Here is a 72,089-nt window from a genome sequence, read left to right as displayed (position 1 = left end):
GGATTTCCAAATTTAGTCATTGTATAAATCGTCTTATTCTCCTTCGCTCCGTAACCACCAATTCAGAAGCGAATTTAGACAGTCTAGTAAATTTGATCTCATATTCGGCCACACTCAAGGTTCCCTGACACAACCCAATAAATTTGTCCTCTCTCCTTTCTTGGACCAAAGGTGGGAGATACTTTTCGTTAAATTCCCTTACTAAGTTCGCCTATGTCCATACCGTCTGTTCTCTTTCCCACTTGGCCTTAATTACATTCCACCACGCTCGGGCTGGTCCTTCGAATTGAAATACAGCAAAATTTACTTGTCTTTGCTCTGTGTAATTCAAAGCCGCGAAAATATTAATTATTGCCTCCAACCACTGTTCAGCTATATCCGGATCAGGCCCTCCTTGAAATTTCGGAGGCAGAAACTTTTGGAACCTCTCAAGAGCCCTATCCTCTCCTATCTCAGGATTTCGGGGTTGATTCACTAGCATTTGACCTTGTTGATCTACCAGTCGTGCTAGGATATTTGTCATTTGTTGCATCGCCGTCGCCATTTGATCTCCGGCCTCAACCCCCGGTCCATATTCTTGCTCGGCCACTGTTTCTCTTTCTTCTCTCGGTTCTTGAGCTTGCCTAGCCCCACGGCCACGACTAGCTCCACGTCCACGACTATGTCTCCCCTCCATTCCCTTTTCTCTCTTTTTGTTTTTCAAAAGGTGATTTAGTATGTAACAAAGTAAATTGACTAGAACGGCAAAATTTAACACACCAAATTCACAAAGAAACATATCAAGTAGACAAGATCAAATGCAACAAGTACTATACATGTGGATATTAACATGCCACAAGCCAAATACACACGGTAGCAATACAAAGACAAAACAAGAAGATAACACGACAAGCCGTTTCATACTTGGTTAAAATAGCCCCCGTCCGATCTCTCACTTCACTTTCTATTTGAACTAAACGTCCGTTGACCTCTTGCACTCATTCTAGTCAAACAAAGCCTGTTAATGTCCCCAAACTGCAAGTCTTAAGCACTTAGTACCGCTTCAACTCTGGAGTACTCGGGCACGAGAATCCGAAATAAGATAATTCACATCTCGAGCTGGCCAGTCCCAAGAGTAAACTATCCACAATCGAGATTCCTACCTGACGTACCTATCAATTGTCCTCAAATACTGGGAGAAAGATTTAAGGCCTATAACAATTCATGATTCCATAGCTTAAGCTCAACGAGCACTTAATCCTTCATACTCATTCACCACTTAGCCCAAGCTCACTCCGCGCAGAGACCACGCGAAGTAGGCTCTGATACCACCTGTGACGACCCCACCACCCCTTAAGGCGTACCAAAGGGTTTGACGGACCGCCTGCCCAACTCTCGGCAGGACTCACTCACTCGTATCACGTGCATACATCCATAGACAATAAATAACATTGCAATTCAAACTTATAATTTACATTGATGCACAATCAAGATACAAAGCCTCTATATACCCAAACTGGTTCAAAGTATATACAATCCAAGTACAAATCATCCTAATCGAGTGATAGCGCGAGTACAAGTCAAAAGTCAAAAACGTCTAGTCTATGCTAGTCTGGACAAATCTCACGCCTCGCTCGTACGCCTGTAAGGAAAATAAAACTAATGGAATGAGCTAAAAGCCCAGTGAGGTTCTAGACACATAAACAAACAATGAGTTCAATACATTAACCATAAATAGCAAGTAATTCCAGAAACATGACAATATAAAGCAATAATAACATTCATTAAAAGGATACGTGCTTACATGGAGCCATTCATTCATTCTCCTTTCATTTCCTTATTCCTCCATTCGTTTGAAAATGCATTTTGATAAGTAAAACCCTTCATTTACATTACATTTGTTCATTCATTTCATTTCACCCCCTCCTGGACGTTGGCCAGACTCCACCAGACTACACGGTAATACTCGAGTATACCAATCGTTCACCCAGGGTCACCAAATCGCCTGACCGAGTCCGCTTCTGGCTCGAGTCGACCGGCAACGAAGGGCAAGGGCCCAGTTCAGCCAAACGGCTTACATTCATGCACAACTAGCATTTAATTATTTAATCATTGAAAATTTCACATTCATTTAGATCGAGTGCGATAAAGTACACACTCGCCTAGAAAACTCATTTTAAGCAATCATTGAAAACATTTAACATGTTATCATTCGTTCATAACAAGTCATATAATCAAGAACAAGCCACATAGTCAATGAAACTATAACCAACAAGGAACACTCACCTATTTACGCAAAATAACGTCCAAAGTAACCTTTCGTGTGAGAACCCGTAACTTTTCCATTTTCTAGGTTTTATTATTTTTCTAGATTTTCTTATCTTCAATGGCTTGTTTTCTGCACTTTCTGTATCCGGAAATTTTTCTAGATAATTTTTATGAGTAAATATAGTTTTTAGATGATTTTTCTAGTATCGAATAGTTTTTGAGAAATTAAGAGCGTATACCGGACGTGGGACCCACTAGTGCGAAAAGTTCAGAAAAATTCGGCCAACTAGGTTAAGTTTCGGATACTGGGTTTAATTTACCGGGTGTTAATAGATAATTAGAGGAAGCTATTTGGATTGATGTGAGAGGGAACAAAGGGATAGACTTGCATTAAATAAGTGACAAGTGTCACCATTTGATTGGAGGAACTTGTAAGACCACTATTCATTTTCTTACCATTGACCAAATAAATCAAAAATTCATCAAAAATTCCTCATTTTTGTCTTCCTCTTGGCCGAACCTCTTCCTACAAGAAAATAAAGAAAAGCTTCCAAGTTTCTTGCTCCAATCTTGCCCAATCTCACAAACTAACCGTTTCATCTTGAATTCCTTCCATAAAACCTCTTTAATTAGTGTTAGTGAGTTGATTTGTGGAGTTATTTGGAAAGCTAAGAAGACCTATTGTTCTCTCTCTCTTGTTTCTAAGGTGAGTTGTGAATAACCACCCTCCTCCCTTAATTGATGCTTAAATCCTGATTAGTGGTAGTATGAGATGCAATATTATGGATTATTTCTTGATTTGTGGTTGAAGTGATGAAGTTTTATTATTTTTGGAGATTTTTCTGTTTTAATATAAGCATGGTTGTGTGGCTATCTATGATGATTGGAAATGGTACATAATGATTCTAGAAGGTGAAAAAAGTGGAAATGGTATATAATGATTTTTCTGTTTTGGAAGAAATTTCAGAAAATTAGGTTTTGTGAAGGAACATTCTGCCCGAATTTTTAGCTCCTAGTTATAGGCCGAATTGGCCTTGTCTTAAAACATAAAAGTTGTAGGAAATGACATTTTAGAGGTGCCTACAAAATTTCAGGTCAATCGGAGTAACGTAGAGCAAGAAAAGTCGAAATTACTATTGCTGTTCTGGTTTTACCCGAATGTAAGAATTGCTCCTGTAATTGGTTGTTTTGGCTGGAATTGCTTCCGAATTGGTTGTTGAGGCCTTTTGATGAAATTTATCCCTGTTTCTTAGCTTTCAGCTGGTTTTGGAATTTATGGATTTGGACTTGGAGAGCCTGAGTTATGATGTTTCCGCTAGAATGCATTCTGTGAATCTGTTTTCGTGATTCTGGTATGGTATCTTGCATTTTTGACCTGGTTACACTCGAAACTGGGTTGAGTGACCTTCTATAATGTTGTATCCCTATCTCTTAGCTTCGAAACAGTGGGTCTTGTACCTTCATCCGATAATCGTAGTGCCTTGGCACCATTACCGTAAAATGAGGACAAAAACTGTTTTTTCAGGGCTAAAGCTAAATCATTTCCGGATTTTTCTGGTTTCCTCTATTGTTTGTGTATGCTTAGGGAACCTTGTTTTGGTAGTATGCAGAATTGGTTTATGACTTGTAATCGAGTCTTATTGTGTTTATTTGAATAGTTTAGGGCTTGACTTTCATATCCGGTCATTTCCTAACTAAATTTTGTACTTGAATGCCATTAAGCCTAGTGAATGGCTTTTGGGAATGAGATTATTTTTGTACGAGATGTTGGGACTGATTTGAGGAAATAATGAAGCCATGATGGCTGGAAATTAGGTAAACACAAGGGATATGCTGCCGAAATTTTACTTGAAGGCTAGTTGGATTTACTTGTGATTTGAGCGAAGGACTTTTGGGTTGTTTGAGCCTAGGTCTTCATTTTACCTTTTCGTTTCCAAAAATTCATGTTTTGCACCCTTGCTTTAATCATTATTTGGCGAGGCATACGACTGGTAGTCGAGCCTCACATGTGCATTCTGTATACTCGATTTTGAAAGTGGAACCTTCAATTGTTTTCTTTGGATTATCTTAGGGTTTCTTGGTGATTAAAGCTCTCTTTTGGGAGGTATCTGTACTGACCCCGGTGAGTGTTCCACTACCTGCTACCCGTTATGTGAAATATCTGAATATCTGAATACTTGATTTATGACTGTTGGAGCCAAATACTGTTTTGATAAAAGGGAGGCGAGGGTGTACTTTATCACACTCGTTCTCTCGTCTGTTCATATGCCAATTTTAAACGCGTATCTGAATCTGCTATCTGTATCTGTTATCTGTATCTGTATCTGTATCTGTTATCTGTATCTGGATCTGTATCTGTTCTGATTTCGTTTGGAAGCTTGTGTCCAACGACCTTTCTGTGACCTCTGAACTCAACACCTGTGGCCAGTTACTCGAGTCGGGCCGGCAAGGGCCTGGCCGATTAGATAACGAACCACGGTAGTCTGTTTTGGGATCTTTGGGTATTGAGACCCTTGATTCCGGGTATACTCGAGTATTACCATTTCTGATCTGATTGGATTTCGGGCCCGGTGGGGTATGTGAGGTGGAAGGAATCGAAGAAAGTGGAGTCTACGGTATTGGTTACTCCTTTAGCGTTGACGGAGTGTCAACTATTATTTCGATCAAGCTTCGATGATGCTAATGGGAATTTGGCTCCTGAGAGCCACCTGTATCCTTCTGATTTGAATCATTGGTTCATTTACTTTACATCTGGCATGTGTACCTGATTTGTTAAATGTGAAATGCCATGATTTTACTGCTATATGTCTGGTACCTCATTGAGCGCAAGCTCACCCCTTTCTGTTCCTTTTTGTTTTCCTTACAGGAAAATAAATACTTTTGGACTGGATTTGACAATTGGCTGCCAAATTGAGCTAGTTGAACATATCTTTTGTATAGTTCATGTATTGAAATCCTAAATGTACTTTTGGGACCGTTTTCCTTTTGATTTGGCAAACCAGACATGTATCCACTTTTGAATACTTTTGTATGCCACTTTGGCTTGTAAATGCTAAGTTTCAAGATGTGAATGTTTGCTTGATATTTGGTTGGGTTCCGACGGGTCGGTTACTATTCATAGCCGACTTCGGTTTCATTTTTTTTTATTTTAACATTTTGATTTGTTTACCCGCGTTGGTAAGCTCCGGAATGTATTAGCTCGTTCTATACCGAACCGTTAGTCCTGGCGAGAGCTGGGCAGGCAGTTCGCTAACCCCTTTGGTTCGCCTTAGGGGAAGGTGGGGCTGTCACATTTCGGATAACACCCTCAATCACCAAGGAACCCTAATATAATCAAAAGAACACATTATGCTTCAACCATCAAAGATTTAAGTGATTCAAAGAAAATTCAAATACGTACTAGTACAAAGTATAAATATGGTTTTGGTAGTGAAAAGAGTACATTTAAACCAAAGGACATAAGTAAAATATTTGTAAAACTTATGTTTACTTGTAAAACTTTAAAATCGCTATTTGAGTTGAAGTGGCAAAGAAAACGTAAATACCCTAGATGGTTCACGTGGTATTCGCTCTCAAGTCGCAAGTATATCGACCTAGTTCTCGAGCGTAAATTTGGGCAGCACGCCCTTTGTATTTACCTATTTTCCAGCCATTCATGACTTCATTCTTTTCCTCAATCAATCCCAAAGTCATACACAAAATCATCTCATTTCAATAGCCCTTCCATAGGCTCCAAGTCATACAAGTACAAAATCAAGCTAGAAGCATGTGCGGAAATGAAGGTTGAGTCAAGAAACAAAAGACAGATTTGATGTTGTGTTGCGTAACGGACACAACCGAGGCTACGCTTATCAGATTGAGGTGAAATTTATACCGTTTCGAAGATAAGACAGAGGGCTACAAATTTTATGAAGACCACTCAGTCCAGTTTGCAATGTATCTTGGTAAAAATTTCAAATTACTGAACCAGAATCGTACAAACAGGTCAGTTAACCGCGCTATGTTTAAACGACAATAACTCATGCTACCAAAGTCCAATAGAGGTGATTCCAGGGGCGTTGGAAAGCTAAGACATAGCACTACAACTTCTATGTTTTGGCCAAATACTAATTCAGTACATATCATGGTGGAAAAGACAAGACCAGATTGGTGAAATATTCAAAACTGATCATTGGATTCACCTAGGGCTGTCAGGGTATTTCGGACTTTTCACAGGCTACGTTGCTCCGATTGAGCTGAAATTTTGCATAAAACTATAAAACATCATTCTATACAACTTTTATGTTTTATGCTAAGCCTAATTCGGCCTCTAACATGGTGAATTGAAACCGGGCAGAACAGGGTACATACTAACTTCAATTCTGGAAATTTGCTACAATCAAGATATAAATCTCATTTTTAGCTTGAAACCATCACTACCACCTCTTATACCAACATATATACATCATACACCATCCATACAACAAGTATGAGGAGGGTATCATTCAAACCCTAACTCAATTGCATCATTCCAATCATCCAAAATCACTTGATATAAGCATTATTATAACCACAAATACGAGCTACTAAGCAACTCCAACATGATTAAAGGACAAAGAAATGTGTGGGCAGCCATATTACCTCAAAACAAAGCTTGCTAGAGTTATCCTCCACTTCCCCTTGAAATTTTTGGTTCCTTAAACATCCCAAACTCCCAAACTAGTGATTAATCAGTTTAGTTTTTCTTGTTTTCACTCAAAATGGTTCAACTCAAGATGGATTGAAGTTGTTTCTCTTGCTCTCTCTCTCTCCCTTAAGCTCGGCCAAATCAGGGAAAAATAGTGAAGAAATGGAGCCAATGTGAAGATAAGAAGCAAAGAAAATTGGCTTGGTCAAAGGTCTTGGATTGGTGCCACTTGTCACCACCAATTCCATCTCAAATTATTTTCTTTTCTCTTGTTTTTGAGTCAATAATTTCGGCTGCCATAAGGGATATTTTGGGGCTGATATTAATCACTTAATAGCAAGGAGATTAAGGTAATAAAGTAGTGCTCAAGTGGTGCACTCACTCGGTAACAAATGGTACCCGTCGGTTCAACCCGTTTTTCTTAAATCGTGTATACTAGGGTTTTATCTTATAGTTCACTAACTTATTATTATCACTTCTAATCACACACTTAATATCATCTAAAACTCACCCTTAATCACCACATTTATCGCACTAGCGGGTCCCACATCGATAATGCGTTTCAAATTTAACGTACACTAACTCATACTAGGAAAATGAATTTAAAACTATACTTGCTTGTAAAAATGCATAGAAATTTTAATATTTCCAAGGAATGTATAAAATGTAGGCAAAGAAATAAAATAATGCTGAGAAAATATGAAAATTTTTGGGTTCTCACAATCGGCAAAAGGAATGTTAATGTGCAATTGTTTGAAACTTTTAACAAATTTTTCAAAATCTTTATCAAACTTATTCTGCTTGAGTCTTTGTGAAAATGGAACCGCAGGAGGTATCGGAATGGTAGCGGAAAATGATGGTTGATTTTCTCTTGAATTCTCCCGACTATTTTCTTTAACAATCTCCTCTTGGTTCCTTCTCTTTTCTGCATGTTTTTTACTCTCATCTTTCTCCCTTCACTCACTGGAGGATCCTCTAATTGTTTACCACTACAAAGAGTCATGGCCTTAACATACTCCTTAGGATTAACCTCCGTTTTGCTAGGTAATTCTCCTTGATTTTCAAAGAACTAATAATTTGACCAATTTGGACCTCTACATTCCTTTACATTGTAGTAAGTTGGTCGAATCTTCCTTCTACTCACTCAAATCTGTCCGAAGTAACCTTAGCGAGTTTTTTCACCGCAATCTCCCAACTTGATTTAGTTTCAACTTGTGATTGCCTTGGTTGGAATCCCGGTGGATTGGCTGGTCTTGGTTGATTGCTTTGGTCTTTCCATCCAAAATTTGGATGATTTCTCCACCCCGGATTATAAGTGTTTGAGTAGGGATTATTTTGAGCATTACGATTGTAATTATTGACGAACTGTACCTGCTCAGAATCAACACATTCATTAGCATCATGTTCATCTCTACATATAGAGCAACAAACTACATGTGCATTTGATGAACTTGGGCCAACTCCACCTTGTCTACTTAGCAACTTCATCACATTATTCATTTAAGCACTCAACATATTGAGAGTGTCCATTTCTATCATAACTGCGTGACATCTTGTATTACCTCTGTCATTGGCCCATTAGTAGTTATTTGCGGCCATTTCTTCTATCAAATTCTGAGTTTCTTGGGGTGATTTACCCATTAAGGCTCCACTTGCAGCTGTATCAATCATAGTTTTAGTAGAAAAAGATAAACTATTATAGAAGGTTTGTATGATTAACCATCAGGTAATCCATGATATGGACACTTCCGAACCAAATCTCTAAATCTTTCTTATGCCTCATATAATGATTCACCTTCTAATTGGCTAAAACTAGTGATATCCATTCTTAGCTTAGCAGTCTTACCTGCTGGAAAATACTTATTCAAGAATGCTCTTGATAAATCATCCCATGTGGTGAAAGTGTTAGGAGCATGAGAGTGTAGCCAAAGTTTAACCTTATCTCTCAATGAAAATAGGAACAATCTTAACCTTATAGCGTCATGACTAAGTCCATTCATTTTAATTGTATCACATATTTCCAAGAATGTAGCTAAGTGTGAGTTAGGATCTTCTACTGCATTACCTCCAAATTGAGATTGTTGAACTATTTGGATAAGTGACGGTTTAATTTCAAAATTGTTAGCATTTACCATAGGCCTTGCTATACTTGTTTAGGATCCTTGTACCCCCGGTAGAGTAAAATCTCATAGAGCTCGCCTATTTGCTTCATTTTCTGCCATCTTTTCTTCAAATGGTAGCTCTATTAAGATTTTCTCTATCGGTTGCCAAATCTCTTGTTCTTCTTGCTGTGGTGTATGCCTCCTTTGTCTACGTAGTGTCCTCTCAATTTCTGGATCAAAAGGTGCAACTTCCCGAAATATCCGGTGCAAAAATTATGCAGCTTCAGTTATCAAAAATTGATTAAAATATAGAATTAACTATAAACAGCTTAACTAATAAAAATAAAGCTGTCTAAATTAATAGAAATTATTAGGCCCTAATATTGCTGCTCCCCGGCAATGGCACCAAAAACTTGACAGGTTTTTTATATAAGTGCAAGTTTAATTCCAATTTATACCCGTTGACTGCAAGTATACAGGCCAAACTAGTAGTTTAGGGCATTAATCGGGTCGATCCCACGAGGAGCAATGTACACAAGTACTGGATCCTTATTTTCTCTATTATTTAGACTTACAATGAATTTGAGCAGAAAAAATTATATTGCTACTGGATACAAATCGGATTTACTAAATGCAAGATACAAATGGAGAAATTTCACTAAAGATTGAATCTAGGGATGTCGATTCCACTTATGACACAAAAGATCCAAATGAATGAATTTAACACTTGTTACCACTCTTGTTTAACCAGGGGTTCATTTCCAAAAATACCAAAATCTCCTTCTCATGATAATGGTAATTTGGTAATAGCAAGGAGATTAAGGTAATTAGAGGTTTAGTGCACTAGTGAAACAAACGCGAGAGGAATCGAGCACAAAAAGCGCGCGAGTGCGCGCGGTAGTAGAGTTGACTTTTGCACAAATGGGCCACACACTTGAAGCTTCTCTTGGAAGCTAAAATCTGATCACTCTCTTCTCTCTCCTCTCACCATTTCAGCCGGCCATCTCTTTCTCTCAAACCACCATTGCTCTCTCAATTTTTACTTCACAAAACCTCACCAAATCTTCACTCAAATCCTACCAAAATTTCACCACACTTAGCTTAACACTTGAGGAATATTTTGAGCTGCAAAAGGGAGCTGAAAAGCCACGGTTTTCTGGAGCAAAGAGTGACTGAAATTCTGCTCTTGAACCTCCAGCCAAGTGAGTGATGATCCAACCTTAGAAACTTGTCATTTGGAGGTTATCTTACCTAGTTAAGTTCATTTATGCCATTGGGTAGCTTGTTTATGGTGTAAAATGAAATGGGTGGGCTCTATAAACTCCCACCTTTGTCTTGGGGACTGATCTCATGCTTGATGATGGATTTAATGTTGGTTTAGTGCTCAAAATGGTAGATTAATGGTGTATAACTAGTAGAAACTTCAAGGAGTGCATGGAGTAAAAAGTTCCGATTTTACCCCTGCTTTGATCGTACCCTTTTCTGCAGAATTTTGAGGGTTTAATGGCTTGTATATGATGTTTATATGATGTATAGATGGTATACAAAATTTCATTGAAAAATATTGAGGTTTGGTTGGTCAAATGAATTATTTTCGTGAAGCTAGTGGACCTGGGAACTGTTCCCGTAATGCTCAGACAGTTTGCTTGTTTCGTTCATAACTCTGTACTCCGATGTCGAATTTGAGTGCCGTCGGTGGCATTTGAAACTAGACATTCCCATATTTCCATTGGTACCAAATGTACATTCTGGTTCCACTTGAGTGAGCCACACCATTCGTTTGAAAATCACTGCCCTGTTTCGTTGCTCTCCAGCAGACAGGACAGAAATTACATCTTGATGCTAAAAAACGAGCTGTTTGTGGATAGAATTTGAAAATGGTTTCTTCTGAGAAAATTCATCTTTATGAGAGAGCTTTCCAATTCCATCAACCACATCCAATTCCAAGTTGAATTGAGTGAGTTGTGGCCAAAGTTTGAAACTGCTACAGTGATAGAATTTTCCACTTGGACAGATTTGTAACTAACAATGATTTGGCACTTGTTTTCCGAAGCTTCTTGGTATAAATCACCTATCAAATGCACCTTGGACATATTTTAGACATTTCTTACTGGAATGGACCATGTTTGAAATGTGCCCTGGCCAAACGTTTGAAAAACGGCAAAACGGAAGTTCAAAGGCAACTTAGCCTTAGAATTTCTTGTGGCTTCATTAACTGACTTCCCGTACATATTTTTCTATGAAATTTGGTAGAGGAATAACCCTTATATGGTCGTATGTACATATCAAATTTGGTGCTATTACGAGGTTGTTTTGATGTTCAATCAAACTTCCAAAGTTCATGATTTAAGTTTGAAAACCCTTGTTTAACAAGGAAATTTTGGTAACTTTGGGTCACCATATCTTGGTGCTCGAAACTCCGTTTCTCGTTCCGCTTGTTTTGTTATACTCTTGGATTACAACACTAAATGATTTCCAAATTTCAAAGGTTAGTTCAAAACAAGGGAATTTTTCCGAATTTCCAAATTTGGCCAAAAACCAACTTAAATCTGTCTTGGTAATTCAAGTTACCAACTTTGAGCCAAAATTTGAGTGCCTTTCACTTACATTCGTGGAAAAGTGTCTTCTAAGAACTTTTAGTACTTTCAAAGAGGTTTCCAATGGTACCAAGTTTTCCAATTTTTGATATGCAGAATGTGAGATACGATTTTTCAAAGTATCGTATCAAACCTGAAAATTTTTCGAATTTCCAAGGGAAGGGAGTTTTCAAATACTCCTTATTCCTTCGATATTACTCGAACATTTTATGCTTGATTTTCAAAATGAAAACTCGATTGCTCATGTACTTTAAGAAACTCCTTTTGAACCTTGATTTACGAGTAATTGAGGTTCATTTTCATAAGATTTCCTTAGATTGCTCTAGCGTACAATCTTCCTCGATAATTAGAGATTTGAAGTGATTTTGAGTGATAGTTGATTATTGTTTGCTCAGGCACTCGAGTGGACCTTCAAGAGGATCTCGGAGCGGACACCTAAAACGTTTGTTTGAGAACTACTCGCTTGTTTTGACTAGGTGAGTGTTCCATATAGGGATACGTCATTGAATAAGTCTAGGACATGCTTATTTCATGATTATTAAGTGTTAAGTATTATGTGTTAAGTATTTACCATACTCATGCCTATTTAAGGAATGTATACTTGCATTGCATATCTACATGAATTGGTTAAATGATTAACCATATCAAATGACCATATGAACTCGATACATGCTTAACTTGCAAGATTGCTTGCTTAGCCTACTCGGTTTTGAAAAATGGAGTCGAGTGTGTGCTTTATCGCACTCGTTCTCTTTTGAGATGAATAACTCATGCTTGGAAATGCTCAAATAACATGACTTGGTATGCTATGGTTGCATACGCCATTGGAGTGAATCTCCTCGACTCTCACATGGTAAAAATGGGATAACGGCCAATGATGGCCTATTAATATGAAATGCCTGTCAATTAACCGTCACTACTGTCGCGCCCCACTTTTTGAAGGTGTGAAAGTAGTGTGTGGGATATGTATGTGAACGTGTGTGAAAATGAAAATAAAAGGCCGTGGGACTTGAAAATGCGACGATTTGGCCAAACAAAGTTCAAAAAGGGTTTTTTGCATGGAAAATGGAGTCGCCACTTGGTATAGAGTTAGGGTGTACCAAGTCACCCAAAAATGAATTTTTTTAAAAGCAAAGTAAACAAACCCCTTTTTGAGAACTTTTAGATCTACGTAACCAAAGAAAGGGATCGGGGGTCACATTTGATAAGGGAGAAGGCAAAGGCAAAGCCTAAGGCACTCCCTTACCCTAGCAAAAGCTAGTTGCGCGATTTAACCCCACGTTTCCTAATTCTTCTACCCAAAATATGCGTTGCATGTTGGATATGACTAATGGATATGAAAAAGAAATGCAATCATAAATCTAAAATGTCTCTTACGAGGCTTTTTGGTCCCAACCACATGAGTTGTAGTGGCCAATAAGGAAAGTCCTCATAGAGGTCGCGAATGATGCAAATGAAGACTCAAATATGAGTGCAAGTGTGAAAATGTAAGAAAACGTGCATGTGTACGAATGTAAGGCAAGTGCATGTGTGCAAATTGGGAAAACAAAGGTGTTTGTGTGCAAATGGATGAAAATATGATAGTAGATACATATAAGTGCAATTGGGTGCAATTTGTGAGGTAGAAAAACAAGTGACAAGAAGAAAAATGTGTGAACATGGCATTTGTATTGAGAAGGATATAAGTAGTGAGAAAATGTGGGTAAGAGGGTGAGGGAGTGACATGATGAGAATGAAAGTGTATGAACCTATAGGAATGCATCAAGTCGGGTACGGGAATGACTCCTAACTTCATGACTTTAATTTTCCCTTTGATTAGAAGGGAGAACTAGCGTGCTAAGGCTATTTTGTAGCCACACTCGCTCGTTTCCCTTACCGAAAGGGGACTCTCAGGCAAATGTACCCTATAACTAGCATGAAGATGCAAAAGCCTAAAATGAAGGGGAAAGGATTGGAGGAGCATGTCAAATGCTAGAAAACTAAGAAAAATGCATGAAATGTAGTGAAACATGCAAGTATGAACTAGCGAGGGAAATCCCTAAGGGTCTAGCGTTGGACTAGCCCATATCTATGAATTCCTACTAGCGTTGGACTAGTGGAAAACGGGACAATGAGCCACAACTAGCGTTGGACTAGTGTGGTGACGTGCATTCATCCATCACATTCATCTATGACTATAGAAAGCAAGTAGACATGCCAATCACCTATAAACACGTAGCACATAACACTTAGCATGCTCGACTAAATGCAAGAGCCTAATAAAGCAAATTAACACGTAGCAACGAAAGCAAGCAATCAATCTAATGAACCTATTACATTTGCTGACTAAAACAAAAGGGGAAGGGGAAAAATGGACAAAAATGCTCTCCAAGCCCTATCTATTACAAGCCAAGAGGTGTACACATACCCCATAAAAGAATAACTTAATAAAAGCAATAGTAAATGAAATAAATGAAATGAATTAAGGAAAGGCAAGGAAAGCAAAGTAGACATGCAATTCTCACTTAGCACGTTGGATCACATAGGGGAGAGACAAAAAAGATAAAAGAAGTTATACCTCCCTTGAAATGGAGGTCTAACGGGGTGAAGTTACTTATTTATCCTCCAAACTAATAAAAGGGTCAAGGCATCACTTTAATCAAGAAATAATCCCATGAAAAAAACAAATAAGCATGAAATGGAATCAATCCAAGGCGTTCAAGGAGAAGGTGACCAACCCATGTAAAAATTAAAACAAGTAATGGCTCGTTCGCGAAAGCTAAAGGAATTGGAAGGGCCAATTTGATTGATTTTTTAATTATTGGGGCCATAGTAACATTAGATAGAAGCCAAGGGGTTAAAGTGCAAGTTTTGGGAATTTTTTCATGCAAACCATGCAAGCTACGAAGGAATTTTTGTTTCTGCAACTAACATTTCTTCTGCAATTCTAAACTAGCTGCACTTTCTCATAACTTGCGACTCTAACAAGCAAAGCCATCCAAATCCTCTAACATAACTTTGCCAAAACATCAACTCAGTCAACTAGTGTTTGTTGAACAGAAATTCTGGAGCAAAATGTGCAAAGAAAGAAAAAAAACAACGAGAGGATGGGGGGAAACATTTCTGCCATGGTGGACCGGCCATGCTTGTTGCAGTTTTTCATTCCAACCAAAACACATCGATGTGAAACGACTCAAACCAAAACAAACACAAATGTAATGACCTCAAAACCATGTTGTTAACATCAACCAAATGTCATTGTTTAACCCCGGGAATCAAACAGGGAATTGGGTACGAAATCAGCAAAAGAAAATGAACTTGGAGCATTGAAGGTTTCGGCCAACCAAAGCTTTCTTCGCTTCTACCATTTTTGCAGCTTATTAACAACCCAGAAAGATGGTCAAAGTTATAACTAAATCCGAGCCTCATCAATCTCTCTACAACTATCATTGACATAAGATTGAATATGCAAACAAAGTTGAGGAAAACCAGCTTTAGGAGTTGTTACGGGACCAGGGAAAACAGCAAAACATGAGAACGAAATGCAGCTTTCTTTCATTTCCTGTGTTTTTTTTTTTAATACAAGCATGTAAGTTCCTCTTCACTAAACACAAAATAAAAAAAACTGAACCGGTCATCAAACTTTGAACTTAAACAATGAAATCACATAAATTCCATCATCCAAACATGCAAACTTTTCAAGAATTTTCTGCAATTTTCTGGGTTTCATTATGAGCAGGGAGACAATAAAACAAGTTCCTCAAATCCCAACCAAGGTCCAGCAATGCAAAGGCAGATGGACATCTACTAACTTCAAACCTAAAGCTTCAAGAAAACAGCTTAAGACCCAAATCATAAGAACAAGCAAGATACTAGGAACAACACTTGCAACCCACGGACCGCACTCAGTTAGTTTCACCAGGGAAAGAAAGCACGAAAGCTAACAGCTTTTTGGTTTTTAAGTTTGCAACAAGAAGATTCTCAACACAGCTTTGATAACAAGCATGCTCATGGTATCCCCAGTCAAACGACAAACAAAAACAAGAACGTCAAACAGGTCACAACTTCATAAACCAAAGAAAGAAAAACTTTAGCAACAAATCGAGAGTTTGGGCTTGTTGCAACAACCTTGCTTATCATAATGGGTCTAGGGACAAAGGCAGGAGGCAACACTCATACGAAAAAACATCAAAGTTAGCCACAACCAATAAATACATGAACCAGTGACGATTACAATGAACGAACGTACGAGAAAAGATTTCTGTTTCTGATGAAAATAGTGATGGTATCAAAAAGAACCAGAGAAAGCTTCTAACTTCACCATCAAACATCCCAAGTAAGTGAAAGAAACAGAGAAAGGAAGCGTCTTTACAAGTAAAAAATGAAAGGGAAGATGTGATTTGACCTTGATGTGTAGTACGCTCCAGCAGATGAACGGGACGTATACCTTCGCTTGAGCAGACCCAGGGAGCAATGAAAAACCTCGATCTTCCTTCTTTCCCGCCTTATGGTTCTTCCTTTTTCCATATTTCTCCCGCAGGCTCCCTTCTTGCTGCTTTGTTCTTTTTTCTAATTTCCTTCCCTCAATCAGCCGTCAATGAGCCCCCCCTTTCTATCCAACCTCTCTCGGTTTTTTTTTTTGCCCTTTTTCCTTTCGGTCCCCCTCTTGTTTTTCTTTTTCGCCGTCACCGAACCCCCAGATTCTCCTTCACGGGAGCTCTCATCCTAATACCCTCAACCCAGCCGTCACCTCCTTCTTTCTTCTTGGTCCCCAGACGAAACCAACTCTCGGTCTCTATTTCATACTTTCGGCTTCTCCCTTGCTGTTCACTCTCCTCTTCCTTACCCTCGGCCCTTTTCTTTTCTTTTGCTCTCAGACCAAAACCCTATCTACTTTCATCCCCTCTGTCCTTTCTGCTTAGCCGTCAAAACTCTCAGTAATTGTTACCCAAAAACTTTCCCTCAGAATTTTTCTCAGTTCCAGCCGCCCCCACTCTCTTGCTTTGTTTTTTCGTTCTCTGTTTTTTTGCCTTCCCTCTCTCAATCTCACTTCCCTTTCAACCAGAATACTCTGGCTCACTCTCGGCTCTCTCCTCTCCAGCCCGTAGGTTTCTTTCCCTCAAAACCCTCTCTCTTGCTCTAGATTTTTCCGCCGTCACTCTGCTCTCTTTTCTCCCCGCGTTTCTTGTTCTATTTATACCAGAAACCTGCTCTCAAACCCTCACCTGAAAGGTGAGGATGAGAGTGGGGGTTTTTACTGGGCATCTTAGAGCCCTCCGATGGGCATGTGCGACTGTCCTTGCAAGCAGCGTTTCCGCAGCTTGCATGTAAAAATCTTTTTTTTTTTTGGAATAATAATTTAACAAAATTAATAATAAAGCTAAGTAATAAAAAACAACAATTTAAGTAACATCACATCAAAATATACAAACTAAAAACAACAAAGTTGCCATTTTTCAATCTTTTTTCCTTCATTTTTCACTTTCATCTTTTTTCTTTTCTTTTTTCTCTTTATTTTTTTTAATCAAATTAATAGATAAAATAAATGCTCGTAAACTAATTAAAATACAATAAGAGGCACGAAACAGGAAACAACCAAAATAAACCTAAAATTGAAACAAATAAATCTAAAATTAAACTAATTAAAAAAATAAAATTCGAAACCAAAAATTTGGTGTCTACAACTACTCAACCGTTATCCGTCAACCGTGAACCGTTTATCAAATCACATGACTACCTGATTACTTGATTATCTGTTTACTCGATTTCCGATTTACATGAATATGTGATATCCGTGAATTACATGCTCCCATGAAATCAACTTGTATTGCTTACGTGCTTACGTGCTAAGTATCCACTTGATCACTTGATTATCATGAATCGCATGTTATATGAAGCTGTCCATCATTGTTAGGCGAGTGTGTACTTTACCTCACTCGACCTACTCAAATGATGAATTTTACCTTTTGCCGAATTATTTGATTACTTGTGCATGTTGTAAGCTCTAAGCTGAACTGGGCCCTGCTCATGGTTACTAACCTACTCGAGCCAGAACTGGGCTCGGTCGGGTAGGTTGGAACCTTGGGACACCGTTTCGGTATACTCGAGTATTACCACTGGAGGGATAAGGTGATGGCCAGTCAAACCGAGGGGATCCGGAAGTCATAAGGTACAGATGACCGACAGAGTTCCACTGGAACACCGTATCCTACAGTATATGTTTACCTTGTATCATGATAATTGTTTCATGCTAAAATGCCAACATGAAATCCTGAGCTATGCCTGTGATATGCTCCATACCTGTTACCTGTCCAATGTACTCATATCATGATACATGTTTCATGTTAATGCTCCATACCTGTAACATGCTTAATTACTCGCACCTGTAATAAGCTCCAATCACTCGTGAACTATACATGCCAATGTCTTGAACCATGATGACTGTCTCATGATAAATGTCTCATACCATGATAAATGTCTCAAATTACCCGTACAATGATTATCACCTCATGATAACATGCCATTGTATAACCTTGAACCATGCATATGTTATGCCCAACTTACTTGATTTATTTGAACTGTTAGAGTGTCTTGGAACCTCACTGGGCTGTGTAGCTCATCCCACGTTGTGATTTTCTTTTACAGGGTTCGAGACCAAGGGTGCTCGTGAGTAGTACTAGATTGTTTTCTTTTGAAGACTTTAAGTTATATTATAACGGATGGCTATTGTACCCTTTTCTGTTGGGCTGTATTTAAGCTTGAAAGCTACATAATTGTAAGTGTGAGATATTTGAAGTACTTTAATTATGTATTGAAGTTACTTAAAGTATTTCGAGCTTTTGAACGATGGATTGTAGTGAGTCCTGGCGAGAGTTGGGCAGGCATCCCGCGGATACCCTTTGGTTCGCCTTAGGGAGAAGTGGGGGCGTCACAATTGGTATCAGAGCTTAGGCTTCAGATCTTGTAGTGTAACCTAGGTTTAAATGTTTAGGATGCCGGACTGTGGGACTGGTCTGAAAGTTAAATGATTGCTTGTAGCGATGAAATTTAGAGCCACTTCACGTGGTCTCTACAAAGGAGCAAGATAGGGCCTAGTGGTGTTATGGTCCTTACTATGTGATTGAGTAAAGGCTTAAGTTCCCTTCTAGAAATGTAAGCTGTGAATCATGAATGTTATAGGTTGTAAAACCTTTATCTTGATAATTGGAGGGAATTTGATATGTATGTTGGGTAGGAATCTCGAATGTGGTGATTTACTCTTGGGACCGGCCGACTCGAGTTGTGAATTACCTTATTTCGGATTCTTGTATCCGAGTACTTGAGGGTGGAAAGCAACCCTAAGGGCTTGATATCTCCATTTGTGGGGAATAGGAATGAATTGATATTTCATGAGAATGGTTACGGGAAACCAATAATTGTTTGGTTAAGATGGTACAATAATTAAGAGTGGAAGGTGGAAAAGATCGCAACCCAAAAGATCCTTGTGGTGAGACTGAAATCGAGCATGTTAGGGAACGAGAATCGTCTAGTTCCAATTAATCTAGTGAATCCCTACTTGTGATCTTTATAGTGAGACGATGTGAGTAGAACATAAAAGTTTGCGCCTTGGAGATGAATGTACTTGTGATAATCACTTGTTTATTTTTGTTATTGACTTTGACTTGGCATGAACTTTACTTGGCCATAACTTGTTTTATGATTTAATGAACTCTAGTTTGTGTTTACTTGCATAGTGATAATGATATTTGTATACGTGATTTCTTTTCCTTTAAAGGTTGTTACTGGCATATGTGTGTAGTTCGACTATGGCTTAGTGTGAGATTTATACATATGTGTATAGACTAGTTGTGAACATGGAAACTAGAGGACAACGAAAGGGACGTCAACCTAGACAACCCCGAAATGAAAGAGTAGATAATGGATCTAATATTGACCAAAATGCCGAGCTAAGTGCTAGGAGAGGAAATGACCAAATGGGACAAGTTTTAACTCGCATGACGGATATTCTAGAGCTCTTAGTGGCTCAACAAGGTCAAGGTGTTGGACAAGGAAACCAACGTGGAAACCAAGAAATAGGGGAGGATAGAGCTTTAGAGCGGTTTCAGAAATTTTTCCCGCCCAAGTTTGTTGGAGGACCTGATCCAGAGGTGGCTGAGAATTGGTTAGAGAATATAAGAAATATATTCGATGCCTTGGATTACATAGAGGAGAGACAAGTCACCTTTGCTGTATTTCAACTTGAAGGAGCAGCCCGAACCTGGTGGAATGTTATAAGAAACAAGTGGGAAAGGGATCAAACCCTAAGGACTTGGGTAAACTTTGTACGTGAATTTAATGAGAAATTTCTTCCTCCACTTATCCAAGAAAAGAGAGAAGATGATTTTATAAAGTTTTGTCAGGAACTTTGAGCGTAGCTGAGTATGAAACACGCTTTACGAAGTTATCGACATATGCCCCAGAATTGGTGGCTACTGAACGGAAGAGAATAAGACGGTTTATCCAAGGATTAGATTTGAAAATCCAATATGCCCTTGCCGCAGCACAGGTTGAAATATTTAGTGACTCTCTCGAAAAGCGCAAAGGGTAGAAAGCACAAAATCTCAACTGAGAGCTTTTCAAGCAAGAAAAAGAGATGCATCTGACAGTACACTAGGAGAAAATGGACCACCACCCAAAGTTAGAAAAGAAGTGGATGGAGTAGGACTGTTACTTCCTGCACCTCTCATGATAAAGGAACCAAAAGAAACTATGTCGCGAGGGACTTCAGTAGGACAGTCACGATCAAAGAAAACCTCGCAAGCCAGTCAGGTCACAACACCTCGTCCAACTTGTGGATATTGCGGAAGGATGAATCACACTGAAGAAAACTGTTGGCTAAAGGGACGAAAGTGTATGGGGTGTGGGAGTACCAACCATAAAGTTCATGACTGTCCAAGGAGGTATCCACGAGAAACTACTGCTCAACAAGGAAATGGAACTGTCCCTCGACAAGTCAATGGAAGGAGAAACAGATCAGTGGCATCTGAAAGAACGCATGACATGAACACACCACACGGTTCAGAGTTGTCTGAGATTATAGAAGGTATGAATTTCAAGGACGAAATTCTTTTAAGGATGGGAGGTTGTGAGGACTCGCAAAATTTACTTGTTTCATCTCCTATTTCTAGCTTATTTAATTATTTATTTGGCCTTTTACTCCGAATATTATTTTCTAAGCTCTTGAGACCTAATTACATGGAAATATAGTTTCATTATATTTTTAAAATGACTTGTTTCAAAAATTAATTTCCGGAAGCTCGTTTAGTGAAAATAGTGAACCCGTCTTTGGAAATCTTGACCGATTGAGAGTACAATAAGTTTGGAATATTGGAGACATGTACAATGGACCTAAATTAGATATTTTAATGTTTAAATACTCAAGTGATAGTTATTAGTATTGTCGTTATAAGAATTTCTCGGAAGTTTCGCGTTATCGCGCTTAAATTGGAGATATGCGTATTCACACGCGCGATTTAAATTTAGGAACTTTAGACCCTTATTTTGGGACAATTAAGAGTGAATGATATTTATATGAATATAAGTGCATTAGAGGTTTAGTGCACTAGTGAAACAAACCCGAGAGGAATCCAGCACGAAACGCGCGCGAGTGCGCGCGGTAGTAGAGTTAACTTTTGCAAAAATGGGCCACACACTTGAAGCTTCTCTTGGAAGCTAAAATCTGATCACTCTCTTCTCTCTCCTCTCACCATTTCAGCCGGCCATCTCTTTCTCTCAAACCACCATTGCTCTCTCAATTTTTACTTCACAAAACCTCACCAAATCTTCACTCAAATCCTACCAAAATTTCACCACACTTAGCTTAACACTTGAGGAGTATTTTGAGCTGCAAAAGGGAGCTGAAAAGCCATGGTTTTCTGGAGCAAAGAGTGACCGAAATTCTGCTCTTGAACCTCCAGCCAAGTGAGTGATGATCCAACCTTAGAAACTTGTCATTTGGAGGTTATCTTACCTAGTTAAGTTCATTTATGCCATTGGGTAGCTTGTTTATGGTGTAAAATGAAATGGGTGGGCTCTATAAACTCCCACCTTTGTCTTGGGGACTGATCTCATGCTTGATGATGGATTTAATGTTGGTTTAGTGCTCAAAATGGTAGATTATTGGTGTATAACTAGTAGAAACTTCAAGGAGTGCATGGAGTAAAAAGTTCCGATTTTGCCCCTGCTTTGATCGTACCCTTTTCTGCAGAATTTTGAGGGTTTAATGGCTTGTATATGATGTTTATATGATGTATAGATGGTATACAAAATTTCATTGAAAAATATTGAGGTTTGGTTGGTCAAATGAATTATTTTCGTGAAGCTAGTGGACCTGGGAACTGTTCCCGTAATGCTCAGACAGTTTGCTTGTTTCGTTCATAACTCTGTACTCCGATGTCGAAATTGAATGCCGTCGGTGGCATTTGAAACCAGACATTCCCAGATTTCCATTGGTACCAAATTCACATTATGGTTCTACTTGGGTGAGCCACACCATTCGTTTGAAAATCACTGCCCTGTTTCGTTGCTCTCCAGGAGACAGGACAGAAATTACTTCTTGATGCTAAAAAACGAGCTGTTTGTGGATAGAATTTGAAAATGGTTTCTTCTGAGAAAATTCATCTTTATGAGAGAGATTTCCAACGCCATCAACCACGTCCAATTCCAAGTTGAATTGAGTGAGTTGTGGCCAAAGTTTGAAACTGCTACAGTGATAGAATTTTCCACTTGGACAGATTTGTAACTAACAATGATTTGGGACTTGTTTTCCGAAGCTTCTTGGTATAAATCACCTATCAAATGCACCTTGGACATATTTTAGACATTTCTTACTGGAATGGACCATGTTTGAAATGTGCCTTGGCCAAACGTTTGAAAAACGGCAAAACGGAAGTTCAAAGGCAACTTAGCCTTAGAATTTCTTGTGGTTTCATTAACCGACTTCCCGTACATATTTTTCTATGAAATTTGGTAGAGGAATAACCCTTATATGGTCGTATGTACATACCAAATTTGGAGCTATTCCGAGGTCGTTTTAATGTTCAATCAAACTTCCAAAGTTCATGATTTAAGTTTGAAAACCCTTGTTTAACAAGGAAATTTTGGTAACTTTGGGTCACCATATCTTGTTGCTCGAAACTCCGTTTCTCGTTCCGCTTGTTTTTTTATACTCTTGGATTACAACACTAAATGATTTCCAAATGTCAAAGGTTAGTTCAAAACAAGTGAATTTTTCCGAATTTCCAAAGTTGGCCAAAAACCAACTTAAATCTGTCTTGGTAATTCAAGTTACCAACTTTGAGCCAAAATTTGAGTGCCTTTCACTTACATTCGTGGAAAAGTGTCTTCTAAGAACTTTTAGTACTTTCAAAGAGGTTTCCAATGGTACCAAGTTTTCTAATTTTTGACATGCAGAATGTGACGATTTTTCAAAATATCGTATCAAACCTGAAAATTTTCCGAATTTCCAAGGGAAGGGAGTTTTCAAATACTCCTTATTCCTTCGATATTACTCGAACATTTTATGCTTGATTTTCAAAATGAAAACTCGATTGCTCATGTACTTTAAGAAACTCCTTTTGAACCTCGATTTATGAGTAATTGAGGTTCATTTTCATAAGATTTCCTTAGATTGCTCTAGCGTACAATCTTCCTCGATAATTAGAGATTTGTAGTGATTTTGAGTAGTAGTTGATTATTGTTTGCTCAGGCACTCGAGGGGACCTTCAAGAGGATCTCAGAGCGGACACCTAAAACGCTTGTTTGAGAACTACTCGCTTGTTTTGACTAGGTGAGTGTTCCATATAAGGATACGTAATTGAATAAGTCTAGGACATGCTTATTTCATGATTATTAAGTGTTAAGTATTATGTGTTAAGTATTTACCATACTCATGCCTATTTAAGGAATGTATACTTGCATTGCATATCTACATGAATTGGTTAAATGATTAACCATATCAAATGACCATATGAACTCGATACATGCTTAACTTGCTAGATTGCTTGCTTAGCCTACTCGATTTTGAAAAATGGAGTCGAGTGTGTACTTTATCGCACTCGTTCTCTTTTGAGATGAATAACTCATGCTTGGAAATGCTCAAATAACATGACTTGGTATGCTATGGTTGCATACGTCGTTGGAGTGAATCTCCTCGACTCTCACATGGTAAAAATGGGAAAACGGCCAATGATGGCCTATTAATATGACAAATGCCTGTCAATTAACCGTCACTACTCAACCGTTACCCGTCAACCGTGAACCGTTTACCAACCCACATGACTACCTGATTACTTGACTATTTGCTCACATGATTTCCAATCCACATGATTATTTGATATCTGTGAATTACATGCTTCCCTGAAATCAACTTGTATTGCTTACGTGCTAAGTATCCACTTGATTACTTGATTATCATGAATCACATGTTATATGAAGCTGTCCATCATTGTTAGGCGAGTGTGTACTTTACCTCACTCGACCTACTCAAATGATGAATTTTACCTTTTGCCGAATTACTTGATTACTTGTGCATGTTGTAAGCTCTAAGCTGAACTGGGCCCTGCTCATGGTTACTAATCTACTCGAGCCAAGACTGGGCTCGGCCGGGTAGGTTGGTGTGACGCCCCGAAAAAAAATGAGTTTGAGAACCCGGAAATTTTCTAATTTTCTAGGGTTTATTTTTTTAAACGCCCGCCTTTTCTACATTTTCTTTATTAGAAAAATTCCCCAGATAAAGTTTATGAGTAAAAATAGTTTTAAAATGATTTTCTAGTATCGGTTTTATATATCGGACGTGGGACCCACTAGTGCGAAAGTTCGGAAAAATTCGGCCAATAAGGTTAAGTTTTGGATACTGGTTGAAATTTATCGGGTGTTAAGAGATAAGTAGAGGAGGTGAAGTGATTGATGTGAGAGGAAACAAAAGGATAGAAATGCATTTAATGGAGTGACAAGTGTCACACTTCCATTGGTTGAAGGCTAAGACAACTATTCACCTTTTTGACCTTTCTTACCCTTGGATTAAATATCTCAAAAATTGACTAAAAATTCACTCTTTCTTTCTCCATGTTGGCCGGCCACCTTAAGCTCAAGAAGAAAGAAAACTTCTCCAATTTTAAGCTTCCAACTAGCTCAAATCATCCAAACCAATTGCTTACAATTGTTTCTACTCCATAAAATCCCTCCATTAGGTGCTAGTAAGTTGTTTGGTGAAGTGTTTAAGGAAGCTAAGGTGTCCAACAACTCTCCCTCTCTTGTTTACTAGGTGAGTGGTGATTGAACTTCCTCCTACACTTAATGAAGCTTAAGTTGTGCTTAATGGTAGCTAAAGTGATGAATTTGTGGTTTATTTCTTGGTTTGAGAGGAATTAGTGAAGTTTTATATTTAATCAGGATTTTTCTGTTCTCATATGATTGTTATTATGTGGTTATGTATGATGATTGGAAATGATGTTTAATGATTCTAGAAGGTGGAAAAAGTGGAAGATTGCAAGTAAATGCTGTTTTGGAAGAAATCTGGAAAATTAGGGTTCTTGGTTCTTCATTCTGTCCGGTTTTGTATCTCATGGTTAGGGGCCGAATTGTCCTTCGCTCAAAACATGAAAGTTGTATGTATTGATGTTTTAAGGGTGCCTGTAAAATTTCAGGTCAATTGGAGTAGTGTAGAATGAGATAAGCCGAAATTACTATTGCTGTTCTGGGTTCATCAGGATGTTAGAACTGCGTCTGAAATGGGTTGTTTTGACTGGAATTGTTTTGGATTTGGGTGTTGAGGTCTTCTGATGAAATGTAGCTTGATTCCCTAGCTACCATATGCCTTTGGAATTTCTGCATTTGGACCTGTTTAGACTGAGTTGTACTGATTACAGCATAGTGTAATTTGTAAACCTGCAATTACGGTTCTGGTTTGGTATTTGGCATATATGACTTAGTTGTGCTGGGATTTGGACTGAGTGACCTTCTACATTGTTGTAGCCCTGGTTCTTAGCTTCGAAACGGTGGGTCTTGGACCTCCATCCGATACTCGTAGTACCTTTGGTGCCATTACCGCAAAAGGACGTCAAAACTGTTTTTCTGGTTTTGAGCTTAACTTTCATTTCCGGACTTTTCCCTAGTTTGACTTGTACTTGTACTACTTGGAGCTTGCTGAATGGTTATTGGATGAACTTGTTGTTGTGTGTGAACCTTTGGGTTAGAATGAGAAATATAATGAAGCCGTGATGGCTGGAAAAGTTAGCAAATTTAGGGGAAGTGCTGTCCGAACTTTGAAGGGATTTGTTTGCATTGAGTTTGTGATCTAAGACTCGGATTTGAGCAAGGCAATGATATATGATGGATGGTTTCTGAGCCGTGGAGGTGAGTGACCTCAAACTATTTCTAAAATTATTTATGAACCGTTTCTTGCATTATTTACTTTTGAACTGTTTCCAAATTTAATGTTGGAACTGTTTTCTTACATATCATGCGTGCTTGCATATCAGTGTCTTGTTATTATTGATTTTGCTTTCAATGATTGTAAAAACGAGTTTTCTAGGCGAGTGTGTACTTTATCGCACTCGACCTAAATAAATATGAAATTTTCAATGATTAATGATTAAATGCTACTTGCGCATGAATGTAAGCCTTTTGGGCTGAACTGGCCATTGCCCCTTGTTACCGGTCGTCTCGAGCCAGAAGCGGACTCGGTCGGGCGACTAGGAACTTGGGTGAACGTTTGGTATACTCGAGTATTACCTTTGAAGGTTGGTGGAGGTTGGTGGAAAATAATGCAATTTCAAATGAAGGACAGGAGAACGAATGTATCCTTTGCACGAATGTTACTATCGGTTTCCATTGTACATGTTTCTTGAATTATTGATACTCCATATTGAATGTTTTGTAAATGTTGAAATTGTTTCTGGACTTATCATTTGATTTGAATTGAACATCATTGAAATGAACTATGGTTAAACCGATTTGATTACTGATTTTACTGGTTATTCGCTGAGCTTCTAGCTCACCCCAAAAATGTTTTATTCCCCTCCACAGGGCTCAAGGGGAAGGAAGGGCTTGTAGTGTTTATTCGTGGATTATCTCATGTATGGATTGAACTTGGATTTCCTTTTGTGTACTGGTTCATATTGGGATTGTATTGAATGTGTTAGAATTGATTGGATGTGTAATAGTCTAGTTTTGGACTTCCTCCTGTATAATAGTTGGTATCAAGGATCAGAGTGGCGCAGTGGAAGCGTGGACGCTTCGCTTTTGATATGTAAAGTTTTGGGATATTTGATTTTTATTTGAGATCGTATCTTGTATTTAATTGAGGTTTGTAGTGAACGACTGAGTCCCGGCGAGAGCCGGGCAGGCGGCCCGCCGAACCCTCTGGTTCGCCTTAGGGGGAGGTGGGGTCGTGACAATTGGTATCAGAGTTTAGGCTTCAGATCTCTGTAGTGTATTCTAGGCTTGAAGTTTAGGATGCCGGACTGTGGGTTTGGTTTGCAATATTAGTGATTCTTGCGGGATATCTCGACTTGATTGGTACAAGATGGAATGTCGAGGACGACATTCTTTTAAGGAGAGGAGATTGTGACGCCCCGAAAAAAAATGAGTTTGAGAACCCGAAAATTTTCTAATTTTCTAGGGTATATTTTTTTAAACGCCCGTCTTTTCTACATTTTCTTTATTAGAAAAATTCCCCAGATAAAGTTTATGAGTAAAAATAGTTTTAAAATGATTTTCTAGTATCGGTTTTATATATCGGACGTGGGACCCACTAGTGCGAAAGTTCGGAAAAATTCGGCCAATAAGGTTAAGTTTTGGATACTGGTTGAAATTTATCGGGTGTTAAGAGATAAGTAGAGGAGGTGAAGTGATTGATGTGAGAGGAAACAAAAGGATAGAAATGCATTTAATGGAGTGACAAGTGTCACACTTCCATTGGTTGAAGGCTAAGACAACTATTCACCTTTTTGACCTTTCTTACCCTTGGATTAAATATCTCAAAAATTGACTAAAAATTCACTCTTTCTTTCTCCATGTTGGCCGGCCACCTTAAGCTCAAGAAGAAAGAAAACTTCTCCAATTTTAAGCTTCCAACTAGCTCAAATCATCCAAACCAATTGCTTACAATTGTTTCTACTCCATAAAATCCCTCCATTAGGTGCTAGTAAGTTGTTTGGTGAAGTGTTTAAGGAAGCTAAGGTGTCCAACAACTCTCCCTCTCTTGTTTACTAGGTGAGTGGTGATTGAACTTCCTCCTACACTTAATGAAGCTTAAGTTGTGCTTAATGGTAGCTAAAGTGATGAATTTGTGGTTTATTTCTTGGTTTGAGAGGAATTAGTGAAGTTTTATATTTAATCAGGATTTTTCTGTTCTCATATGATTGTTATTATGTGGTTATGTATGATGATTGGAAATGATGTTTAATGATTCTAGAAGGTGGAAAAAGTGGAAGATTGCAAGTAAATGCTGTTTTGGAAGAAATCTGGAAAATTAGGGTTCTTGGTTCTTCATTCTGTCCGGTTTTGTATCTCATGGTTAGGGGCCGAATTGTCCTTCGCTCAAAACATGAAAGTTGTATGTATTGATGTTTTAAGGGTGCCTGTAAAATTTCAGGTCAATTGGAGTAGTGTAGAATGAGATAAGCCGAAATTACTATTGCTGTTCTGGGTTCATCAGGATGTTAGAACTGCGTCTGAAATGGGTTGTTTTGACTGGAATTGTTTTGGATTTGGGTGTTGAGGTCTTCTGATGAAATGTAGCTTGATTCCCTAGCTACCATATGCCTTTGGAATTTCTGCATTTGGACCTGTTTAGACTGAGTTGTACTGATTACAGCATAGTGTAATTTGTAAACCTGCAATTACGGTTCTGGTTTGGTATTTGGCATATATGACTTAGTTGTGCTGGGATTTGGACTGAGTGACCTTCTACATTGTTGTAGCCCTGGTTCTTAGCTTCGAAACGGTGGGTCTTGGACCTCCATCCGATACTCGTAGTACCTTTGGTGCCATTACCGCAAAAGGACGTCAAAACTGTTTTTCTGGTTTTGAGCTTAACTTTCATTTCCGGACTTTTCCCTAGTTTGACTTGTACTTGTACTACTTGGAGCTTGCTGAATGGTTATTGGATGAACTTGTTGTTGTGTGTGAACCTTTGGGTTAGAATGAGAAATATAATGAAGCCGTGATGGCTGGAAAAGTTAGCAAATTTAGGGGAAGTGCTGTCCGAACTTTGAAGGGATTTGTTTGCATTGAGTTTGTGATCTAAGACTCGGATTTGAGCAAGGCAATGATATATGATGGATGGTTTCTGAGCCATGGAGGTGAGTGACCTCAAACTATTTCTAAAATTATTTATGAACCGTTTCTTGCATTATTTACTTTTGAACTGTTTCCAAATTTAATGTTGGAACTGTTTTCTTACATATCATGCGTGCTTGCATATCAGTGTCTTGTTATTATTGATTTTGCTTTCAATGATTGTAAAAACGAGTTTTCTAGGCGAGTGTGTACTTTATCGCACTCGACCTAAATAAATATGAAATTTTCAATGATTAATGATTAAATGCTACTTGCGCATGAATGTAAGCCTTTTGGGCTGAACTGGCCATTGCCCCTTGTTACCGGTCGTCTCGAGCCAGAAGCGGACTCGGTCGGGCGACTAGGAACTTGGGTGCTGTGACGACCCCACCTCCCCCTAAGGCGTACCAAAGGGTTCGGCGGACCGCCTGCCCAGCTCTCGCCAGGACTAACTCACTATCTCAATCGAGTCATGTACACACATCCATGAACCATAAATAACATTCACAATTCAAGCTTATAATTTACATTGATAGGAATCAAGGTACAAAGTCTTAATACATCAAACTAGTTCAAAACGTATACAATCCCAGTACAACATGTTCCATCCGAGAAATAGCGCGAGTACAAGTCAAAAAAATCAAACAACTAGTCTATGCTAGACTTTACATATCTCACACCTCGCTCGTACCCCTGAAAGGAAAACAAATGGAGTGGAATGAGCTAAAAGCCCAGTGAGGTTCCAAATAGCAAATTGACCATTATTTATAAGTACGATTTTTCGATATAGCAAAGTAACGAGTATAAAGAGTTCATAAATGTGAACAGTAACATGTCAAGTAGCAATCTTAAAATGAGCGAATGTAGAGATTTTTCAAAAGAAACAATAATCCAAAAAAACAATAATCACTCCAAAGTATAAGGATACGGATGACTCTCAGGAGCCAAATTCCCATGGCATTACCAGAAGCTTGATCCCGTAGTAGTTGACACTCCGTCAACTTTCAAGTAAGTAACCAATCCAGTAGAACACCACTTACACGACTCTCCGTCCACCGTTCAAACCCCCAGCTGGGCCCAAAATCCTCAATAAACACGGGTGGTAATACTCGAGTATACCGATTAGTCGAGGAGATATCACTCCACTCGACAAAGCAAGAGACCCAGGGCTCGTTACCCAATCGACCAAGCCCCTGCCGGCCCGACTAGAGTAACTCGCCACAGGGTATCTGGAATTCCAGGAAGTGCGCGCATCATAACAAGTATGTCAAGTCAATTGCAACAATAAACAAGTGTATATCATGTAAGGGCAAGTGCGATAAAGTACACTCTTGCCCTAACAATTCACGCATGTGACATGTAATCATATTGGCACGTATCAAGCACAAGTATCAAGTTCAATTCAGTATTTGAAAGCACTCACCAAAAGATATAGTGCTTTTACTGGTCACTTTCAGGTTATACTCCGAGTTCGGAGTCCAAATCTGCGATAAAACTCAATTTGAGAACTTTGAAACATGACTAGAGTTCGAAACTTAGACGTTTCGTTCAATAAGAATCAAGAAATTGAAATTCACTCGGACAGTAGTCATGAAACACTTGCTCGCTTTTTAAACGATAAAGCTTTGTAACATTTATACTTGAAATTGTCAGGTGAGTCGAGAGTACAAGGAAAACGTACTTCGAGCAATCATTATTTCATTTCCCAAGGGTACAAGTTCGGCCAAGTCCTTCCTTATATACCTCGGAACACGCAGACTCAAGTACCCTAGATGGTTCAAGCAGTAATCACTCTTAACCCATACTCGAGTTGCAAGTAGTTCTCTAGTCTTCGAGCGTAAATTTGGGCAGCATGCCCTTTGTGTTTACCTAATTTTCCAGCCATTTAGGCTTCATTATTTTTCTTCAACACCACCCAACATCATACATATCAGCAATTTATGTCAAGAGCCATTCCATAGGCTCACAATATCATAATAGTAAGATTCACATCAATAGCAAGTGCAGAAATTCCATATAGCCAAAAGACAGATTTGACGTATAAAAGCGGAAATAACTTATCTGAGGCTACGCTTATCGGATTAAGACGAAACCTATGGCGTTTCGAAGCTAAGACTCAGGGATACAATGTTCATGAATATCACTAAGTCCAGTTTCTAATGTAACTTGGTCAAATTCTCGAATTACTAAACCAGAAACCAATTCGTCGGCTGTTTAAATGCAGAACACTATAATGGTCATAACTCAGTCCACACAAGTCCGAATCAGGTCTTCTTTGAGGCATTTTAAAGCTACTTCAGAACACTACAACTTTCATGTTTCGGCCCAGAGCTAAATCAGAATGGATCCTGGTCAAAAATCGTGATAAACTGGACTGAACTGAAGAAACGGACTGCTGGGAAATACTTAGAACAGTAGGGGTATTTTGGACTTTTCACGTCCTGCGTTGCTCCGATTGAGCTGAAATTTTGTAGGCACCTATAAAATGCCATTCTCTACAACTTTTATTCTTTGACCTAAGGCCAAAACAGCCTCCAACATATAGATAAAAATTCGGACAGAATGTTAGAACCATTTTCCAGATTTTGGAAATTTTGAGTTTCTAGTGAATCTTTCCTTAATTTCTTGGTCCAATCACTACCACAACACCATATGAAACCTCAATTGCATCATATAAACATCATACAACCATTTGGGCAGAATTTCCATAAGCCCTAGTGCATCAAATAAATTGGGGAAAACTACTAAAACATGCTCATCATCCATAATCTCACCATAAAATCAAGTTACTAGGCTTAATTTAACAAGATTAGAAGTAAAACTTGGAGAGATAAACTCTCTTACCTTGAATAGAGATCACAAAGAGTAGCCCAAGCTTCCTCCTTCCAAAGCTTACCACAAATCACCACCTAGTCACTTAGGAACAAGTTTAATCGGTTTACTTTGTTTATTTTCTCACTAAATTGTTGGATTTGAAGATGAAATGAAGAAATTTCCCTTGGTGTTTTCTTCCCTCTCCCTCTCGGCTCTTAGGCAGAAATATGAAGAGAAATGAGGCTAAGTTTATCTTATAATAAAGCCAAAAGATTAGAACTAATGATGTCCACAAATTGCCCAACACTTGGCCTAATCTTGGCCACTCATTTTTCTCTTTCTTTCCCTTGCTTATAAGCCACAAATTTCGGTTCCCTTAGCTGTAATATAAGAAGATATTTTGCTCAATTATCAATGAGCTTGTAGGGTAAGAAAGTGGTGGTCAAGTGGTGCGTTCAACCGGTAATGCGCGGGACCCGCCGGATCGCGCCGTTTTTCTTAAAAACTCACGTACTAGGTTTTTCACTTCCCATTCACTAACCTTATATCATTGCCACTAGTCACATATTATTTCTCACTTAAAAGTCACTTTTAATCCCCAAATTAATTCTTACTCTGTACCGAAAATTCATCCGGCGAAAAATCGCGAAAACCCAAATTTTGCTCCAAACTTAAAACCGAAGCGTAAAACCCTATTTTCTAGGTCTATCTACACTTAATGTGAAATATTTGGGTAGTGGCCTTTGCTAAATAATCATTTTTCAAATAAAAGGGTATTTTTGAAGAAAAACACAAGGAATTTGCGAGTCCTCACATTCTCTCCCCCTTAAAAGAATTTCGACCTCGAAATTCATACATGCACTTCGAATAACGTAGGGTACTTTCCTTATATATTCATTTCCGGCTCTCAGGTCTCACTATAGCCAAAACTTAAAGAAACAATAGAAATCACGAATCGTACCTTCTACTATCTTTGTTGGTTCAGGTACTGCCTGTTGGTTCAAGGCATACGCTCTAGCTGGCACTCTTGGCTTAGTCCCTCCTACACTTGCTTGTTCAGGGTTTAGGCGTGATCTACGGGGACAGGTTGCAAGCTGGTGTTCGGTGCTACCACACCATAAACATTTTCCTGCTTTTCGCCAACAATCACTCTCCACATGATTGGCCTTCCCACAGTACCCACAAGATACTTGAGGGGTTGAGGTCTGACCTCCTTGTGAGGCACCTCTTACTTGGCCCCAGCCACGCGAAGCTCCTTTTGGAGTACTTTCCTTAGATATCCCTGAAACTTTCTCACTACCATCTCCTCGGCCTATCTTAGAAGGTGGCATATCTAAATCACCTTGTTCTTGCCTTTGACTCCAACCAGGCGCACCTCTCTTTTTTGCATGAAAAGCTCTCACTTGTGCCCTAGCAGTCTCTATCCTTAGGGCCTTCTCTAGAACCTCCGTGAAGGTATTAATTTGGACTGCCGCTAAGGCTTCTTGTAACTCCACATTCAGTCCTTGTATAAACCTCCGTACTTTTCTTTGCTCCGTGGCTATTAGTTCAGGAGCAAATTTAGATAACTTTGTAAACTGAGTCTCATACTCAGTTACACTCATCAGCCCCTGACGGAGTTTGATGAAATCGTCCTCTCGCTTTTCCTGGACGATGGGTGGAAGGTATTTTTCATTAAAATCCCGCACAAAGTTTAGCCAAGTCCAGGCAGTTCCTTCTCTCTCCCATTTGGCCCTTACTACGTTCCACCAGGCCCTAGCTGGCCCCTCGAACTGAAATACAGCAAATTGGACTTGTCTCTCCTCAGTATAGTTTAGGGCAGCAAAGATATTTATCATGGCCTCCAGCCACTTCTCAGCCTCATACGGGTCTGGTCCTCCTAAGAATTTGGGTGGAGAGAACTTCTGGAATCTCTCCAAGGCTCTATCTTGCCCTGAATCAGGGTCTCTAGGTTGATTTACAGAACCTTGACCCTGTTGCTCCACCAACCGAGTCAAAATATTAGTCATCTGTTGGATGGCAGTGGCCACCTGATCTCCCCCGACAGTATGGGGTTCTGGTTGCTGCTCAACCGCTGCCTCTCTCTCCTCTCTCGGTTCAGGCACCGGTTCCTGTACTGGTTCACCTTCACGGCCTCGCCTAGCACCGCGTTCTCGGTTAGTTTTCTTGGTCCGACTTCTTTTATCCTCCATGTTTCGCAGCTAACCAACTATAGCAATATAACCAACTAATTAATGATAGAAGATAACCACTAAGTAACTATATAAATATAAACAACATAAAACAGAATATTGCAAATCATAAACCCCTCTAAATCATAAAACAAGGCAATACAACACATTCGATCAAAACAAGTCACATAACTTATAGAGCATTAACCCTAGGTATCGCTCAGGCACTACACTTAATCAAGGCTCGAAACACGGGAATAAGAAGGATCCCAAATCCCATAAATATCTTCAATGTTTTTCAAGTCCAGACTATTCGTATTCCCTGTGCCTTTGCTTTCACCATCCAAACTTATCCGAATATTACACGAGATCTCAACTGAGCGTAAAGATGTCACTCTTTGGTATTCGGGGACAAGAATCCGAAAATATGATAATTCACCACTCAAGCTGGCCAGGCTCAAGAGCAAATCACCCTATTAGAGATTCCTACCCAACATACATATCTAAGGTCCCCAACAATAGACAATTGTTCCATACTTAACAAGTCAATCCCCACAGTCCGAGAACCCTCTCCCGGCACGAGCTCAATAGGAGCTCTGATACCATCTGTGACGACCCCACCTCCCCCTAAGGCGTACCAAAGGGTTCGGCGGACCGCCTGCCCAGCTCTCGCCAGGACTCACTCACTATCTCAATCGAGTCATGTACACACATCCATGAACCATAAATAACATTCACAATTCAAGCTTATAATTTACATTGATAGGAATCAAGGTACAAAGTCTTAATACATCAAACTAGTTCAAAACGTATACAATCCCAGTACAACATGTTCCATCCGAGAAATAGCGCGAGTACAAGTCAAAAAAATCAAACAACTAGTCTATGCTAGACTTTACATATCTCACACCTCGCTCGTACCCCTGAAAGGAAAACAAATGGAGTGGAATGAGCTAAAAGCCCAGTGAGGTTCCAAATAGCAAATTGACCATTATTTATAAGTACGATTTTTCGATATAGCAAAGTAACGAGTATAAAGAGTTCATAAATGTGAACAGTAACATGTCAAGTAGCAATCTTAAAATGAGCGAATGTAGAGATTTTTCAAAAGAAACAATAATCCAAAAAAACAATAATCACTCCAAAGTATAAGGATACGGATGACTCTCAGGAGCCAAATTCCCATGGCATTACCAGAAGCTTGATCCCGTAGTAGTTGACACTCCGTCAACTTTCAAGTAAGTAACCAATCCAGTAGAACACCACTTACACGACTCTCCGTCCACCGTTCAAACCCCCAGCTGGGCCCAAAATCCTCAATAAACACGGGTGGTAATACTCGAGTATACCGATTAGTCGAGGAGATATCACTCCACTCGACAAAGCAAGAGACCCAGGGCTCGTTACCCAATCGACCAAGCCCCTGCCGGCCCGACTAGAGTAACTCGCCACAGGGTATCTGGAATTCCAGGAAGTGCGCGCATCATAACAAGTATGTCAAGTCAATTGCAACAATAAACAAGTGTATATCATGTAAGGGCAAGTGCGATAAAGTACACTCTTGCCCTAACAATTCACGCATGTGACATGTAATCATATTGGCACGTATCAAGCACAAGTATCAAGTTCAATTCAGTATTTGAAAGCACTCACCAAAAGATATAGTGCTTTTACTGGTCACTTTCAGGTTATACTCCGAGTTCGGAGTCCAAATCTGCGATAAAACTCAATTTGAGAACTTTGAAACATGACTAGAGTTCGAAACTTAGACGTTTCGTTCAATAAGAATCAAGAAATTGAAATTCACTCGGACAGTAGTCATGAAACACTTGCTCGCTTTTTAAACGATAAAGCTTTGTAACATTTATACTTGAAATTGTCAGGTGAGTCGAGAGTACAAGGAAAACGTACTTCGAGCAATCATTATTTCATTTCCCAAGGGTACAAGTTCGGCCAAGTCCTTCCTTATATACCTCGGAACACGCAGACTCAAGTACCCTAGATGGTTCAAGCAGTAATCACTCTTAACCCATACTCGAGTTGCAAGTAGTTCTCTAGTCTTCGAGCGTAAATTTGGGCAGCATGCCCTTTGTGTTTACCTAATTTTCCAGCCATTTAGGCTTCATTATTTTTCTTCAACACCACCCAACATCATACATATCAGCAATTTATGTCAAGAGCCATTCCATAGGCTCACAATATCATAATAGTAAGATTCACATCAATAGCAAGTGCAGAAATTCCATATAGCCAAAAGACAGATTTGACGTATAAAAGCGGAAATAACTTATCTGAGGCTACGCTTATCGGATTAAGACGAAACCTATGGCGTTTCGAAGCTAAGACTCAGGGATACAATGTTCATGAATATCACTAAGTCCAGTTTCTAATGTAACTTGGTCAAATTCTCGAATTACTAAACCAGAAACCAATTCGTCGGCTGTTTAAATGCAGAACACTATAATGGTCATAACTCAGTCCACACAAGTCCGAATCAGGTCTTCTTTGAGGCATTTTAAAGCTACTTCAGAACACTACAACTTTCATGTTTCGGCCCAGAGCTAAATCAGAATGGATCCTGGTCAAAAATCGTGATAAACTGGACTGAACTGAAGAAACGGACTGCTGGGAAATACTTAGAACAGTAGGGGTATTTTGGACTTTTCACGTCCTGCGTTGCTCCGATTGAGCTGAAATTTTGTAGGCACCTATAAAATGACATTCTATACAACTTTTATTCTTTGACCTAAGGCCAAAACAGCCTCCAACATATAGATAAAAATTCGGACAGAATGTTAGAACCATTTTCCAGATTTTGGAAATTTTGAGTTTCTAGTGAATCTTTCCTTAATTTCTTGGTCCAATCACTACCACAACACCATATGAAACCTCAATTGCATCATATAAACATCATACAACCATTTGGGCAGAATTTCCATAAGCCCTAGTGCATCAAATAAATTGGGGAAAACTACTAAAACATGCTCATCATCCATAATCTCACCATAAAATCAAGTTACTAGGCTTAATTTAACAAGATTAGAAGTAAAACTTGGAGAGATAAACTCTCTTACCTTGAATAGAGATCACAAAGAGTAGCCCAAGCTTCCTCCTTCCAAAGCTTACCACAAATCACCACCTAGTCACTTAGGAACAAGTTTAATCGGTTTACTTTGTTTATTTTCTCACTAAATTGTTGGATTTGAAGATGAAATGAAGAAATTTCCCTTGGTGTTTTCTTCCCTCTCCCTCTCGGCTCTTAGGCAGAAATATGAAGAGAAATGAGGCTAAGTTTATCTTATAATAAAGCCAAAAGATTAGAACTAATGATGTCCACAAATTGCCCAACACTTGGCCTAATCTTGGCCACTCATTTTTCTCTTTCTTTCCCTTGCTTATAAGCCACAAATTTCGGTTCCCTTAGCTGTAATATAAGAAGATATTTTGCTCAATTATCAATGAGCTTGTAGGGTAAGAAAGTGGTGGTCAAGTGGTGCGTTCAACCGGTAATGCGCGGGACCCGCCGGATCGCGCCGTTTTTCTTAAAAACTCACGTACTAGGTTTTTCACTTCCCATTCACTAACCTTATATCATTGCCACTAGTCACATATTATTTCTCACTTAAAAGTCACTTTTAATCCCCAAATTAATTCTTACTCTGTACCGAAAATTCATCCGGCGAAAAATCGCGAAAACCCAAATTTTGCTCCAAACTTAAAACCGAAGCGTAAAACCCTATTTTCTAGGTCTATCTACACTTAATGTGAAATATTTGGGTAGTGGCCTTTGCTAAATAATCATTTTTCAAATAAAAGGGTATTTTTGAAGAAAAACACAAGGAATTTGCGAGTCCTCACATTCTCTCCCCCTTAAAAGAATTTCGACCTCGAAATTCATACATGCACTTCGAATAACGTAGGGTACTTTCCTTATATATTCATTTCCGGCTCTCAGGTCTCACTATAGCCAAAACTTAAAGAAACAATAGAAATCACGAATCGTACCTTCTACTATCTTTGTTGGTTCAGGTACTGCCTGTTGGTTCAAGGCATACGCTCTAGCTGGCACTCTTGGCTTAGTCCCTCCTACACTTGCTTGTTCAGGGTTTAGGCGTGATCTACGGGGACAGGTTGCAAGCTGGTGTTCGGTGCTACCACACCATAAACATTTTCCTGCTTTTCGCCAACAATCACTCTCCACATGATTGGCCTTCCCACAGTACCCACAAGATACTTGAGGGGTTGAGGTCTGACCTCCTTGTGAGGCACCTCTTACTTGGCCCCAGCCACGCGAAGCTCCTTTTGGAGTACTTTCCTTAGATATCCCTGAAACTTTCTCACTACCATCTCCTCGGCCTATCTTAGAAGGTGGCATATCTAAATCACCTTGTTCTTGCCTTTGACTCCAACCAGGCGCACCTCTCTTTTTTGCATGAAAAGCTCTCACTTGTGCCCTAGCAGTCTCTATCCTTAGGGCCTTCTCTAGAACCTCCGTGAAGGTATTAATTTGGACTGCCGCTAAGGCTTCTTGTAACTCCACATTCAGTCCTTGTATAAACCTCCGTACTTTTCTTTGCTCCGTGGCTATTAGTTCAGGAGCAAATTTAGATAACTTTGTAAACTGAGTCTCATACTCAGTTACACTCATCAGCCCCTGACGGAGTTTGATGAAATCGTCCTCTCGCTTTTCCTGGACGATGGGTGGAAGGTATTTTTCATTAAAATCCCGCACAAAGTTTAGCCAAGTCCAGGCAGTTCCTTCTCTCTCCCATTTGGCCCTTACTACGTTCCACCAGGCCCTAGCTGGCCCCTCGAACTGAAATACAGCAAATTGGACTTGTCTCTCCTCAGTATAGTTTAGGGCAGCAAAGATATTTATCATGGCCTCCAGCCACTTCTCAGCCTCATACGGGTCTGGTCCTCCTAAGAATTTGGGTGGAGAGAACTTCTGGAATCTCTCCAAGGCTCTATCTTGCCCTGAATCAGGGTCTCTAGGTTGATTTACAGAACCTTGACCCTGTTGCTCCACCAACCGAGTCAAAATATTAGTCATCTGTTGGATGGCAGTGGCCACCTGATCTCCCCCGACAGTATGGGGTTCTGGTTGCTGCTCAACCGCTGCCTCTCTCTCCTCTCTCGGTTCAGGCACCGGTTCCTGTACTGGTTCACCTTCACGGCCTCGCCTAGCACCGCGTTCTCGGTTAGTTTTCTTGGTCCGACTTCTTTTATCCTCCATGTTTCGCAGCTAACCAACTATAGCAATATAACCAACTAATTAATGATAGAAGATAACCACTAAGTAACTATATAAATATAAACAACATAAAACAGAATATTGCAAATCATAAACCCCTCTAAATCATAAAACAAGGCAATACAACACATTCGATCAAAACAAGTCACATAACTTATAGAGCATTAACCCTAGGTATCGCTCAGGCACTACACTTAATCAAGGCTCGAAACACGGGAATAAGAAGGATCCCAAATCCCATAAATATCTTCAATGTTTTTCAAGTCCAGACTATTCGTATTCCCTGTGCCTTTGCTTTCACCATCCAAACTTATCCGAATATTACACGAGATCTCAACTGAGCGTAAAGATGTCACTCTTTGGTATTCGGGGACAAGAATCCGAAAATATGATAATTCACCACTCAAGCTGGCCAGGCTCAAGAGCAAATCACCCTATTAGAGATTCCTACCCAACATACATATCTAAGGTCCCCAACAATAGACAATTGTTCCATACTTAACAAGTCAATCCCCACAGTCCGAGAACCCTCTCCCGGCACGAGCTCAATAGGAGCTCTGATACCATCTGTGACGACCCCACCTCCCCCTAAGGCGTACCAAAGGGTTCGGCGGACCGCCTGCCCAGCTCTCGCCAGGACTCACTCACTATCTCAATCGAGTCATGTACACACATCCATGAACCATAAATAACATTCACAATTCAAGCTTATAATTTACATTGATAGGAATCAAGGTACAAAGTCTTAATACATCAAACTAGTTCAAAACGTATACAATCCCAGTACAACATGTTCCATCCGAGAAATAGCGCGAGTACAAGTCAAAAAAATCAAACAACTAGTCTATGCTAGACTTTACATATCTCACACCTCGCTCGTACCCCTGAAAGGAAAACAAATGGAGTGGAATGAGCTAAAAGCCCAGTGAGGTTCCAAATAGCAAATTGACCATTATTTATAAGTACGATTTTTCGATATAGCAAAGTAACGAGTATAAAGAGTTCATAAATGTGAACAGTAACATGTCAAGTAGCAATCTTAAAATGAGCGAATGTAGAGATTTTTCAAAAGAAACAATAATCCAAAAAAACAATAATCACTCCAAAGTATAAGGATACGGATGACTCTCAGGAGCCAAATTCCCATGGCATTACCAGAAGCTTGATCCCGTAGTAGTTGACACTCCGTCAACTTTCAAGTAAGTAACCAATCCAGTAGAACACCACTTACACGACTCTCCGTCCACCGTTCAAACCCCCAGCTGGGCCCAAAATCCTCAATAAACACGGGTGGTAATACTCGAGTATACCGATTAGTCGAGGAGATATCACTCCACTCGACAAAGCAAGAGACCCAGGGCTCGTTACCCAATCGACCAAGCCCCTGCCGGCCCGACTAGAGTAACTCGCCACAGGGTATCTGGAATTCCAGGAAGTGCGCGCATCATAACAAGTATGTCAAGTCAATTGCAACAATAAACAAGTGTATATCATGTAAGGGCAAGTGCGATAAAGTACACTCTTGCCCTAACAATTCACGCATGTGACATGTAATCATATTGGCACGTATCAAGCACAAGTATCAAGTTCAATTCAGTATTTGAAAGCACTCACCAAAAGATATAGTGCTTTTACTGGTCACTTTCAGGTTATACTCCGAGTTCGGAGTCCAAATCTGCGATAAAACTCAATTTGAGAACTTTGAAACATGACTAGAGTTCGAAACTTAGACGTTTCGTTCAATAAGAATCAAGAAATTGAAATTCACTCGGACAGTAGTCATGAAACACTTGCTCGCTTTTTAAACGATAAAGCTTTGTAACATTTATACTTGAAATTGTCAGGTGAGTCGAGAGTACAAGGAAAACGTACTTCGAGCAATCATTATTTCATTTCCCAAGGGTACAAGTTCGGCCAAGTCCTTCCTTATATACCTCGGAACACGCAGACTCAAGTACCCTAGATGGTTCAAGCAGTAATCACTCTTAACCCATACTCGAGTTGCAAGTAGTTCTCTAGTCTTCGAGCGTAAATTTGGGCAGCATGCCCTTTGTGTTTACCTAATTTTCCAGCCATTTAGGCTTCATTATTTTTCTTCAACACCACCCAACATCATACATATCAGCAATTTATGTCAAGAGCCATTCCATAGGCTCACAATATCATAATAGTAAGATTCACATCAATAGCAAGTGCAGAAATTCCATATAGCCAAAAGACAGATTTGACGTATAAAAGCGGAAATAACTTATCTGAGGCTACGCTTATCGGATTAAGACGAAACCTATGGCGTTTCGAAGCTAAGACTCAGGGATACAATGTTCATGAATATCACTAAGTCCAGTTTCTAATGTAACTTGGTCAAATTCTCGAATTACTAAACCAGAAACCAATTCGTCGGCTGTTTAAATGCAGAACACTATAATGGTCATAACTCAGTCCACACAAGTCCGAATCAGGTCTTCTTTGAGGCATTTTAAAGCTACTTCAGAACACTACAACTTTCATGTTTCGGCCCAGAGCTAAATCAGAATGGATCCTGGTCAAAAATCGTGATAAACTGGACTGAACTGAAGAAACGGACTGCTGGGAAATACTTAGAACAGTAGGGGTATTTTGGACTTTTCACGTCCTGCGTTGCTCCGATTGAGCTGAAATTTTGTAGGCACCTATAAAATGACATTCTATACAACTTTTATTCTTTGACCTAAGGCCAAAACAGCCTCCAACATATAGATAAAAATTCGGACAGAATGTTAGAACCATTTTCCAGATTTTGGAAATTTTGAGTTTCTAGTGAATCTTTCCTTAATTTCTTGGTCCAATCACTACCACAACACCATATGAAACCTCAATTGCATCATATAAACATCATACAACCATTTGGGCAGAATTTCCATAAGCCCTAGTGCATCAAATAAATTGGGGAAAACTACTAAAACATGCTCATCATCCATAATCTCACCATAAAATCAAGTTACTAGGCTTAATTTAACAAGATTAGAAGTAAAACTTGGAGAGATAAACTCTCTTACCTTGAATAGAGATCACAAAGAGTAGCCCAAGCTTCCTCCTTCCAAAGCTTACCACAAATCACCACCTAGTCACTTAGGAACAAGTTTAATCGGTTTACTTTGTTTATTTTCTCACTAAATTGTTGGATTTGAAGATGAAATGAAGAAATTTCCCTTGGTGTTTTCTTCCCTCTCCCTCTCGGCTCTTAGGCAGAAATATGAAGAGAAATGAGGCTAAGTTTATCTTATAATAAAGCCAAAAGATTAGAACTAATGATGTCCACAAATTGCCCAACACTTGGCCTAATCTTGGCCACTCATTTTTCTCTTTCTTTCCCTTGCTTATAAGCCACAAATTTCGGTTCCCTTAGCTGTAATATAAGAAGATATTTTGCTCAATTATCAATGAGCTTGTAGGGTAAGAAAGTGGTGGTCAAGTGGTGCGTTCAACCGGTAATGCGCGGGACCCGCCGGATCGCGCCGTTTTTCTTAAAAACTCACGTACTAGGTTTTTCACTTCCCATTCACTAACCTTATATCATTGCCACTAGTCACATATTATTTCTCACTTAAAAGTCACTTTTAATCCCCAAATTAATTCTTACTCTGTACCGAAAATTCATCCGGCGAAAAATCGCGAAAACCCAAATTTTGCTCCAAACTTAAAACCGAAGCGTAAAACCCTATTTTCTAGGTCTATCTACACTTAATGTGAAATATTTGGGTAGTGGCCTTTGCTAAATAATCATTTTTCAAATAAAAGGGTATTTTTGAAGAAAAACACAAGGAATTTGCGAGTCCTCACATTCTCTCCCCCTTAAAAGAATTTCGACCTCGAAATTCATACATGCACTTCGAATAACGTAGGGTACTTTCCTTATATATTCATTTCCGGCTCTCAGGTCTCACTATAGCCAAAACTTAAAGAAACAATAGAAATCACGAATCGTACCTTCTACTATCTTTGTTGGTTCAGGTACTGCCTGTTGGTTCAAGGCATACGCTCTAGCTGGCACTCTTGGCTTAGTCCCTCCTACACTTGCTTGTTCAGGGTTTAGGCGTGATCTACGGGGACAGGTTGCAAGCTGGTGTTCGGTGCTACCACACCATAAACATTTTCCTGCTTTTCGCCAACAATCACTCTCCACATGATTGGCCTTCCCACAGTACCCACAAGATACTTGAGGGGTTGAGGTCTGACCTCCTTGTGAGGCACCTCTTACTTGGCCCCAGCCACGCGAAGCTCCTTTTGGAGTACTTTCCTTAGATATCCCTGAAACTTTCTCACTACCATCTCCTCGGCCTATCTTAGAAGGTGGCATATCTAAATCACCTTGTTCTTGCCTTTGACTCCAACCAGGCGCACCTCTCTTTTTTGCATGAAAAGCTCTCACTTGTGCCCTAGCAGTCTCTATCCTTAGGGCCTTCTCTAGAACCTCCGTGAAGGTATTAATTTGGACTGCCGCTAAGGCTTCTTGTAACTCCACATTCAGTCCTTGTATAAACCTCCGTACTTTTCTTTGCTCCGTGGCTATTAGTTCAGGAGCAAATTTAGATAACTTTGTAAACTGAGTCTCATACTCAGTTACACTCATCAGCCCCTGACGGAGTTTGATGAAATCGTCCTCTCGCTTTTCCTGGACGATGGGTGGAAGGTATTTTTCATTAAAATCCCGCACAAAGTTTAGCCAAGTCCAGGCAGTTCCTTCTCTCTCCCATTTGGCCCTTACTACGTTCCACCAGGCCCTAGCTGGCCCCTCGAACTGAAATACAGCAAATTGGACTTGTCTCTCCTCAGTATAGTTTAGGGCAGCAAAGATATTTATCATGGCCTCCAGCCACTTCTCAGCCTCATACGGGTCTGGTCCTCCTAAGAATTTGGGTGGAGAGAACTTCTGGAATCTCTCCAAGGCTCTATCTTGCCCTGAATCAGGGTCTCTAGGTTGATTTACAGAACCTTGACCCTGTTGCTCCACCAACCGAGTCAAAATATTAGTCATCTGTTGGATGGCAGTGGCCACCTGATCTCCCCCGACAGTATGGGGTTCTGGTTGCTGCTCAACCGCTGCCTCTCTCTCCTCTCTCGGTTCAGGCACCGGTTCCTGTACTGGTTCACCTTCACGGCCTCGCCTAGCACCGCGTTCTCGGTTAGTTTTCTTGGTCCGACTTCTTTTATCCTCCATGTTTCGCAGCTAACCAACTATAGCAATATAACCAACTAATTAATGATAGAAGATAACCACTAAGTAACTATATAAATATAAACAACATAAAACAGAATATTGCAAATCATAAACCCCTCTAAATCATAAAACAAGGCAATACAACACATTCGATCAAAACAAGTCACATAACTTATAGAGCATTAACCCTAGGTATCGCTCAGGCACTACACTTAATCAAGGCTCGAAACACGGGAATAAGAAGGATCCCAAATCCCATAAATATCTTCAATGTTTTTCAAGTCCAGACTATTCGTATTCCCTGTGCCTTTGCTTTCACCATCCAAACTTATCCGAATATTACACGAGATCTCAACTGAGCGTAAAGATGTCACTCTTTGGTATTCGGGGACAAGAATCCGAAAATATGATAATTCACCACTCAAGCTGGCCAGGCTCAAGAGCAAATCACCCTATTAGAGATTCCTACCCAACATACATATCTAAGGTCCCCAACAATAGACAATTGTTCCATACTTAACAAGTCAATCCCCACAGTCCGAGAACCCTCTCCCGGCACGAGCTCAATAGGAGCTCTGATACCATCTGTGACGACCCCACCTCCCCCTAAGGCGTACCAAAGGGTTCGGCGGACCGCCTGCCCAGCTCTCGCCAGGACTCACTCACTATCTCAATCGAGTCATGTACACACATCCATGAACCATAAATAACATTCACAATTCAAGCTTATAATTTACATTGATAGGAATCAAGGTACAAAGTCTTAATACATCAAACTAGTTCAAAACGTATACAATCCCAGTACAACATGTTCCATCCGAGAAATAGCGCGAGTACAAGTCAAAAAAATCAAACAACTAGTCTATGCTAGACTTTACATATCTCACACCTCGCTCGTACCCCTGAAAGGAAAACAAATGGAGTGGAATGAGCTAAAAGCCCAGTGAGGTTCCAAATAGCAAATTGACCATTATTTATAAGTACGATTTTTCGATATAGCAAAGTAACGAGTATAAAGAGTTCATAAATGTGAACAGTAACATGTCAAGTAGCAATCTTAAAATGAGCGAATGTAGAGATTTTTCAAAAGAAACAATAATCCAAAAAAACAATAATCACTCCAAAGTATAAGGATACGGATGACTCTCAGGAGCCAAATTCCCATGGCATTACCAGAAGCTTGATCCCGTAGTAGTTGACACTCCGTCAACTTTCAAGTAAGTAACCAATCCAGTAGAACACCACTTACACGACTCTCCGTCCACCGTTCAAACCCCCAGCTGGGCCCAAAATCCTCAATAAACACGGGTGGTAATACTCGAGTATACCGATTAGTCGAGGAGATATCACTCCACTCGACAAAGCAAGAGACCCAGGGCTCGTTACCCAATCGACCAAGCCCCTGCCGGCCCGACTAGAGTAACTCGCCACAGGGTATCTGGAATTCCAGGAAGTGCGCGCATCATAACAAGTATGTCAAGTCAATTGCAACAATAAACAAGTGTATATCATGTAAGGGCAAGTGCGATAAAGTACACTCTTGCCCTAACAATTCACGCATGTGACATGTAATCATATTGGCACGTATCAAGCACAAGTATCAAGTTCAATTCAGTATTTGAAAGCACTCACCAAAAGATATAGTGCTTTTACTGGTCACTTTCAGGTTATACTCCGAGTTCGGAGTCCAAATCTGCGATAAAACTCAATTTGAGAACTTTGAAACATGACTAGAGTTCGAAACTTAGACGTTTCGTTCAATAAGAATCAAGAAATTGAAATTCACTCGGACAGTAGTCATGAAACACTTGCTCGCTTTTTAAACGATAAAGCTTTGTAACATTTATACTTGAAATTGTCAGGTGAGTCGAGAGTACAAGGAAAACGTACTTCGAGCAATCATTATTTCATTTCCCAAGGGTACAAGTTCGGCCAAGTCCTTCCTTATATACCTCGGAACACGCAGACTCAAGTACCCTAGATGGTTCAAGCAGTAATCACTCTTAACCCATACTCGAGTTGCAAGTAGTTCTCTAGTCTTCGAGCGTAAATTTGGGCAGCATGCCCTTTGTGTTTACCTAATTTTCCAGCCATTTAGGCTTCATTATTTTTCTTCAACACCACCCAACATCATACATATCAGCAATTTATGTCAAGAGCCATTCCATAGGCTCACAATATCATAATAGTAAGATTCACATCAATAGCAAGTGCAGAAATTCCATATAGCCAAAAGACAGATTTGACGTATAAAAGCGGAAATAACTTATCTGAGGCTACGCTTATCGGATTAAGACGAAACCTATGGCGTTTCGAAGCTAAGACTCAGGGCTACAATGTTCATGAATATCACTAAGTCCAGTTTCTAATGTAACTTGGTCAAATTCTCGAATTACTAAACCAGAAACCAATTCGTCGGCTGTTTAAATGCAGAACACTATAATGGTCATAACTCAGTCCACACAAGTCCGAATCAGGTCTTCTTTGAGGCATTTTAAAGCTACTTCAGAACACTACAACTTTCATGTTTCGGCCCAGAGCTAAATCAGAATGGATCCTGGTCAAAAATCGTGATAAACTGGACTGAACTGAAGAAACGGACTGCTGGGAAATACTTAGAACAGTAGGGGTATTTTGGACTTTTCACGTCCTGCGTTGCTCCGATTGAGCTGAAATTTTGTAGGCACCTATAAAATGACATTCTATACAACTTTTATTCTTTGACCTAAGGCCAAAACAGCCTCCAACATATAGATAAAAATTCGGACAGAATGTTAGAACCATTTTCCAGATTTTGGAAATTTTGAGTTTCTAGTGAATCTTTCCTTAATTTCTTGGTCCAATCACTACCACAACACCATATGAAACCTCAATTGCATCATATAAACATCATACAACCATTTGGGCAGAATTTCCATAAGCCCTAGTGCATCAAATAAATTGGGGAAAACTACTAAAACATGCTCATCATCCATAATCTCACCATAAAATCAAGTTACTAGGCTTAATTTAACAAGATTAGAAGTAAAACTTGGAGAGATAAACTCTCTTACCTTGAATAGAGATCACAAAGAGTAGCCCAAGCTTCCTCCTTCCAAAGCTTACCACAAATCACCACCTAGTCACTTAGGAACAAGTTTAATCGGTTTACTTTGTTTATTTTCTCACTAAATTGTTGGATTTGAAGATGAAATGAAGAAATTTCCCTTGGTGTTTTCTTCCCTCTCCCTCTCGGCTCTTAGGCAGAAATATGAAGAGAAATGAGGCTAAGTTTATCTTATAATAAAGCCAAAAGATTAGAACTAATGATGTCCACAAATTGCCCAACACTTGGCCTAATCTTGGCCACTCATTTTTCTCTTTCTTTCCCTTGCTTATAAGCCACAAATTTCGGTTCCCTTAGCTGTAATATAAGAAGATATTTTGCTCAATTATCAATGAGCTTGTAGGGTAAGAAAGTGGTGGTCAAGTGGTGCGTTCAACCGGTAATGCGCGGGACCCGCCGGATCGCGCCGTTTTTCTTAAAAACTCACGTACTAGGTTTTTCACTTCCCATTCACTAACCTTATATCATTGCCACTAGTCACATATTATTTCTCACTTAAAAGTCACTTTTAATCCCCAAATTAATTCTTACTCTGTACCGAAAATTCATCCGGCGAAAAATCGCGAAAACCCAAATTTTGCTCCAAACTTAAAACCGAAGCGTAAAACCCTATTTTCTAGGTCTATCTACACTTAATGTGAAATATTTGGGTAGTGGCCTTTGCTAAATAATCATTTTTCAAATAAAAGGGTATTTTTGAAGAAAAACACAAGGAATTTGCGAGTCCTCACATTCTCTCCCCCTTAAAAGAATTTCGACCTCGAAATTCATACATGCACTTCGAATAACGTAGGGTACTTTCCTTATATATTCATTTCCGGCTCTCAGGTCTCACTATAGCCAAAACTTAAAGAAACAATAGAAATCACGAATCGTACCTTCTACTATCTTTGTTGGTTCAGGTACTGCCTGTTGGTTCAAGGCATACGCTCTAGCTGGCACTCTTGGCTTAGTCCCTCCTACACTTGCTTGTTCAGGGTTTAGGCGTGATCTACGGGGACAGGTTGCAAGCTGGTGTTCGGTGCTACCACACCATAAACATTTTCCTGCTTTTCGCCAACAATCACTCTCCACATGATTGGCCTTCCCACAGTACCCACAAGATACTTGAGGGGTTGAGGTCTGACCTCCTTGTGAGGCACCTCTTACTTGGCCCCAGCCACGCGAAGCTCCTTTTGGAGTACTTTCCTTAGATATCCCTGAAACTTTCTCACTACCATCTCCTCGGCCTATCTTAGAAGGTGGCATATCTAAATCACCTTGTTCTTGCCTTTGACTCCAACCAGGCGCACCTCTCTTTTTTGCATGAAAAGCTCTCACTTGTGCCCTAGCAGTCTCTATCCTTAGGGCCTTCTCTAGAACCTCCGTGAAGGTATTAATTTGGACTGCCGCTAAGGCTTCTTGTAACTCCACATTCAGTCCTTGTATAAACCTCCGTACTTTTCTTTGCTCCGTGGCTATTAGTTCAGGAGCAAATTTAGATAACTTTGTAAACTGAGTCTCATACTCAGTTACACTCATCAGCCCCTGACGGAGTTTGATGAAATCGTCCTCTCGCTTTTCCTGGACGATGGGTGGAAGGTATTTTTCATTAAAATCCCGCACAAAGTTTAGCCAAGTCCAGGCAGTTCCTTCTCTCTCCCATTTGGCCCTTACTACGTTCCACCAGGCCCTAGCTGGCCCCTCGAACTGAAATACAGCAAATTGGACTTGTCTCTCCTCAGTATAGTTTAGGGCAGCAAAGATATTTATCATGGCCTCCAGCCACTTCTCAGCCTCATACGGGTCTGGTCCTCCTAAGAATTTGGGTGGAGAGAACTTCTGGAATCTCTCCAAGGCTCTATCTTGCCCTGAATCAGGGTCTCTAGGTTGATTTACAGAACCTTGACCCTGTTGCTCCACCAACCGAGTCAAAATATTAGTCATCTGTTGGATGGCAGTGGCCACCTGATCTCCCCCGACAGTATGGGGTTCTGGTTGCTGCTCAACCGCTGCCTCTCTCTCCTCTCTCGGTTCAGGCACCGGTTCCTGTACTGGTTCACCTTCACGGCCTCGCCTAGCACCGCGTTCTCGGTTAGTTTTCTTGGTCCGACTTCTTTTATCCTCCATGTTTCGCAGCTAACCAACTATAGCAATATAACCAACTAATTAATGATAGAAGATAACCACTAAGTAACTATATAAATATAAACAACATAAAACAGAATATTGCAAATCATAAACCCCTCTAAATCATAAAACAAGGCAATACAACACATTCGATCAAAACAAGTCACATAACTTATAGAGCATTAACCCTAGGTATCGCTCAGGCACTACACTTAATCAAGGCTCGAAACACGGGAATAAGAAGGATCCCAAATCCCATAAATATCTTCAATGTTTTTCAAGTCCAGACTATTCGTATTCCCTGTGCCTTTGCTTTCACCATCCAAACTTATCCGAATATTACACGAGATCTCAACTGAGCGTAAAGATGTCACTCTTTGGTATTCGGGGACAAGAATCCGAAAATATGATAATTCACCACTCAAGCTGGCCAGGCTCAAGAGCAAATCACCCTATTAGAGATTCCTACCCAACATACATATCTAAGGTCCCCAACAATAGACAATTGTTCCATACTTAACAAGTCAATCCCCACAGTCCGAGAACCCTCTCCCGGCACGAGCTCAATAGGAGCTCTGATACCATCTGTGACGACCCCACCTCCCCCTAAGGCGTACCAAAGGGTTCGGCGGACCGCCTGCCCAGCTCTCGCCAGGACTCACTCACTATCTCAATCGAGTCATGTACACACATCCATGAACCATAAATAACATTCACAATTCAAGCTTATAATTTACATTGATAGGAATCAAGGTACAAAGTCTTAATACATCAAACTAGTTCAAAACGTATACAATCCCAGTACAACATGTTCCATCCGAGAAATAGCGCGAGTACAAGTCAAAAAAATCAAACAACTAGTCTATGCTAGACTTTACATATCTCACACCTCGCTCGTACCCCTGAAAGGAAAACAAATGGAGTGGAATGAGCTAAAAGCCCAGTGAGGTTCCAAATAGCAAATTGACCATTATTTATAAGTACGATTTTTCGATATAGCAAAGTAACGAGTATAAAGAGTTCATAAATGTGAACAGTAACATGTCAAGTAGCAATCTTAAAATGAGCGAATGTAGAGATTTTTCAAAAGAAACAATAATCCAAAAAAACAATAATCACTCCAAAGTATAAGGATACGGATGACTCTCAGGAGCCAAATTCCCATGGCATTACCAGAAGCTTGATCCCGTAGTAGTTGACACTCCGTCAACTTTCAAATAAGTAACCAATCCAGTAGAACACCACTTACACGACTCTCCGTCCACCGTTCAAACCCCCAGCTGGGCCCAAAATCCTCAATAAACACGGGTGGTAATACTCGAGTATACCGATTAGTCGAGGAGATATCACTCCACTCGACAAAGCAAGAGACCCAGGGCTCGTTACCCAATCGACCAAGCCCCTGCCGGCCCGACTAGAGTAACTCGCCACAGGGTATCTGGAATTCCAGGAAGTGCGCGCATCATAACAAGTATGTCAAGTCAATTGCAACAATAAACAAGTGTATATCATGTAAGGGCAAGTGCGATAAAGTACACTCTTGCCCTAACAATTCACGCATGTGACATGTAATCATATTGGCACGTATCAAGCACAAGTATCAAGTTCAATTCAGTATTTGAAAGCACTCACCAAAAGATATAGTGCTTTTACTGGTCACTTTCAGGTTATACTCCGAGTTCGGAGTCCAAATCTGCGATAAAACTCAATTTGAGAACTTTGAAACATGACTAGAGTTCGAAACTTAGACGTTTCGTTCAATAAGAATCAAGAAATTGAAATTCACTCGGACAGTAGTCATGAAACACTTGCTCGCTTTTTAAACGATAAAGCTTTGTAACATTTATACTTGAAATTGTCAGGTGAGTCGAGAGTACAAGGAAAACGTACTTCGAGCAATCATTATTTCATTTCCCAAGGGTACAAGTTCGGCCAAGTCCTTCCTTATATACCTCGGAACACGCAGACTCAAGTACCCTAGATGGTTCAAGCAGTAATCACTCTTAACCCATACTCGAGTTGCAAGTAGTTCTCTAGTCTTCGAGCGTAAATTTGGGCAGCATGCCCTTTGTGTTTACCTAATTTTCCAGCCATTTAGGCTTCATTATTTTTCTTCAACACCACCCAACATCATACATATCAGCAATTTATGTCAAGAGCCATTCCATAGGCTCACAATATCATAATAGTAAGATTCACATCAATAGCAAGTGCAGAAATTCCATATAGCCAAAAGACAGATTTGACGTATAAAAGCGGAAATAACTTATCTGAGGCTACGATTATCGGATTAAGACGAAACCTATGGCGTTTCGAAGCTAAGACTCAGGGCTACAATGTTCATGAATATCACTAAGTCCAGTTTCTAATGTAACTTGGTCAAATTCTCGAATTACTAAACCAGAAACCAATTCGTCGGCTGTTTAAATGCAGAACACTATAATGGTCATAACTCAGTCCACACAAGTCCGAATCAGGTCTTCTTTGAGGCATTTTAAAGCTACTTCAGAACACTACAACTTTCATGTTTCGGCCCAGAGCTAAATCAGAATGGATCCTGGTCAAAAATCGTGATAAACTGGACTGAACTGAAGAAACGGACTGCTGGGAAATACTTAGAACAGTAGGGGTATTTTGGACTTTTCACGTCCTGCGTTGCTCCGATTGAGCTGAAATTTTGTAGGCACCTATAAAATACCATTCTCTACAACTTTTATTCTTTGACCTAAGGCCAAAACAGCCTCCAACATATAGATAAAAATTCGGACAGAATGTTAGAACCATTTTCCAGATTTTGGAAATTTTGAGTTTCTAGTGAATCTTTCCTTAATTTCTTGGTCCAATCACTACCACAACACCATATGAAACCTCAATTGCATCATATAAACATCATACAACCATTTGGGCAGAATTTCCATAAGCCCTAGTGCATCAAATAAATTGGGGAAAACTACTAAAACATGCTCATCATCCATAATCTCACCATAAAATCAAGTTACTAGGCTTAATTTAACAAGATTAGAAGTAAAACTTGGAGAGATAAACTCTCTTACCTTGAATAGAGATCACAAAGAGTAGCCCAAGCTTCCTCCTTCCAAAGCTTACCACAAATCACCACCTAGTCACTTAGGAACAAGTTTAATCGGTTTACTTTGTTTATTTTCTCACTAAATTGTTGGATTTGAAGATGAAATGAAGAAATTTCCCTTGGTGTTTTCTTCCCTCTCCCTCTCGGCTCTTAGGCAGAAATATGAAGAGAAATGAGGCTAAGTTTATCTTATAATAAAGCCAAAAGATTAGAACTAATGATGTCCACAAATTGCCCAACACTTGGCCTAATCTTGGCCACTCATTTTTCTCTTTCTTTCCCTTGCTTATAAGCCACAAATTTCGGTTCCCTTAGCTGTAATATAAGAAGATATTTTGCTCAATTATCAATGAGCTTGTAGGGTAAGAAAGTGGTGGTCAAGTGGTGCGTTCAACCGGTAATGCGCGGGACCCGCCGGATCGCGCCGTTTTTCTTAAAAACTCACGTACTAGGTTTTTCACTTCCCATTCACTAACCTTATATCATTGCCACTAGTCACATATTATTTCTCACTTAAAAGTCACTTTTAATCCCCAAATTAATTCTTACTCTGTACCGAAAATTCATCCGGCGAAAAATCGCGAAAACCCAAATTTTGCTCCAAACTTAAAACCGAAGCGTAAAACCCTATTTTCTAGGTCTATCTACACTTAATGTGAAATATTTGGGTAGTGGCCTTTGCTAAATAATAATTTTTTAAATAAAAGGGTATTTTTGAAGAAAAACACAAGGAATTTGCGAGTCCTCACACAAACCGAGGGGATCCGGAAGTCATAAGGTGCAGATGACCGACAGAGTTCCACTGGAACACCGTATCCTACAGTATATGTTTACCTTGTATCATGATAATTGTTTCATGCTAAAATGTCAACATGAAATCCTGAGCTATGCCTGTGATATGCTCTATACCTGTTACCTATCCAATGTACCCATATCATGATACATGTTTCATGTTAATGCTCCATACCTGTAACATGCTTAATTACTCGTACCTGTAATAAGCTCCAATCACTCGTGAACTATACATGCCAATGTCTTGAACCATGATAACTGTCTCATGATAAATGTCTCATACCATGATACATGTCTCAAATTACCCGTACAATGATTATCACCTCATGATAACATGCCATTGCGTAACCTTGAACCATACATGCGTAACCTTGATTTATTTGAACTGTTAGAGTGTCTTGGAACCTCGCTGGGCTGTGTAGCTCATCCCACGTTGTGGTTTTCTTTTACAGGGTTCGAGACCAAGGGTGCTCGTGAGTAGTACTAGATTATTTTCTTTCGAAGATTTTAAGTTATATTATAACGGATGGCTATTGTACCCTTTTCCGTTGGGTTGTATTTAAGCTTGAAAGTTGCATAATTGTAAGTGTGAGATATTTGAAGTACTTTAATTATGTATTGAAGTTACTTAAAGTATTTCGAGCTTTTGAATGATGGATTGTAGTGAGTCCTGGCGAGAGTTGGGCAGGCGTCCCGCGGATGCCCTTTGGTTCGCCTTAGGGAGAAGTGGGGGCGTCACAGAAAGAAGCTCTTGGTTTCCATTTCTTCTTAGGGTTTCAAGGTAACCATATCAAGAAACCATCTTTTCTTTTATTACTTGCATATGAGTGGATTTAAGGCTTGATTTTGGTAGATTTCATGGAAAATTTCATGGTTTGTGTGGTGATTGGAAAATTCTAGCTTTGAGTGAGAAATTTCAGTTTTGATATGTTGATTTGAGCTTGGCTATGATCTATTAGTTTTGCCATGTGAATTTTCTAGCTTTTATATGTTATTTTGGCTTCAATATAGAAAATCTCAGCTTGTAGTAGTAAATTTCAACTTAGGGTTACATTTTTCCAGGTTTATTATGGTTGTTTTTTGAGCTAGATAATTGGCTATTTTGGGTGGCTTTGTGACCTTAAACAAGTGTACTTTATAGCCTATAACTTGTGGTTGTGATTGAGGTGGATTGCTATGAATATAGATGTTGAGTTTGGAAGGGAAAGTTAAGGATATAAGGGGAAGTGCTGCTGAAATTTTTGTTACTTTCTTTCTTGTAATATAAGTGATGTTAGAGGGGTAATTTTGGGTTGGTTTGGACTTAGGTTACTTATAATTGCTTGAGTCCACCTTGGTAGTGACATATAAGATGAAAGTTTGGCAAAAATCATGTGTAAAACAAGAGGAAAAGTAACGGTTTCTTCTATCATGCTCTCTAGTTTCATTTGCCCAACTTTAGACTCGAGGTTGGTTGTTTTCTTCTAATAGTGGTGCGTATATCTTACGTATATCTTGCTAAGTTTCATAAGTTATAAATATATAATTTTCCTCTTTTGGTTTTTTACATCTTTTGAGTCCAAGTGTTTTTCTTTTTACCAATAACTTACTTGGATCATACCCCTAGAAGGCACTTGGATTTTTTAAGATTGGCTTTCAAGTTTGTCTATGAATTTTGTGTTTTGAGAGGCCAAACTTATATAGGTGTATGGCTCATAGTTGAGTTTAAAGTGAGCACTTCATTAACCTAAGTTTTGAATGATCAGACCATGTGAGGACCTGTAAAATCCCTTACATTTTCTTTAAAATTTCCTTTTATTAGGAATTTATTCCTTTCTAATAGCCTTACTACTCATTCACCCCACAGTAAGTGCAAACAAACATAGAATCAAGGGTTTTTCCTTTTGTTTTCTCGTTAGCATAAATTAGGGTTTTTACGTCTTTTTGAAGTGTAATTATTCGGTACGGATTGTGTATTAAATTTAGTGATTAAGAGTGAGTTTTAGATGATGTTAAGTGTGTGATTAGAAGTAATAATAATAAGTTAGTGAATCATAAGTTAAAACCCTAGTATACGCGATTTAAGGAAAATCGGCTTGAACCGACGTGCACCATTTATTACCGATTGAGTGCACCACTTGAACACTATTTTAATACCTTAATCACCTTGCTTTTATTTTAGCTAATCACCCCTAAAATATCCTACAAAATAGCCACCATTTTTGACCAAAATAAAAGGAAGAAAGAAAAAAAAAGAGGACCAATGGTGGCTTGACAAGTGTTGGCCAACCAAGTTTGACCAACAAATTTCCTATCTTCCTAACTTTGTTTTGGACCAAAATTCCTGCACTTTTTCCTTTTGGGCTGAACTGGCCATTGCCCCTTGTTACCGGTCGTCTCGAGCCAGAAGCGGACTCGGTCGGGCGACTAGGAACTTGGGTGAACGTTTGGTATACTCGAGTATTACCTTTGAAGGTTGGTGGAGGTTGGTGGAAAATAATGCAATTTCAAATGAAGGACAGGAGAACGAATGTATCCTTTGCACGAATGTTACTATCGGTTTCCATTGTACATGTTTCTTGAATTATTGATACTCCATATTGAATGTTTTGTAAATGTTGAAATTGTTTCTGGACTTATCATTTGATTTGAATTGAACATCATTGAAATGAACTATGGTTAAACCGATTTGATTACTGATTTTACTGGTTACTCGCTGAGCTTCTAGCTCACCCCAAAAATGTTTTATTCCCCTCCACAGGGCTCAAGGCGAAGGAAGGGCTTGTAGTGTTTATTCGTGGATTATCTCATGTATGGATTGAACTTGGATTTCCTTTTGTGTACTGGTTCATATTGGGATTGTATTGAATGTTTAGAATTGATTGGATGTGTAATAGTCTAGTTTTGGACTTCCTCCTGTATATAGGTGTATGGCTCATAGTTGAGTTTAAAGTAAGCACTTCATTAACCTAAGTTTTGAATGATCAGACCATGTGAGGACCTGTAAAATCCCTTACATTTTCTTTAAAATTTCCTTTTATTAGGAATTTATTCCTTTCTAATAGCCTTACTACTCATTCACCCCACAGTAAGTGCAAACAAACATAGAATCAAGGGTTTTTTCTTTTGTTTTCTCGTTAGCATAAATTAGGGTTTTTACGTCTTTTTGAAGTGTAATTATTCGGTACGGATTGTGTATTAAATTTAGTGATTAAGAGTGAGTTTTAGATGATGTTAAGTGTGTGATTAGAAGTAATAATAATAAGTTAGTGAATCATAAGTTAAAACCCTAGTATACGCGATTTAAGGAAAATCGGCTTGAACCGACGTGCACCATTTATTACCGATTGAGTGCACCACTTGAACACTATTTTAATACCTTAATCACCTTGCTTTTATTTTAGCTAATCACCCCTAAAATATCCTACAAAATAGCCACCATTTTTGACCAAAATAAAAGGAAGAAAGAAAAAAAAAGAGGACCAATGGTGGCTTGACAAGTGTTGGCCAACCAAGTTTGACCAACAAATTTCCTATCTTCCTAACTTTGTTTTGGACCAAAATTCCTGCACTTTTTCCTTCATTTGGCCATAAGTTTGGAGAGGGAAAAGAGAGGAGAGAAAACTCCATTTCCACCATAACAACCTTACTTGATTCTTGAGAAAATTAACGTGAAACATGATTCTACTCTGATCAATCTTTGGGAAAGTTTGGAGGTGAGCTTGGTGGAACTTTTGGGAGGAAGAAAGTTCTTGTATCGCAAGTTATTTTGGAGATTTTGAGGTATTATACTAGAAACCTCCCTTGTTTCTTTCTTATTTTGCAATTTAAGCAAAGCATGGCTTGATTGTGGTGGATTGTATGGAAGATTTCATGGTTTTGCTTATTAACTTATAATTTTCAGCTAGGGTTTGTAAGTTTCTATTTTTATTAGTGTTATTTATCTAAAATATGATGTGAATAAGCTTAGATAGAGAGTGGTAGTAGTGGTTCAAGCTAGAAATGTTAAGTTCATACCTTGAATGCATTAAATTCCAGATTTAAGGATTGAAATTGCTCTGTTCTGACCAGCTTTATTTGTGTATGTTAGAGGCCGAATTGAGCTTAGCTTAAAACATGAAAGTTGTAGGAAATAATGATTTATAACTTCCTGTACAATTTCAACTCAATCTGAGCACTGTAACATGTGAAATGACAAAAATACCCTCGGCTGCCATAGGTAGAGTTTCTGCGGACAGTTTTGGGATTTCACGATTCTGGCCTCATTTTTCACCATAATCCATATAAAATCAGCATTTGACAAAAACATCAAAGTTGTAGTCCTATGTTTTATCTTTCCAACCCATCTGAAAACGCCTCAATTGGACTTTTGTAGCATGATTTATTATCATTTGAACACAGTGCTGTTAACCAGCCTGATGGTGAAATTCTGGTTCTGTAATCGGTAAATTTGACCTAGATAAACTATGAACTGGATTGAGTTGTCTTCAACAAAGATGTAATCCTTTGTCTTAACTTCGAAATGGTATAAATTTGACACCAATCTGATAAGCATAGCTTCGGTTATGACTGCTACGCTAAGAGACGTCAAATCTGCCATTTGACTATTTGTCTTTAAACTTGATTTCCGGTTGCCTTGTTAAAACTTGCATTGTAATTGGATGATTTTGAGCCTAGATGAAGGGCTATTGTGGTAACATTGCCTATGTGTAACATTGGGACTGATTTGAGGACTTAATGAAGCCATAATGGCTGGAAATTAGGTAAATATAAAGGGCATGCTGCCCAAATTTTCACTCGAGGGTTAGGCATAGGTACCCGCGATTTGAGCGACGATTTGAGGTCAAGTTGGGCATAGATCGCCTATGGTATTCGATTTTTCTTTAGTCAAGGTATATAAACTAAAATTTTGCCAGAAACTCGTACCCTTGGAAAATGAAAGTAATAATCAATAGAAATACGTTTTCCTCGTCTTTTCGACTCAAATGGGAGCGTTAAAGTTTTAACCGCTTCCTTGCCAAAACTAAACGAGTGAGCATGAATTTTTTGGCATTTGATAAGTATCTTGAATACTACTTAAACGAGTTGCATTTACATGATTTTCTTGAAGCGAAACTCCTATGTTTCGAACTCTAGAGAGTTTTACATTTGTAAATGATATTTTATCGCAGATTTGGACTCCAACCAAGGAGTTGGACCTGAACGTGATTTTTGAGAGGCACTAGACCTTTGGTGAGTGCTTCCAAATACCTGATTGAACTGGACAGTTGTTTTGAATACTTGATCAATGTGATTAAATGATACGTGATTTGTTTGATCGGGTAAGAGTGTATTTATCGCACTTGCCCTAATATGATATATACTTGTTTATTGTTGCAATTGACTTGATATACTTGTATTTGACTTACAAGTGCTAAGCGGCAGCATGTACCACACTCAATGTGAGTGGGAGGTGCCTCTCATTCGCATCTCCGTACTTTTATTTTGATTCAATCGATTGGAGATGATATCTCATCGACTTCTTGGGGACCCAAACCCCACTGGCTAGTTAATCGAGTCGAGCCGGCAAGGGTTTAATCGATTAGATAACGAACCATGGGTATCTAGTGTTGTCGAGTGGAGTGTTATCTCCTTGACTAATCAGTATACTCGAGTATTACCATCAATGTTCATTGTGGAGTTCGGGCCCGGTAAGGGGTTTGGTTGGTGGACGGAGATTGGAGTTAAGTGGTGCTCTACTGGATTTGTTCCTTTACTTGAAAGTTGACGGAGTATCAACTAATACTTGATCAAGCTCTGGTGAAGAAATGGAAATTTAGCTCCTGAGAGCCATCTGTATCCTTATACATTGATTGTTATTCGATGTGTTATTGTTCTTTTGGAAAACAAAAAGAGTTTTCACTCGCTCATTTTGACATTTGCTATTTGAAGTGTTATTGCTCACTTTCATGAACTTGTTATGCTCGATATTTTGCTACGTGATATTTGTACTTTTCAATAATAGTCAACTTGCTATTTTGAACCTCATTGGGCTTTTAGCTCATTCCACGCCATTTGTTTTCCTTACAGGGGATACGAGCGAGGCATGAGACTTGTACAGACTAGCGTAGACTAGTTTTTGGAAATTTTGTAACTGTATTCGCACTAACTACTCGATTAGGGTTGAATGTATGTAGAACTCCAATCTTTTGATGTATTTGGGGTTGTATGGATGTTTGAGACAGAAATGAATGTAATTGTACTTTCCAAACTTGGTAACTGTTATTTCCGTTATTCTTGAGGTTGTACCCTATTTGAGTTGAAGTGAGTGAGTGAGTCCTGGCGAGAGTTGGGCACGCGGTCTACTAAACCCTGGAGTATGCCTGTGACAGCCTCACCTCCCCCTAAGGCGAACCAAAGGGTTCGGCGGGCCGCCTGCCCAGCTCTCGCCGGGACTCACTACAAAACTCAAGCATGAATATAATCGATGGTTCTTAAAAGCTCAAACGGAGTATGGTATATCCACCAGTCCAACATACCAAAGTACAAGTCCAATACTTCATCTAAATTTTCATAATAATAACCTAAGTACAATCCTTATGTTTGCAATTCAAGTAAAGCAAACACAAAAGGATACAGTACTCGGTCCACTTCCCGTCCTTATAACTCCCATCGGTAACTCCTTCGGTTGACTGGCCATCACCTTATCCCTCCAGCGGTAATACTCGAATATACCAAAATACAGTGCCCAGGGTTATCAACCTATCTGACCGAGTCCGCATCTGGCTCGAATAGGTGATAACGAAGGGGGGAAAGGCCTTGTTCAACCAATGTGATAAAGTACACATGGCCTACAGCATACGCAAATAACATATAAACAATGAAATATTGAACAGTTAAGTGATACAGCAACAGTTAGGTCGAGTGCGATAAAGTACACACTTACCTAGGAATAAGTTTTTATCATTCAAGTGAACAAGATTCATCAAGTATTTGACCACTTAGGCATGTAAGAAGCACTTATCAAGTCACATCACGTATATATATATATGCAATTATACAAACAGTGGTTATAAAAGTTCGAGAAGCAATTTTTTTGTGCAAAACAGTTCGGAATCCCTCACCGTAATCCGGAGCAAAGCAAGAGCAAAAGCAAGAAATTAAAAGAGCTTCTCGGTGTCCTCTGGATCACCTGAGATTAATCACAATCACAAATTACCTAGATGCTCGATCAAGGCGAATAAAAGAAAACCTCTTAGATACACACACTCAAGAGCCTCAAGCTCAAACAAATCGAAATAGCAAGTTTTCACTTAATCATTAGAATAATAACCAAAAGGAATTTAAAAGTCCCATTTCTGAGTTAAATCGTGGAAAGGACTATTAATTTCAAAAGAAGAGAAAAATGCTTAATTTGGCACGAAAATCGAGAAAGGAGAAAAATGTGTTCGTACTATAAAATTTTCAATAAAAGCCCAAGTGCTAGAATATAAGTGAAAAATCATGTTTTCTAAACTTACGAAGTCAAAGTTTCCTAACAATCACTTTTTCCATAATAAATATGGAAGTTAAAGTTCTAACTTTCAAATAGGAAATTTAGTGAAATTTCTCAAGGATTTCTCTAGTTAAAATGCTCAAGGCCAAATTTTCAAATGTTTCGGTTTATCGAAACCGACATTCAAAATAAAGTTCCAAATTATAAGTGAGCACGTTTTCACCATAAAAATAAGTTTGAAATATCCCAAGAGTCTCAAAAGAGTGACCTAAGCTCTTAAAAGAGCAAGCAGGTTCAAATCGGAAAATTTCACTTTTACGCGTGAAACTTCGAAAAATCGGTTCGAAAGTTCAGAAAGTCCAAAAATGGAAAATTTTACACCTCGGAAACTTCATGTGAAGCATAAAAACTTTGTAGAAGACCGTTATCCAAAAGTCAAATCAGAAGCAAGTCAATTTTTCAAGTGAAATTTCTGTTCATGGAAGATAGGGCAAAACAATCCCCACTTTTCCAATAACCTTGGATTTTTGTCAAAAATTATGGAATCAAAACCAGCCTTTGAAATTTGATATGCGTTCCATTGCAGTTTTCAAAAAAAAAATGAACGGAACTCGATTCCGCCGTTCCTAGCTCAAGAAATAAAAGTTTGAGGTTCGCACAAGCTTAAGGACTGATGAGCTTTGTTTTCGAGAATTTCAATTGTGACACACTTCAGCAAAAAGGCCATATCTGGCTCTATATTTACTCAAATCAGGAATGGTTGGTGGCATTGAAAACTAGATTCAAAGGCTAAATTTATACAGAAGAAATCATTTTCAATATCCAAACCCAAGTGGTTCAAAAATCAGCAACAAGTTGCAATTTCTGGACTGTCCTCGGGTGAACAGTGGCTGTCAATCAGCAAACTTTCAAGACTCACCACGGATCACTCGGGATGAACTAGAAAATGAGCTTGGTACCATTTTAAATCTATAAGAGTCTCGTTTCAAATTCCACAAGCAGCACTCGATTTCGATCAACGAGCAAAACGTTATAGCTACACAAATGTTGCTGGTCAGAAAATTCTGGAGCTTGTTCCAATTTGCTTCTTTACTTGTAACTCAAACTTTAACCAACCATTTGGGTTGATTTTTGGTAGACAACCACAATACACACAGCACAACATATCTACATCAATTTGGAAGCTCAATTAGCACCAGAAAATTTTTGAAATTACAGGGCAGCAGCAAACAAGAAGTCAGGCAGCAAGTCAGAAATTTTCCAGGGTTGTGACCAAACTTTGCGTGCAATTTTGGTGTACCAAATTAAAGGGTTTTTGGCTGAAACTTTGTACACTTAAAGCTCAACATATCAGCACTCAAATGGACTAAAAAAAAGGCACGAAAATATGGGCAGAAAAATAGAATAACAAGGTCAAGAATTTCGGTCAGCAGTCCTCCCTTCTCTCGGTTTCCCTCTTTTCTCTTCCTCTTCTAGTTTCTACCATTATAACTCATCAAAATCACACTCACAGACACATTAACATCTTAACAGCCCTCAAACAACAATGGTGGGAGTTCATAAAGCCCACATCAACCAACCAAATTCAACTAATAACAACAATAAGGAAGCTACAAGCTTCAGAGCTAGAAATGAACCAAGAAAGCAAGGATTTTGTGTGTTACCTCTTGGAGCTATGAAACCTAGCAAAATCAGAATTTTCCTTCCCAAATTTCACCACCATCAACCACCCAATCCACCCTCAAAGCCACAAAATCAGCTCCTCCACTTAGCTAGGATGAAAACCCACAAGTTGATGAGGAACTTTGATGGATTAGGTGCAAGGTTTGAGCAGAAAAATTGGAGAGCTCTTCTTCCTTTATTTTTTTTCTTGTGAGGGCCGAATTTTAGAGAGAGAAAGATGAGAGAGATTGTTTTAGAATTTTTTTAAGTGTGTTTTTGGGGAGAAAAGGAAGCTTAAAGGCTAAGTTTTCAAGGTCAAACCTCGCTAGGTCCGAATAGGGTTTCGCGCGACCACTTTTCGCGCTCGTTTGCTACTTTTGTGCACTAAACCTCCGAGGTAATTCCTCTAGTGCATTAATAGTACATTCTTAGTAGTCTAATATCAAATTCTTAAATCTCCAATTAAGCAGATTAAAGCGCCTGTCGGGGCCATTTCGGCACACGGGCGCACAAGGGTCGAACTTAAGGAATTCTCACTCGAACTTTGAAACTTCAACTTATTCGACTCTAAAACTTTAAAATATGATAATTCAAGTATATATAACAATCAAAATCACCATAAATAATTCAACTCAAATTAATTTGGCCATTAAAATAATAATTGTTTAAAGAACCAATTGTTTAGACTCATTTTCGAGAAATTCATGCAATTTGAGAAAATTTGAGTAACTCACATGCAAAAATACTTTTAAATGACCAATTTAAGAATATTTTGCAATAATTAAAATATGAGTCCTCACAACGCCTTAGGGGGAGGTGGAGTCATCACAGGTGGTATCAGAGCTCCTATCGATCTCGTGCCGCGAGAGGGTTCTCGGACTGTGGGGATTGACTTGTTAAGTGTGGAACATATATATGTTGGGTAGGAATCTCAAAAGTGGTTGAATTCCTCTTGAGCGTGGCTAACTCGAGTGGTGGATTACCATATTTTCAGATTCCTGTACCTGAGTACCAAAGACCGATACCTTTGTGATACGTCGATATCCCGAGTAACATTGGAATAAGTTTGGATGGCGAAAGCCAAGGCATGGGGGATGCAAATAGTTTGGACTTGGGAGATATTGAAGATATTAGTGAGATTGGGGACCCTTACTATTCACACGTATGTACTTAGTTGTACTTCGTCAAGTTTTGATTAAGTGTAGTGCTTGAGTAATACCTAGGGTTAATGTCCCATGGGATATGAGACTTGCTCTGATATGTATATGAAGTATGTTATTTCCAATGTGCGCTATTATTTTTCATTTTATGATTTGAAAATGCTTTTATCGGCCTTTGTAGCTACTTTTATTTTGCTTATACTTATATAGGAAAGTAAGTATGGAGGGTAGACGGAGTCAAGAACGTGGGACTATCCGAGGACGCGGTTCTAGCCGTGGGCGTGGGGCTAGATAGGTATAAGAACCTGTGCGAGAACCGAGAGAATGATGAGAACATGAAGATTTGGATCCCTTTGAAGTTCAAGGAAATTTGTTTGATAGTTGATGGTGCAATCGGGCTTAAGAATCATTGAAGATTTGTCCTACTTATTTCTTGTTATTTATTTAATTAAGTTTTCAGCAAATATTGTTAGTTAATTAGAGTTAGTCTTGAGTCCTTAATAAGGGGAATAAAGGCTAAGGTCATGTTGACCATAGTTAAGCCTATTTGAGTTAGTTTCCTATTTTAGTTGAATTAGAGTTTTAGGAAAGTAGTTAATTGCTTCCAAATTTATTTAGGAAGTTGTGTCAAGTTTAGAAGTCAAGTCAAATAAGGAAACTTGTATTGTTTCCAATTTAGATTAGGGTTTTGAGTCTTGTAAGGCTATAAATAGCCATGCTTATGATATTTTCAAGGGAAGACAATTATGAATAAAATTTGAGAGTTTTTCTCTTTCATGTTCCTTTGGGAACGTTCCTTGATACAAAGTGAGTCATGTCTCCTTTGTTCAAGTTTTGGCTTATCAATTCAAGACCATGTTGAATTGTGGCACCATTCTACCGTTCTAAATAATCTCGAGCTGTCCTTGGTTGGTTTAGAATCCGTCTTTTGTACCCATACCTGATCAAGATAGATCCTTCCGCTGCCTGATCGATTCGATTTCTTCTCGAGTGGTCCTTGGAGAATCGGGTTCGTCTCAAATTTTATTCATAATTGTCTTCCCTTCAAAATATCATAAGCATGGCTATTTATAGCCTTACAAGACTCAAAACCCTAATCTAAATTGGAAACAATACAAGTTTCCTTATTTGACTTGACTTCTAAACTTGACACAACTTCCTAAATAAATTTGGAAGCAATTAACTACTTTCCTAAAACTCTAATTCAACTAGAATAGGAAACTAACTCAAATAGGCTTAACTATGGTCAACATGACCTTAGCCTTTATTCCCCTTATTAAGGACTCAAGACTAACTCTAATTAACTAACAATATTTGCTGAAAACTTAATTAAATAAATAACAAGAAATAAGTAGGACAAATCTTCAATGATTCTTAAGCCCGATTGCACCATCAACTATCAAACAAATTTCCTTGAACTTCAAAGGGATCCAAATCTTCATGTTCACATCAGAGGTGTGACAGCCCCACCTCCCCCTAAGGCGAACCAGAGGGTTCGGCGGGCCGCCTGCCCAGCTCTCGCCGGGACTCAGTCGTTCACTACAATCCTCAAATGAATTACAAGAATAAACCTCAACTATTACAATATAAATCTCCAATATACATCAAATTCTCTAAAAATTACATGTCATAAGCGAAGCGGAAACAATTCCCAACTATACATAAAATGATTCCAAATCCAAATTGTACAAAACATAGGCCATCCAATCACGTGCACAAGTACTACAAGCCCTTCCTTCGCCTTGAGCCCTGTGGAGGGGAATAAAATATTTTTGGGGTGAGCTAAAAGCTCAGCGAGTAACCAGAAAAATCAGTAATCAAATCGGTTTCACAATAGTTCATTTCAATGATATCATAAATCAATGATGTCATAAATCAAATGATAAGTTCAAAAACAATTTCAACATTTACAAGACATTAAATATGGAGTATCAATAATTCAAGAAACATGTACAATGGAAAGCGATAGTAACATTCATTAAAAGGATACGACCCACATGGAGCTATTTGTTTGTTCGTTCGATCCCTTTTTTTTTTCCGGACGTTGGCCGGACTCCACCCATCCGGACGTAGCCGGACTCCACCCATCCGGACGTAGCCGGACTACAAGGTAATACTCGAGTATACCAAATTCACCCAGGGTCACCATATCGCCCGACCGAGTCTGCTTCTGGCTCGAGTCGATCGGTAACGAAGGGCAGTGGCCAGTTCAGCCAAACGGCTTACATTCATACGCAACTAGCATTTAATCATTGAAACTTTCACATTTATTTAGGTCGAGTGCGATAAAGTACACACTCGCCTAGAAAACTCGTTCTAACAATCATTGAATGCACTTAACACATTATCAATCAATCATAACAAGCCAATAAGTCAAGGAATATAGCAACCCAGGAACACTCACATGCAAGCACGCATGATATGCAAGAAAACAGTTCAAAAGTAAATAATGCAAGAAAACAGTTCAAAAGTAACTTTGGAAACAGTTCAAAAGGAAATAATGCAGGAAACGGTTCATAAATAACTTTAGAAATAGTTTGAGGTCACTCACCTCTATGGCTCAGAAACCATCCATCATATATCATTGCCTTGCTCAAATCCAAGTCTTAGATCACAAACTCAATGCAATCAAGTCCTTTCAAAGTTCGGACAGCACTTCCCCTAAATTTGCTTACTTTCCCAGCCATCAAGGCTTCATTATTTCCTCAGCCAATCCCAAAGGTACACACACAACAACAAGTTCATCCAATAGCCATTCAGAAAGCTCCAAGTAGTACTAGTACAAGTCAAACTAGGGAAAAGTTCGGAAATGAAAGTTAAGCTCAAAACCAGAAAAACAGTTTTGACGTCATTTTGCGGTAATGGTACCAAAGGCGCTACGATTGTCGGATGAAGGTACAAGACCCACCGTTTCGAAGCTAAGAGACAGGGCTACAATATTTCAGAAGGTCACTCAACCCAGTTTCGAGTGTAACTAGGTCAAAAATGCAAGATACTATACCAGAATCACAAAAACAGATTCACAGAACGTATTCTAGCGGAAACATCATAAAGTAGGCTATCCAAGTCCAAATCCAGAAATTCCAAAACCAGCTGAAAACTAAGAAACAGGGCTAAATTTCATCAGAAGGCCTCAACAACCAATCCGGAAGCAATTCCAGCCAAAACAACCAATTACAGGCGCAATTCTTACATTCGGGTAAAACCAGAACAGCAATAGTAATTTCGACTTTTGTCATTCTACACTACTTCGATTGACCTGAAATTTTGTAAGAACCTCTAAAATGTCATTCCCTACAACTTTCATGTTTTAATCCAAGGCCAATTCGGCCTCTAACTAGGAGCTAAAAATTCGGGCAGAATGCTCCCACAAGAACCCTAATTTTCTGAAATTTCTTCCAAAACAGAAATTGATTGCAATTGTCCACTTTTTCCACCTCATAGAGTCATTAAACATCATTTCCAATCATCATATATAACCACACAACCATGTTCATATTAAAACAGAAAAATCCCCAAAAATTATAAAACTTCATCAAGTCAACCACAAATCAAGAAATAATCCATCAAACCATCTCTTTAGCCATCACAAGTCACTAATTTAGCATAATCAAGAACAAAGAAAGGATTGCTAGACATGAACCTTGAAATATCAAGAAAGTTGATGGCTTAGTCCTTTGCCTTCTCTAATCACTCCACCACTACCTTCAATCTTCCTAAACAAGTGACTTTTGTGGAGGAATTTGAAAGTTTAACGGTTGATTCACAAGATTGAGCAAGAAATGGAGTTGGAGTTGAACGCTTTCTTCTTGTATTTTTGCTCCAAGAGGTTCGGCCAAGCTTGCAGAAATTTAGGTGCTTTTTGGGTCAAAATTGAGTATTAGTAAAGGTAAGAAATAATGGTCAAAGTCAAGGTTGAATAGGAAGGTGACACTTGTCACCCTTTAGGTTTAAAACTTATCTTTTTGTCTCTCCAATACAAATATCTTAACACTTTGTAAAATAATATCACTTAATACAAAATTCCAACAAGTTGTCAAAAATATAATACATTTACCGCACTTGCGGGTCCCACGTTCAAAATACGCTCTTAATTTCTCAAAAACTAACCGATACTAGAAAAATCATTTTAAAACTATCTTTGCTCATAAACTTTATCTGGGGAATTTTTCTAATCAAGAAAATGTAGAAAAGGCGGGCGATTAAATAAAATAAACACTAGAAAATTAGAAAATTTCCGGGTTCTCACACTCATTCTTTTCGGGGCGTCACAAGAGGAAAGCGGTGAAACAGTTTAACTGCAACCTAGACCCAGAGTGGAAGGGGGGGACCAGGTAGCAACGGCAATTCAGCAAAGACCAATATACTTGCTCGACTGGTAGAGCAGCAGGGTCAAACCCCTGTTAATCAACCCAGGGATCCTGAAATAGGGCAAGATAGGGCTCTAGAGAGATTTCAAAAATTTTTCCCTCCTAAGTTCCTGGGAGGGCCGGACCCTGAGGAAGCTGAGAGGTGGTTAGAAACCATGATCAATATATTCGCTGCTTTAAACTACGCGGAGGAGAGAAATGTGCAATTTGCTATTTTTCAGTTTGAAGGACTAGCCAGAGTCTGGTGGAATGTAGTTAGAGCCAAATGGGAGGGAGAGAGGACTGGATGGACAAGCAAGAGGTGTCTCGCAGGGTGGTTAGACCTCAACTTCTCGAGTATCTTGTGGGTACTGTGGAAAAACCAACCACACAGAGGATAATTGCTGGCGAAAGGCTCGAAAGTGTTTACGGTGTGGAAGTCCTGAGCACCAGATTGCCAATTGTCCATTGATCAGTGATACCCAACCAGTCGACAAATCAAACCCTAAACAACCGAATGTAGGAGGGGAAAAACCCAGGGTGCCAGGCAGAGTGTATGCCTTAGACCACCAAGGTACGATTCATGATGTCCATTGGCTGACTAAAAGTTTTGCTAATAGTGAGACCTAGGAGCTAGAAAAGGACATGCAAGAAAATACCCAGAGATATTTACGCATGAATATATGAATTTCGAGGTCGAAATTCTCTTAAGGGGGAGAGAGTGTGAGGACCTGTAAAATCCCTTACATTTTCTTTAAAATTCCCTTTTATTTGGAATTTATTCATTTCTAATAGCCTTACTACTCATTCATCCCACAATAAGTACAAACAAACATAAAATCAAGGGTTTTTCCTTTCGTTTTTGTGACAGCCCCACCTCCCCCTAAGGTGAACCAGAGGGTTCGGCGGACCGCCCGCCCAACTCTCGCCGGGACTCAGTCAGTCACTACAGTCCGCAAATAAATTATAATATAAATCTCAAATATTACATCAAATTCTCCAATAATTACATGTCATAAGCGAAGCGGAAACAATTCCCCAAACTATACATAAAATGATTCCAAATCCAAACTGTACAAGATATATGCCATCCAGTCACGTGAATAAGTACTACAAGCCTTCCTTCGCCACGAGCCCTGTGGAGGGGAATAAAATATTTTTGGGGTGAGCTAGAAGCTCAGTGAGTAACCAATAAAATCAGTAATCAAATATATTTCACAATAATGCATTTCGATGATGTCATGATTCCAAGATCAAATGTACGTATTTTTGCTCTCGTGAGCCAGTGAAATCATTGCATTTAAACACCCAACGCTCAAATAGATCACTTAACGTTAAACAATAAGGGGGAGCAACGTTGGTGCTCCAGATCATGTCATGAACAATAAACAGGGTGGAGACATTGGTGTTCAGCTCAAGTCTCCCCAAGAACTCATTGAAGCCAAATCATGTCATGAACCCACATGCAAGCACGCATGATATGCAATCGAGTACATAATGCAAGAAACATTTCACAAGTACTTTGGAAATAGTTTAGGGTCACTCACTGCCACGGCTCAGAAACCATCCATCATATATCATTACCTTACCCGAGTCCAAACCCTAAATCACAAACTCAAAGCAATCATACATTCTCAAAGTTCGGACAACATTTCCCCATGAATGCTTCATTTCCAACCTACAATATATCACCAATCACACATACGGTTAATAAGCAATAAAATACATTCAATTAGGCCACAATATCCCTCAATCAAAGCTAATTAGAAGCTTAAGAGCCACCATTAGAAAAACCCCCAATTAAACCCTAGAAACCGGAATTCATTCCCTTAAGCGTAAATTTTCCGCAACGATCGCAATTAACGTATAAAAGTTCCGTTTAACACCTTTCGGCACAATATCCATAACTGAAGCTACACTTATTGGATTGAAACGAATCTTATGGCGTTTCGAAGCCAACACATAACTGTACATTTATTATGAAGACCTCCAAAGCCAAATCATACATTTTCATGGTCAAAAATGGAAAACTCCACGAAAACAGAAATCTGGGCGCGAAACAGGGTTCATGAACATTCAAGGGTATTTCGGTTATTTCACATGATACAATGCTCTGATCGGGCTGAAATTTTGTAGGAAGCTAGTTAACACCATTTTCTACAACTTGCATGTTTTACCCTAAGCCTGATTCGGCCTCTAACATGCCCAAATAAATCCGGTCAGAACAGGGCAAAAGCAAACCCTAAACCTGGAATTTCGTATCAAACCAGAAATTTTCCGCAACCAACTTCAACTAACATATACAAGCTTCATTTTATACCATTACCAGCCATCATACCATGATCAAACCATGATCCTCATACAAAACAGAAAAATAACAAGAATAAATCAAAATTCATCAAACCTTCACTTCCAACCATAAACAAACCATAATCACTCCATATGTCATCATGTTAAACCACTAAAGCCACCAATTGAACATTAGCAAAGCTAAAGGGAAAGATTCTTAACAACTCACTTTGTAACCTCAGACAACAAGCAACTTAGCACCTTTGTTTCTCAAACTACTTCACCACTCACCTTAATCCTACCAAGAGAAAGGTTTTTATGGAGCAAATCAAAGTTTTAGCGGTTGGTTTGTGAGATCAAGGCAAGAAATTGAAGAAAGAAGTTGGAGGTTTCTTTCTTTTCTCTCCCTAAGGAGTTTGGCCAAGAGAGCTTCAAATGAAGAAATAAAATGGCCAAAATTAGCTTTAAGATGGTAAAAATATCTTGGTCAAAAGTCCAAGGGTGAATTGAATGGGGACACTTGTCACCTTTCAGCTTAAAGCTTATCTTTTTGTCTCTCTAATACAAATCTCTTAGCACCTTGTAAAATAATATCACTTAATACAAACCTCCAACAAGTTGTCAAAAATATATTGCATTTACCGCACTAGCGGGTCCCACGTCCGTAATACACTTCAAACTTAACGTGGACTAACTCGTATCAAGGAAATGATTTAAAAATTATATTCCTTTATAAAAATGTATAGAAAATTAATATCTTGAAGAGAGGTACAAAATTATAAACAAGGAAACAAAATAATGTCTAGAAAATATATAAAAATTTGCGGGTTCTCACACTCATTCTTTCGGGGCGTCACAGTTTTCTCGTTAGCGTAAATTAGGGTTTTTACGTCTTTTGGAAGTGTAATTATTCGGTACGGATCGTGTATTAAATTTAGTGATTAAGAGTGAGTTTTAGATGATGTTAAGTGTGTGATTAGAAGTGATAATAATAAGTTAGTGAATCATATGTTAAAACCCTACTATATGCGATTTAAGGAAAATCGGCTTGAACCGACGTGCACCGTTTGTTACTGATTGAGGGCACCACTTGAACACTACTTTATTACCTTAATCACCTTGCTTTTATTTTAGTTAATCACCCCTAAAATATCCTACAAAACAGCCACCATTTTTACCAAAATAAAAGGAAGAAAAAAAAGAGGACCAATGGTGGCTTGACAAGTGTTGGCCAACCAAGTTTGACCAACAAATTTCCCATCTTCTTAACTTTGTTTTGGACCAAAATTCCTGCACTTTTTCCTTCATTTGGTCGTGAGTTTGGAGAGGGAAAAGAGAGGAGAGAAAACTCCATTTCCACCATAACAACCTTGCTTGATTCTTGGGAAAATTAACGTGAAACGTGATTCTACTCCGATCAATCTTTGGGAAAGCTTGGAGGTGAGCTTGGTGGAACTTTAGGGAGGAAGAAAGTTCTTGTATCACAAGTTATTTTGGAGATTTTGAGGTATTATACTAGAACCTCCCTTGTTTCTTTCTTATTTTGCAATTTAAGCAAAGCATGGCTTGATTGTGGTGGATTGTATGGAAGATTTCAGGGTTTTGCTTATTAACTTATAATTTTCAGCTAGGGTTTGTAAGTTTCCATTTTTATTAGTATTATTTATCTAGAATATGATGTGAATAAACTTAGATAGGGAGTGGTAGTAGTGGTTCAAGTTAGAAATGTTAA

The 72,089-nt window shown here is 39.1% G+C and overlaps 5 long non-coding RNA genes and 1 other non-coding gene across 6 annotated transcripts; 1 reads left to right on the top strand and 5 right to left on the bottom strand.

The window, feature by feature from the left end:
- Positions 1–8,641: 8,641 nt before the first annotated feature.
- Positions 8,642–8,748, top strand: LOC113719805 (small nucleolar RNA R71). The gene has a single exon (XR_003455047.1). It is a non-coding gene; the product is annotated as a small nucleolar RNA R71 (small nucleolar RNA).
- Positions 8,749–29,423: 20,675 nt separating this feature from the next.
- LOC140020963 (uncharacterized) lies at positions 29,424–31,993 on the bottom strand. Its single transcript, XR_011824919.1, has 3 exons — positions 31,758–31,993; positions 30,337–30,397; positions 29,424–29,606 (listed from the first exon to the last, which is right to left on the bottom strand). It is a non-coding gene; the product is annotated as an uncharacterized lncRNA (long non-coding RNA).
- A 2,645-nt stretch (positions 31,994–34,638) lies between these two features.
- On the bottom strand, positions 34,639–37,208 carry LOC140020960 (uncharacterized). Its single transcript, XR_011824916.1, has 3 exons — positions 36,973–37,208; positions 35,552–35,612; positions 34,639–34,821 (listed from the first exon to the last, which is right to left on the bottom strand). It is a non-coding gene; the product is annotated as an uncharacterized lncRNA (long non-coding RNA).
- Positions 37,209–39,853: 2,645 nt separating this feature from the next.
- Positions 39,854–42,423, bottom strand: LOC140020961 (uncharacterized). Its single transcript, XR_011824917.1, has 3 exons — positions 42,188–42,423; positions 40,767–40,827; positions 39,854–40,036 (listed from the first exon to the last, which is right to left on the bottom strand). It is a non-coding gene; the product is annotated as an uncharacterized lncRNA (long non-coding RNA).
- Positions 42,424–45,068: 2,645 nt separating this feature from the next.
- On the bottom strand, positions 45,069–47,638 carry LOC140020962 (uncharacterized). The gene is made up of 3 exons (XR_011824918.1): positions 47,403–47,638; positions 45,982–46,042; positions 45,069–45,251 (listed from the first exon to the last, which is right to left on the bottom strand). It is a non-coding gene; the product is annotated as an uncharacterized lncRNA (long non-coding RNA).
- A 2,645-nt stretch (positions 47,639–50,283) lies between these two features.
- LOC140020996 (uncharacterized) lies at positions 50,284–52,853 on the bottom strand. Its single transcript, XR_011824953.1, has 3 exons — positions 52,618–52,853; positions 51,197–51,257; positions 50,284–50,466 (listed from the first exon to the last, which is right to left on the bottom strand). It is a non-coding gene; the product is annotated as an uncharacterized lncRNA (long non-coding RNA).
- Between the last annotated feature and the right edge of the window lie 19,236 nt (positions 52,854–72,089).

Source organism: Coffea arabica, chromosome 11e, assembly GCF_036785885.1.
Source record: "Coffea arabica cultivar ET-39 chromosome 11e, Coffea Arabica ET-39 HiFi, whole genome shotgun sequence".
Lineage (NCBI taxonomy): Eukaryota > Viridiplantae > Streptophyta > Magnoliopsida > Gentianales > Rubiaceae > Coffea > Coffea arabica.
This window is presented reverse-complemented; position numbering and strand designations above follow the sequence as displayed.